A 72,089-nucleotide genomic window follows, 5' to 3' on the forward strand; every position below is an offset into this window, starting at 1 on the left:
TAGGGTTATAATTTGTAATAAACAAAGAAAAAATGGAACAAAAAATGGTGGATTATACTTTTTTAGTTGCATTATTTCCTGAATCGATCTCCTCAACCCTAAAATATGAGTTTATTTTTCTTCTAAGATTGATATTATTTTATAGAGTTTGGTTCATCATCCTTTAATTTAAACTCCATATTCTCTTTTTATTTGTCCTTTGGTAGGACTTGTTTGGAAACATCTTTGACTTTTATAAATACCACATCTCAACTATACACAACCTTCTTAGTTTCTAGGTTCCAAAGCCTATAATCTTGTAAACCATATTTATAGCCAATACAAATACACTTCTCAATTTTTTATCCATCTTAATCCTTTTTTTCCTTTGGAATGTGTACAAAATAATCACAACCAAATACCTTGAGATGTTTTGGTGATGGTTTCTTACCAATCCATACCTCATGTGGAGTCTTCTCATCAAATGCCAATGCGGGGTGGTTGATTTACTAGGTAAACATGAATTATCCACTACCTTTGCCTACGATTCATGTCATAATGTGACACCACTAAGCATGCTTGTTTATTTTCCCATCAGTTTCCTATTCATCCATTATGTGATTTTATTCTATAGAAGTGTGTATGGAGTAGCATTCTACATGGCTATATTGCACTTCTTATAAAATTCCTTGAATTCATTTCCATATAATTCCATGATAAAGGCAAATATCCCTGATGAATTTATATTGAAGTGGTTCATTAAGTCTCTCTTGCCTTATATCTTGAAGGATTTCTATCTCTCAAGTGTTTATACTAAATAAAAATCCATATTTAGGGCTTATCAGTTAGATATGATTTATTCATAATTAGGAGTATTGGACAAATCATTCTTAACATGCCATGATCAAAAATTGATACTTGGGCCACATGCCAACAATGTTTTAGTTTTTTTCCAATTCTACTACTGCAAGTCTAATCACGAGATAGTTGTAGAAAATGCTCTTGAATTAGCCTACCTCTAGTTAGAATCAAACTATGACTAAGCTCCCTATGAAAACTTCTATAGTGAATGCTATTCAATCTTCTAATGCAAAAGAAAATGAACAATCCATTGAAAGGAAGAAGAAAAAAGGTAAGTAAAAGGGAAGAGGGGGAAAGGATAATGTGAACAAGGTTGGTATTGATAGTAGCAGGGGTAGAAAGGACCAGAAGAATAAAGTTAAGTTTTTTGGAAAGCTTTACAATGATGACCACTTAACACATCTATGTACTAGGTGTTAGGCCCCAGATATGCTATAACATTTTCTATCCAAAACTTCTATTTATAAGCCATATTCATACCCTTACAACCTATTATGTAACTATTATATTACCAATTTTCACTAAATGCATTCATTTTAGCTTGTGGTTAATTATGAATGATTTCTTGTATTTTTATTATTAAATGAGTTTTTGATGCCAGCCTAAGCTGACTTTACCCACAGTATGCATATAAAATGCATAATCTATTATGTCCCAGGAATTTTAATTTCCCTGTCTAGTCAAACCTTCACCAATTAAGGCTTTAGGCTTCTTAATTAAACTTCATGTAGAAATGTTTCAATAACTATCCAATAGTCTAAACCTTAATTAACCTTTCTAGTGAAATCTTATTCAACCCTTATAAACTTTGGTTAATTCTATACCCCACACATATTAAGCAAACCCCATACCATGGTCTCTGACTTTGGTTAAACTTCACCTAACCCATAAAACCTTAATCCACTTTATTTCTATTATTCCTCATATAATAGAAATACTCCATAAACCACACGTAAGCCTTACCTTTCTGCCAATCCACAACCTTGGCACATTTACCGATGCTCACCTTATCGCGTTCAACCTCCACTGTTGATTTCACTCCACCAGATCAAAAACTATCGAGGGATCTCCATTCATCCTACGGAATTCAAACAATTTTAACTTGCATTGATAAACACATCAAGTCTGCTCAGAATATTAACTAGTGCGCACTTTTCTACACGATCACCATCTGATTAGTACACCAACGGATGGTCCTGATCACCGGAACACAACGAAGAAATAACCTCGCTGTATAACTCTCATCGGGTCCTATTTCCAAATTAAACCCCATACTTGTTTGCACACAATATGCATCTGATCACCCTTTCAACGGACAACTATGATCTATCCAGACTTCAATTGGATTTAGTCACAGTTCATAACTTTCTCGGGTCTGTTTTTTTATTACCGCTTACGAGTTTGAGCCCGCACGAGAAACCACTTCTTGTCTTTGGAAACTGGACATGTGCTTAATTCAGAACTTAAGAAACTTGTCTTAATCTCCTTCGTTCGTCTTCTTTACTTTATCCTACGTGACTTAATCCTGGCCACCTATCTCCATTAATTCCATTCGTTTATCTGAATTGTTATCACAAAACCAGTACTGAGGGCTGCAACTAAGCATGGTCTCATGTAACTATTTCAACCTATCTTTAGACCAAAGATTAGCCTCTTTGATCAGAGAGGGCTCTCTCAAAACTCTTGATAAAATCCTTCACACACTAGATGGCTAACTCTTTATTTACTTATGAAAACATAACTGGTTGGAAACGCACCAAAAGATATCTCATTGGGCTATGGAGTCTATAATATCAAGTAGACAAGAAAAACACAGTGATCTCATAGAAATCAAGGCTCTTAGCATTACAAGTCAAACATATTCCACCACACATAGCTTGCTGTATACACAGGAAGTCAGAGCATATAATTATGAATTCTGAGTGATTGCATACAACAAAACCATAAAATAACATAAGGTATAACACATCATCACTTCATTTGACCATGACAATCCTTCGAGAATCTTGAGAAGAGAATAACTCTGTTTTACTATTACTGTCAAAAAAGGTCTTACAGTGGCCCAAAACAACACACTTTTTCTATTAAGTATCCAACCCTTTCTACATTCTAACTTTTTCTATTTATATGAATACATTCCTCCCTTTCTAGAGGGAGCTCGAAAACCCTATTAACTACTCCTACATGCTACTAACTAATGCATTAATTACAAACATGCTGGGCTGTAATTACATAAAGCCCTAATCAAACTAAAACACTAATTCTTTTCTCCTCGCAGGCTTGATGCTTTCTTGGATGCTGGACAGCTGTATGATTTCCATTATGGCTAAGATATGTTAAGGGAGCATTCACCGAGCAAGCTGGTCTCGGATGCTAGCTGTAAGACAGCCTATTAATTGATAAAATTAATCATCCTATATCCACGGTCCCCTGTCTTCCATTCCTCTTCATCATTTAAAAACAAGTCTGCTGTTCTTTAATTCTTCCCAAACACCGCATATCACCACACCTTTCAAATGAGCTGGAAACTTTATGAGCTGAAAAGGTGTCTGCAGTTGTTTGTTGGCCCTTAACATAATATGTTTTCCATCGCCCTGAAATATAGGGAGCTGTTCCTGTTTGTCGGCCTTTTGTCTCCCAACATTCTCCTAAAATATAGCAGCCTGCTCCCAAATCCTTTAATGACCCCAAGTATGGAGTAATGCCAGATTTATGATGTGCTGGAGGTGGTCTTTGATAGACAGCTGTTCCTCTTCCTCAACTCCCGCTCACCGTGTTAGACTAGCTGCTCTGCACTTTAAATTATCACCTACAGCAGTTTCGTAGCGCGCTACGAAACTGCTGTAGATAACCTCTATTTGTTCCGTAGCAAATAAATCTTGAGTTGGTAAATGATCTGCTTGAGAATCTGTGTTTTCTCTGGTTACTTTGACTATGATTTGAGTCACTATGAGCTCCTTTATTGTTTTGATGCTGTGGTGCAACTTCAAATCGGATCTCTGCAACCTGAGAAGTTGACTGAACCAATAACACTGTATTAACATTATTGCAACCAGGGGCCATCTTCAAAATGTCAAATACTCCAGCTAATGCTGTTGGAATGATCACAAATAAATTAAGCATTCACAAGAAAATTATGAAGCATTCTGTTCTAAGCTATCAACCCTGGTGATCTTATAAGAACCATCCAATATCTAGTCAAATTATTTTAGCATAAATCTTTGGAGTCCGAGTGCACAAAATGATATTGAATGCTGCTCACAACCGTGCATCAAACATCCAAGTTGCATCTAGTTAGAAACTAGAGTGTTAAAACTGGAAGGGTGGTTCTGAAAAATCTCAGTTTCGTTTCACAGATATGAAACATGTATGAAGTTCAGCTACCCAATTTTACACTTTTTATCTAGCAGACTATCCCCTCTCTGGCTGGCAATTGGGATTCTGTTGAAACTAAAACCCATTGAGCTTCGATCCCTCCTATCCTTCAAAATGTTGTATCGTTCAGCAAATTTTCATCTTCCTCACAAACAATTCTTCTATCTCTGCCATAGTATAACGATACAGAAGACGCTGCTGACCTGGGTTGCATTTCACAAAGTCATTCTTGTATGTTGTAGACAGACAAAAGCACCTGGTGTTAACAGCACACAACCACAGAAAGATGTAAAAATATCAACATATAATACATTCTGGATCCTCCTCAGTACCGCCAACATGTTCAGGATACTTTTAAATTCACATCTTCTGCGCAATTCAATCTACAATTGAAACCCTTGCTGTTGTAATTTGAACTCTGAGATATACTCTGAACCTTCTCCTTCCGGGCACTATTATGCAAATCTGACATTGATGCTCTCTGCGCGCCTCAGGCAACCCAAAAACACAATAACAGAAACCGAAACATGATAATGGAAACAGAAATCTTCATATCCCCCGTTGTTTTCGAATCACGCATAAATACTAGCCCTTGAATGTCTCCTTTCACTCCATCAGCTATTAAAATCTACTTTATAATCTCCCTTTCCAGCTGTCGTTGTGATTCTGGTGATTTTGCTAATGTATATGGCCATCTGAAGCGCCACATCTCAATCCGGGTGTCAATAATAGTGGCGACCTTGTGGCAATCAAACCCTCATAAAAGCCACTTGACATTTGGCGGTTAATCACTACATTTCGATAAAGAAAATTCTAAGACTGAAATTGTCAAACAGTTAATGCGCATTCCCCATGGCAATATAGAGCATCCAACAGCACCTCATGATCAAATGCGCCGCCTTCTAAGAGACCACGAATTCTGTATTTCTGAATATCGACAATAATGCCAAACTGGATTTGATTCGGGCTCCAACTTCAATAACCGTCTTATGGTGCTCTCGACCTCCCTCATTCACCGGTACCATGATATGCTCCATTCCATCACCAGTGAAAAATAATCCACCAGGTCCAATCTGAAGTGCTCGCACTTCATTTCTTGAGAATACTCTACCTCGTTCATGAAACGATGGCAAGTCATAAAGGCGCACACTCTTATCATTGCATGAACAAAGCAAAATAGGTTTGGCTTGTTCATCATTCATCATGCACAGTGCAAGAACACCATGTTCTTCAATACGAGTGTAAATCTCTTCAAGAGCTATAGTTGATGTAGCAGCCCAAACCTTCACTGTGCCATCCAAAGAACACGACAAGAGAAATTGGTCCCAACAAAGAAGAGACATTACAACTGATGTGTGATTTCTCAAGGTTTGGATACATTGAAAAGTTTCCAGGTCCCAAACTTTTATTGTGTGGTCCATAGAGGCAGAGTAAAGTTTGTCTTTCTGTGAGACTAATGAGACAACAGGCAACATATGCCCTGTGAGGGAAGTTGCAGGGTCAAATGTATTGGTTGTAGGATTAAACTTCCATGCTAAAATGGTGCCATCATGTGTTCCAGCCAAAATCATTTGATCAGCGATCGCCAGAGCATGCACTTGTCCATTAGGGCTGTCTAGTAATAGCTCTGTCAAGTTGACGGTATTCAAAGCCTTGACGGCATTACGAAGGCCGACAAAAAGCCACGGACCTTCACTTAGAAGGCATCCAACTCCACTGTCGTCGCCTAAGGGGATATTTGTTCCCTGTCCTGTATTGCAGTCCCAGGCTATAAGCTTATTATGTCGGCCAACAGAATAGAGTTTGGCAGAGCCTAAATGCGAAAGAAAAGCAATTCCTCGAATAGGCTTGTTATCGTGGCCAACCAGCTTAGTCATGAAAGTGACATCGGAACCTCCAATAAAATGGGATTGCAGATATCTGCAGTCGTCTTTTGCATACTTGCAATTGCCTGCAAGCCAATAACGGCATGCTTTATCCTTTTTGTTACAGGTGCACAAAGAAATCAATAGTCCACTTCAAATATCAGTTCGAGCCACATAAAGACAAGACTATCATATAAAGAAAAACAGATTCACATTGCATCCTTGGAGTGTCTGGCATAGCATCAACCTGTGTGTGAATTGTGTCCTCCTCAGCTAACACACTTTAAAAGTTTGAACTAGTGTCATCCAGAAATATGTCTAACCATTCCTTAAATGGCGCACTATCTCCAGTTGTATCAATTAAAATCTTAGATGAAATTTTGATAGTAAATGTAAATTTGCATCAATCCCCTCCACTGGCTTTGACTGATCTTCTGATTGCACTTCAATGTCACCAGAGTAACCAGGGGAGGGATTCTTCTTTGTAGGAGATAAATCACCCATGAGCCAGAATTCAGAGATAACTCCATTAATGTACTTGATGCCAATCCCACAATAGCTGCATCATCATAGGGTGCCTCCTTGGACACACTGTCACTGCTCTCATCAACATTCCTGGAGGGAAACAAAACTCTATACAATAGGCATGCTAGGATTTGGACCTTCACTTAGAACTCGAACCAATTCCCAATTTCGTAGCACGCTACGAAACCACGCAAACAGGCAGCGCTGCGAAACTGCTAAAATAATTCAGGCGCTGCGAAAACACCCAATCTTTAAGCTAATCTAGAAAAATTGTGACAACATCATTTTCAGTGATAACATGAATGATCCAATGACTGTGCTCCACCGCTACGTTCTTTTGACTATATTGTGTAATAGTCCATTTGTTCAGGTTTCTGCCTACGTATGTGATTTTGCCTTCTGGTCTTCAACTATTCTAATCCGATCTTTAGCTTCATTCTTTATTCATTTTCTCTTTTATGCTTCCGTTGTTTTAAATAATACTGAGAGGGGGGTGAATCAATATTATCATATCAATAATTTTATTTTCCAAATAGATTTATATACGCTACTTCAGCTAAGTGAACTAGCGTGTACACACGATTGTACTTAAAGCAACCAACGTATATGTAGAGAACTTTTGATTTAGACAATTTATCATGTATTGAGCTTTAACCAGTATATCAGACATTTATTAGACAGTGCAGTAAAATCAGAATAAAGCATCACACATAAGCAACACACATGAACACCAAGATATAAGGTGGAAACCCAATGTGGGTAAAAACCACCTGCAGTTGTCGTCTTTGTCTTCTTTTAATAATAAGAAAATCTATTTACAATTTTTGTTGGCATTATGATGCATGTGTTGTACTTGATGGCAACCCACTCATAGAAGAATATCTCACCTATGTATAACTGGATGAATCTTCAGAAGAGATGTCAGATGTGACTGATGGAGGACAGCTCAAAGGAATCAGATGATAGTTTCTAAGTGTAACAAGTTAGCTTTGCCATCAAGTACAAAGGGGGAGATTGTTGGCATTATGAGACAAGTGTTGTCCTTGATGGCAAACCACACTGATGACAAATCATAGTGCAGAAGGTCAGCAGCAAGGAATTGATGATCAGTCTACAAGTATGAAGAAAAATATATACACGCTGGTTCACTATATCCCAAGTAGCGTATACAAGCAGTTTCACTATATACCAAGTCGCGTATACGCAGGTTAGCTATATACTAAGTAGCGCGTACCAGCAGGTTGGCTTCAGCAAAAGCGCGTGTATGTGGAAAACTTATCTTTGGTCCACGGCGGTTATTCCTTGGAAGTTGTGCCTATGGTTTTGGACCTTGGTGTCTCGACGGACGTGTTGATCCCTAGTTTTGAAGCTGTTGGTATTGGATTTCTATGGTTTTGGCTCTTGGTATTGAACAAGGCCTAAGGCTATATAAGGAGAAGAAGATCATTAGGCAAATGTATCTGAAATGTCTTGAATATCTGATGAAGTATTAGATCCAGTATGCAGGTTATGGGTTGATGATGCATTGCTTGATCTGAGCTAAGGAGAGATCTCACCGGTTGATGGAGAACAAGATCTAAGGAGAGATCGGGATCAAATGGTTTGAAATGAACTATCTTTATGATGCTTATTCTAGATCTACATACTGACGCATGTATTGTTCTATAAGTGTTATGAGTATGACTGATGTCTGGTACAGCTGCAAGTTATGAGAAATTATTTTTAGATCTGTACGCGGGTTGTCTTTGGCAAAAGCGCGTATACACGCGGGTTTGATTCATCGAAGTAGTGTATACATTGTAAAGCTTGATATTTGAAGTTGCAGATGGGTCTGATGGTTATTACAGAGTTCTGTGTTTGCTCTGTGTTCTGGTGACAGTGTTGTTAACAGGGTTTCAGTGATTCAGAGTTTGATGATTGTTTTGAGCTTCAATAATAGTTATGGGTCCAATATGAAATTGGATGAAAAGTGGCCTTTCAGATTATGTGTTGTGCTTCAGTGTATCCAGTCTGAAAATTGATGAAACGTGGTACCTGGAGGAGAGAAGATTGTAGGCAAGCACCTACGTACTAGTATCTAAGCTAGTACAAAAGCTAAGGGAGATCTTTGGAGCATTGTAGCAGGTAGCAGCCTGCGTACTAGTAAATGGATCGGCTAGTACAAGAGCAAAGGGGGTTGTAGCTCCCGTACTGGTATAAGACTGCACCAGTACAAATATTGTAAAAGGATTTTCTTATTAAGAAGAAGATTGAGATGACTTGCAGTAGGTGGTTTTCACCCACATTGGGTTTCCACCTTATATCTTTGTGTTCATGTGTGTGGCTTTTGTGTGATGATCTGTTCTGTTATACTGCACCTGTTTACTGTTAATATGGTTAATAATGTTCTGATGCATTTACTGAAGATAAGCTAACTGAATCATAAGATTTCTGGATATACGCTAGTTGCTTTAGACACAGAAGCGTGTACACGCGGGTTCACTTAACTGAAGTATCGTATATGTTTTTGAGCATTGAAAAAGTTTTAATGATCTGATAATACTGATTCACCCCCCCCCCCTCTCAGTATTATTTCCAACAATTGGTATCGGAGCAGGTTCTTTGGTAGAAGCTTGATCGCTTGAAGGAGATCCGTGGAACAATGGGAAAGAAGCTTAAGAGGAAAGCTCATAAGAAAAAGAAGACATCTCAGAAGATCTATGACAGTGGGAGAATCGATTGGGGATTAGGTATAAGAAGCTCTTCAGATTCAGAATCAGATTCAGAATCATTATCAGGTATGAATGTGTTATCCTCTGATGTTCCAGCTATATTTCCTTGTGAAAGAGACGGAAGTGATAGTGAAACTACTGAACTTGCTCTTATGGGTGAACAAGAAAGAAATGAGATAGAAGCAGAATTTAGAAGACTAAGAAGCAAAATTAGAACTCAAGAAGATATTCTGAACATAAGGGATAGAACTGCTAAGACTCAACGAGAGTTATTCAAGGAGAAATATCAAAAGTTGCAGGTTGAAGCAACATCTCTAAGAAATGAAGTCAATGACAAGAACACAACCATCAAGAAACTCAAAGATAGATCCAGCTACTATGAAAATCCTGAAGCTACAATCCTCTCACTAAAAGGAGATCTTGAAGAATCAAAGAAGCAGAATACAGATCTACTCCAAACTATTGCAAAACAAGAAAACGAAGTCACCAGCTTAAAATCTCAACTAGAATGTGCCTTCCGAGTTCGTCAAATGCAACAGGATCTGAATGAAGAACAAGAAAAGAAGATTCTCAAACTAAGGCATCAGTTGGAAGAAGGAAGGAAAGATGGAGAAGACATGAAGAAGCAATGTCTAGAAAAGGAGGAACAACTTCAAGTTGAGGTAAATATCTTGAAAGGTAAATTAGAAGAAAAGGATAAACTTTTGAGATTTCAAGATAGTACTAAAGCCTTGGATGATATCCTTAGTAGTCAAAGATCTCCTGCTATCAAGACTGGTCTTGGTTTTCATGAATCTGTTGAAGGTGAATCTAGCTCACAAGCTGAGGCAAGGAACTCTAAAGAGAAATCTAAAATGATCAACAAGGAGATGAAAGGTCAACCCCATCAACAATCAAGGAAAGAGACTCCTCAAAGAAAATCTTTTACTCCTCCTATGAATAATGTTGAATGTTATGTATGTCATAATCTTGGACATGTTGCAACTAGATGTAGAAGAAGAAGGGTTCAAGACCATCATGCAGAAAGATCATCACACTCAAGGTACTTTAATGGATATTGCTTTGCTTGCAATATGTTTGGTCACAAAGCTGCTGATTGCTACAGGAGGAATATGAAACATGTAAGATGTTATGCATGTAACAAGCTTGGACATATAGCAAAGGAATGCAGGAACAAAGGATGGACATCACACCAAAAGGAGAAAACCTCATCACACTTGAAGATATGGAGGAAGAAGGAAGTACATTCAGCACAATGTACTGAGACACAGCACAGCACAGACATATCAGACTCAGGGGGAGCTGAAAGTATAAAACTTCAGTGTTCTGAATCTCATACGCAAGTTCCTTAAAGGGAAGTCGCGTATATACGCTAGTTTGACACTGAAAAGTCGCGTATATGTCAGTCTGAGGAAAAGCAGTGGGGACAGGATCAGAAAAAGGATCTGATATGATTCAGTCTATTATTTGCTCTATTGGTTAATAGCTACAGTCTGCTGAGGATGTGTGGAAATGTTTTGTTACTTGTATGATATCTAGAAGTGTTTTGATCCTAACTTGAGGATGATGATGTTTTGATGCTTACTGCTGATATATGCATGATCAGATCTAACAGATGGCACTGGTTGAGGGGGAGCATATGCCTTTAGTAATTCATTGTTGGCATTATAGTTAATAATCCTTGGTGATGATACTTATATGGCTAAATGATATATCTTGCTATGATGTGGTTGTGAGTTGTCTATGATAAACTCTCATATGATTCTTGAAGTTACATAGAAGATGTTCAAATCAGATTTATGATTGATTCTTTGATGATGCATATATGGTACTTACATGGTAATCTTCATAAGGACAAGGAGAAGTACAAAGCTTGAATACACATCTTCCTCTCTTGATGATGAGTCACTTATATACTGCTGTTGTCATATGCATAAAGATCATACAGTTATGATGCAGGCACTCATGTGGATAAGGATTGTTGCTGATGATGATATCAAGAAGCTTTGTCAAAAGAGTTGAGCTCAAGATACATAGTGTTGATACATGGATGACTCCTCAAAATCACTGTGTTGGAGACATGATGATGAGTTCATATCTATATGATGATAGGTTGATACTTACATATGTTGGTTGATGCAGATGTTCCCAAGTAATGATACTTGGATCATGCAGAGCTTGATGAAATGGCTATGGTGGTTTCACACATGTGAATGACTCTGAATTCTGTTCAAAGGGATGAATTGATGCAGACATACCTTGTTATAGGTTGATGACTTATTCTCTACAGGACATTTACAGGTTGCTGATATGGAAATTGGTATACGCAAGTTGGAAAAGGACTATCCGCGTATATACGCTGATTTATGAAGATACAGTCGCGTATATGATAATTTGAAGGAAATCAGTGGGTCAAACTCAGAATGAGAAGATTCTGATATGGGTCTGACAGAGACCATCTGGCACAGGTTCAGGGGGAGCAGATAATCTTCCAATGATGCATTGTTGGCATTATCTTAGAAGCCTTTGGTTCTAGTTCACAAGTTGTTGTTGATTTCAGGTGAAACAAAGTCAGAGGAAGAACAAAAGGATCTCTTGGGTGCTGATCTGAATGGTGATTGACAAGATACTGGCGATATCAGTTATTTGTGACTTTCATAAGTCTTGGTCTAGATTTATTGTTTCTATGTCATATATCTCTTTTGTGGTATCTCTTTCATGGTGTCAAGGTCATGTAATGGCCTATTTTTGTTTCCCCACTATGCCTGGGATGATTGATGCAATATGATTTGTTGTCATATGTAAACTTTTGATATATCCCCACTTGGTTGGGTGGATGAGTCAATTCTAGTATGTCCCCACATGGTTGGGAAATGGATGTATGTATGAGTCTTTGGTGATAGGAAGGTCTTTTATGATGTATAGAGTCATATTCTTCTTGAAGAACATCTTTTGCAGATCTTGCCTACAGTCAGGAAGAGCATGAACAGCACACTTCAGCAGTATAGAGATTCAGCATGTACTCAGAGGGAGCATGGACAGATTGGTACACCTTGACATATACAAAGGGGGAGATTATTCAGAGATTTCAGCAGGTACTCAGGGGGAGTATGGACAGTGGAATGATTCAGCAAAGGAAGAGAATATCTTGGTCCACCCTTTGTCCTTGATGTCAAAGGGGGAGAGTGATTTGGTGTTGTTGCCATCAAGTCCAAAGGGGCAGATTGTTGGCATTATGATGCATGTGTTGTACTTGATGGCAACCCACTCATAGAAGAATATCTCACCTATGTATAACTGGATGAATCTTCAGAAGAGATGTCAGATGTGACTGATGGAGGACAGCTCAAAGGAATCAGATGATAGTTTCTAAGTGTAACAAGTTAGCTTTGCCATCAAGTCCAAAGGGGGAGATTGTTGGCATTATGAGACAAGTGTTGTCCTTGATGGCAAACCACACTGATGACAAATCATAGTGCAGAAGGTCAGCAGCAAGGAATTGATGATCAGTCTACAAGTATGAAGAAAAATATATACACGCTGGTTCACTATATCCCAAGTAGCGTATACAAGCAGTTTCACTATATACCAAGTCACGTATACGTAGGTTAGCTATATACTAAGTAGCGTGTACCAGCAGGTTGGCTTCAGCAAAAGCGCGTGTATGTGGAAAACTTATCTTTGGTCCACGACGGTTATTCCTTGGAAGTTTTGCCTATGGTTTTGGACCTTGGTGTCTCGACGGACGTGTTGATCCCTAGTTTTGAAGCTGTTGGTATTGGATTTCTATGGTTTTGGCTCCTGGTATTGAACAAGGCCTAAGGCTATATAAGGAGAAGAAGATCATTAGGCAAATGTATCTGAAATGTCTTGAATATCTGATGAAGTATTAGATCCAGTATGCAGGTTATGGGTTGATGATGCATTGCTTGATCTGAGCTAAGGAGAGATCTCACCGTTGATGGAGAACAAGATCTAAGGAGAGATCGGGATCAAATGGTTTGAAATGAACTATCTTTATGATGCTTATTCTAGATCTACATACTGACGCATGTATTGTTCTATAAGTGTTATGAGTATGACTGATGTCTGGTACAGCTGCAAGTTATGAGAAATTATTTTTAGATCTGTACACGGGTTGTCTTTGGCAAAAGCGCGTATACACGCGGGTTTGATTCATCGAAGTAGCGTATACATTGTAAATCTTGATATTTGAAGTTGCAGATGGGTCTGATGGTTATTACAGAGTTCTGTGTCTGCTCTGTGTTCTGGTGACAGTGTTGTTAACAGGGTTTCAGTGATTCAGAGTTTGATGATTGTTTTGAGCTTCAATAATAGTTATGGGTCCAATATGAAATTGGATGAAAAGTGGCCTTTCAGATTATGTGTTGTGCTTCAGTGTATCCAGTCTGAAAATTGATGAAACGTGGTACCTGGAGGAGAGAAGATTGTAGGCAAGCACCTACGTACTAGTATCTAAGCTAGTACAAAAGCTAAGGGAGATCTTTGGAGCATTGTAGCAGGTAGCAGCCTGCGTACTAGTAAATGGATCGGCTAGTACAAGAGCAAAGGGGGTTGTAGCTCCCGTACTGGTATAAGACTGCACCAGTACAAATATTGTAAAAGGATTTTCTTATTAAGAAGAAGATTGAGATGACTTGCAGCAGGTGGTTTTCACCCACATTGGGTTTCCACCTTATATCTTTGTGTTCATGTGTGTGGCTTTTGTGTGATGATCTGTTCTGTTATACTGCACCTGTTTACTGTTAATATGGTTAATAATGTTCTGATGCATTTACTGAAGATAAGCTAACTGAATCATAAGATTTCTGGATATACGCTAGTTGCTTTAGACACAGAAGCGTGTACACGCGGGTTCACTTAACTGAAGTAGCGTATATGTTTTTGAGCATTGAAAAAGTTTTAATGATCTGATAATACTGATTCACCCCCCCCCCTCTCAGTATTATTTCCAACAATTTTGTACTAGTGCAGACTCATACCAGTACGTAGGAACCTACCTACAGAAGGCTACAACCTTCTCTTGTTCTCCAGCTACTACTGGAAGGGAGCTACAACCCCCTCGCTTTTGTACTAGCCAATATGTTTACTAGTATGTAGGTGCCAGCCTACATAAAACTCCACTCTTCTACCAGGGACCACGTTTCATGAATTTTCTGACTGCATACTCCTGGAACATAACACCACAATCTGAAGGCCATGTTTCATCCAATTTTCATACTGGACCCATCAACAACATTGAAACTCAGAAAATCATAACTACAATACAACTATCAAATACATCTACCAATCACTGAAACTCAATCATCACTTTGTGAATCAACCACAACTGAATCAATCAATCATTGACAACCCATCATCATTGAAGAAAATCACAATTAATCAATCTGATCATTCAGAACACTGTTATGAGAATACAGTCATCAGAACAGAACCCAGAACTCTACTATAGCAAACAGAGACTACTGAAACTTTAAACATCATGCCTCATAAGGTATACACTACTTCCATGTGTCGAACCAGCGTGTATACGCACTTTTATTGAAGGGAACCAGCATACAGATCTGCAAATTCCAATTTATGATGTATACACTACTTTGATGTGCTGAACCAGTGCACATATGCTCTTTTACTAAAGCGAACCTGCGTACAGATCTGTAAATGCTCACTTAAAACATCACAACTATTCCAGACTTCAGTCATACTCAGATCATCACATTTACAGAATAAAACATGCGTCATTATTCTGATCTAGACTGTTCAAGATCAAACCACATAATGAGAATACTTTTAAGCCTTTATGATCCCGGTTCATCAACCTTCATCAACCATATAGGTGCCTCCTTAGGTCAGATCAAGTAAACCATCAGAAGTTCATTAACCTACATATATGATCCAACACCTCATAAGATATTCAAAATACTTGCTCACTATGGCCTAATGATCTTCTCCTCCTTATATAGTTTTAGGCCTTTCTCAATACCATGGACCAAAACTACTTAGGACCAATACCTTGGACCAAATACCTTGGACCAATTACCTTGGGTCAAATACCTTGGACCAAAAACTTTGTTTTTCCAAGATATACGCGCTTTTTCCTTTTGTGAAAGTGCGTGTGTACGTATATGCTCCTTTTGTTCAGTAAACCTGCGTGTATACGCAGCTTGGACAAGGTGAACCTGCGTATACCTCTCTTTCTTCATTCTTTGTAGTCTGATATGTAATTCTTTGCTATTGACATGTTGCACTGTGATCTTTCATCTGAGCGAGTTGACGTCAAGGACAACACCTGTATCATAATGCCAACAATCTCCCCCTTTGGACTTGATGGCAACAACAACACCAAGTCAGTCTTCCCCTTTGACGTCAAGGGCAAAGTGTGGACCAAGATATTTTCTACCTTTGACATAAATTATGTTGTTCATGCTCCCCCTGAGTACATGCTAAATTCTCTGATTGAGCTCCCCTTTTGTACATGCTGAGATGCACTGAAACCATCCATGCTCCCCTTGAGCACAAGAAAAGTCTGCAAAAGAAATATTTTCTAAAAGAATAACATGACTCTATAACTCAACTATGTGAGGACGACCTTCCTATCACCAATGGCTCGTACATCCATCCATCTCCCAACCAAGTGGGGATATAAATTACATCATTTGTCTAAGAGGACTCATTCAAATGTATGAGAAGACATATCACACCCTAGACTTTTACATGACTTAAGAAACAAATGGTATAACTATCTGAAGCCATAGCTAGACTCAACAACCATAATGCCAACAATGTTGAATGTACGTGAAGGCTAATGCTCCCGCTAAACCTGTGCTACCTGTGCATTGTTAACAGGTCAATGATCAAGGCATCTTTGTTAGTTAGATAAAAATTAATGAACAAAGCATATCGATAGACATTAATCATCAATATTAGTCAGAGCACCCATATTAGAGTCTGCCACACTGTTTTTCTTGTCTGAAAGACAAATACGCTCCTTGACCCACAGAAACCCACATGTGTACGCGAATATTCTCCATGAAACACATGTATAATAAGCTTTCTATGAAAAAAAGGATTTAACAGCAGGATGATGCAACAACTACTCCTAGCTTTTTTCTGAGATATTCAAATGTCTCTCTAGGTAGTGGTTTAGTGAATATATCAGCAACCTGTTCTTTGGAGGGAACATACTCCAATTTGACCTTTTGTTCAAGCACTTGTTCACGTAGAAAATGGTATTTGATGGGTATGTGCTTGGTCTTGGAGTGCATGACTGGATTCTTTGAAATACTGATGGCACTTGTATTATCACATAGAATGGAGATGGGTGGAGTACATGTGATCTGAATGTCTTGCAAGGTTTGCATCATCCAAAGTAGTTGTGTGTAGCAAGATGCAACAACCACATATTCTGCTTCAGCTGTAGATAATTCAATTGAACTTTGTTTCTTGTTGAACCAAGACATTAACCTGGAACCCATATAGAATGCACCACCACTAGTTATTTTTCTATCATCAACACTTCCTGCCCAATCTGCATCTGTATATGCATGAAGAGTAATATTTGTATCTCTAGGATACCATAAACCAAATTTTTGAGTTCCTTGAAGATATTTGAAAATTATTTTGATTGCCTGAAGGTGTGATTCCTTTGAATTTGCTTGGAATCTTCCAACGATTCCTACTGCATGCATGATGTCAGGTTGGGTACCTGTTAGATAAAGTAGACTGCCAATCATGGATCTGTAAGTTGGTTGATATACTACTGCTGATTTATCATTTGAGCTGAGACTGCATCCTATTACCATTGGGATACATACAGGTTTAGAATCTTCCATGCCGTACCTTTTCAAGATATGTTTCAGATATTTGGTTGGTGAAAGAAAGATACCATCTTTATTTTGTTGAACTTGTAGACCAAGAAAATAGGTAAGTTCACCAAGCAAGGACATTTCAAATTCTTGTTGCATTACTGAAGCAAAATTCTGACTCATGGATTATTCATTGCTACCAAAAATGACATCATCAACATAAAAAAAAATAATTAGCAATTTATCAGTTTCAATCTTTGTATATAGATTTCTATCTGTTGAACCTTTTTTAAAACCTTGTTGGTGTAGATATGTGTAAAGGAAGTAATACCAGGCCCTTGGAGCCTGTTTCAGACCATAAAGGGCCTTTTTGAGTCTGCATACAAGTTTTGCATCATTTTCAAGAATGAATCCTTCTGGTTGTTCAATATAAACTTCTTCTTCTAAATATCCATTAAGGAAATTAGATTTTACATCCATTTGGTATACTTTCAATTTCTGAAATCTAGAAAGAGCAAGAAACATCCTTATTTCTTCAAGTCTAGCAATAGGTGCAAAGTTTCCTCAAAATCTATACCTTTTTGTTGAGCATACCCTTTACAAACAAGTCTGGCCTTGTTTCTAATGACTTCTCCATTTTCATTCAGCTTGTTTTTGAATATCCTTGTAGTTCCTATAATATTTTTATCATGAGATCTAGGAACTAATTCCCAAGTATTATTCTTTTCAATTTTCTCAAGTTCTTCATTCATGGCCTTGACCCAACATTCATCTTTGCATGCTTCATTTACATTTTGAGGTTCGGTGGAGGATAGTAATGCTAGATAGCTTGAGGTTTCTATAATAGTTCTTCTTGTTTGTACACCTGCCTCTTTTTCCCCTAAAATTTGAGTTTCTAGATGATTTTTCTGAACATACCTAGACAGAGTCTTTTCTTCTACTGTTATCTCTTCTTCTGGTGCTTCATTGGTTTCTTCTTCAATATCATTGTGATTTGATGTGGGAAAATAATCCCCATCTTCTTCATTGTTATAATCTTCTGTTTTTATCTGTTTTGGATTTTTGCATGCTTCATCAACTACAACATCAATACTTTCAACAATTTTCCCAAGTCTTTTATTATAACATTTATATCCTTTACTTCGGGAAGAGTAACCAAGAAGAATACCTTCATCTTCTCTGGGCTCAAACTTACCAAGTTTTTCATCATTCCTTTTGATACAACATTTGCTTCCAAACACTTTAAAGTATTTTACAATAGGAGTCTTACCATACCAAAGTTCATGTGGAGTTTGAGTGCTATTTACCCGAACATTTGCTTGGTTGAGAATAGTTACGGCAGCGAATGCAGCTTCACCCCAGAAGGTTGCAGGAGTTCCAGATTCATCTAACATAGCTCGAGCCATTTGTTGAATAGTTCTGTTCATTCTTTCTACCACTCCATTTTGCTGAGGAGTCCTTGCGGTGGAGAATTGCCTTTTTATTCCATGTTGTTCACAAAAGTCAAAGAATTCATCCGAGGTAAATTCTCCTCCTCGATCAGATCTGAGGCATTTGATTTTTAGATCTGATTCATTTTCAACCAAAGATTTGAAGGCTTGGAACTTTTCAAATGCTTCATCTTTATTCTTTAGAAGACCTATCCAACACATTCTGGAAAAATCATTAATGAACAAAATAAAGTATTCTTCTCCACGAGGTAACTTTCTCCTTGATGGTCCACATAAATTAGTATGGACAAGTTCAAGAGGCTTACTAGATGACCCTTCTCTTTCAATGAAGTGAGCTCTGGTTTGCTTACCGATTTGACATGGTTTGCATATTGTATTTTTATGGATGTTGATATCTAGAAGATCATGAACAACCTTGAATCTGCATGCTTTTCTTATTTGAGAAAAGCTTAGATGTTGCAATATTCTATGCCACAACCAGTTTTCATCATTTTGCTTAGATAGAACTGTTGTTGTCCTCCCTTGAGTATGTATAAGTTGTTTGGAATTCTTGTACCTTTGATCACGATCTCTCCTATATCAAGCTCACGAACAACACATCCATTTGATCGAAACACCACTTCATTTACTTGATCACACATTTGACTAACACTCAACATGTTATGCTTTAAACAGTCTACATACATAACATTTCCAGCTTTAACCTTTTCTTTCAAGAAAACAGAGCCTTTACCTTTTATGACAGCAGGAGTGTCATTTCCAAATGAGACATTCTTTTCCTTTTCTAAGGCATTAGATGAATGAAGTTTTTCTTTGTCACCTGTCATGTGTTTTTAGCATCCACTGTCGATGTACCACTAATTTTCTTGTCCTTTTGCATACAAGGCTATACCACATCTTTTTGTTTGAGATTCTTTCCTTGTACATATCTTGGGATTTAATGGAGTTTGCTCCTTTTGAGATGTTTTCCAAAATTTTCTCCTGCATTCAGATTCTTCATGACCAAAGTTGTTACAGATTGAACGTTCTATTTCATTTTCAAGAAGAGAAAAGTTATTATACGAACTTTTCTTGACCCTTGTTATATTCCTTTGGTTTCATGCTTCTCTAGTCATGATGGTTTTGTAAGAAACACATTGAGCAACTTTGTGTCCAAAATTATGACATGAAAAACATTTCCCATTAAAGAAGTTCCTGCGACTATCGAATCTATTGACCTGGTGATTGTAGTTTCTATTGATATTCATCTTTGGAGAAAATTGAGTATGATTTACCTGAGGTTGGTTGTGGCTTCTATTCATCCTTGGAGTAAATTGAGTCTGATTTACCTGGTGATCTGCTTTATGCCTTTGCTGACAATTGTCATATTGTTCACTGGTCTTTGCTGCATCAAGATAGCTTTTAGTGGAGGTTGACAGCTTCTGTGATTGAGATGCTTCTTCAGTATATCCAAGACCTGTCTTTATCAGAGGAGAATGCTGCACTTTGATAATTTCATTTAAAGTTTCTGATCCTTTAGCAAATCTAAGATTGAGAGATTTCGTTTTCTCAAGATCCTTTCTTAGACCCACAATTTCACATTCTAGTTTTTCATTGTGTTTTTGTTTTTCAGCAAGTTGGTATGTCAAGGTATCTATAATCATATTATTTTCTTCTAAACAGATTTTGAGTTTAGATATTTCTTCATGAAGGTCATCCTCTTCTAAAGCATCCCAAAAATTATCATTGTCATAAGCCATTAGAAGTCTATAGTCATTACTATTTTCATCTTCATCACTATTTGATAAACCATCGCTATCTTCATGAGTATAGTAACTCCTTTTATTTAAAAATTGTTTTATTCCATTTTTCATATTCCTCCCTTTTTCATATTTATCTTTATGAGGACATTTGGCAGCATAATGACCAACTCTGCCATAGGCAAAGCATTTGAAGGGTAGCTTACCTCTAAATCTTCCAGAACCCCGTTGAAGCTTCTTGACAAAGTTTACCTCATCTTCTTCTTCTAAAATATGTCCTGATTCATTGTGTTCTTCCTTTCCTTTTGCTGAAGCTTTAAATGCGGCTTCTCTCATATCTGATGGTCCTCCTTTTCTCATCTCAAAAGTAGTTAAGATTCTGTGAAGTTGTGTCATAGTGATAGTCTGCAGATCCTATTTTTCTTCTATGGCAGACACTTTTGATTCAAATTTAGCAAACAAGGATCTCAAAACTTTCTCAACTAAGGTAACTTCCTTTATTTCTTCACCCAGATTCTTCATACAATTAACAACCTCATCTATATGTAAGAAGTAACTAGCTATACTTTCATCATTGTGCATCTTAAGAGTTTCATACTAAATTCTAAGAGTTTGAAGCTTAGCACGTTTTACCTGAGAGTCTCCTTCGTAGCTCAGAATGATTTTGTCCCATATTTCTTTGGTTGATTTGAGTTGCATGACTTTGACAAACTCTGATTGTGATAGACTTCCCAATAAAGTATTGACAGCTCTGGCATTGGTTTCATATTGCTTTTTACCTGTCGTATCTGTAGGAATTGCTGTTGGAAATGTATATCCTCCTTCCAAAATTTCCTAGACATCCATTCCAAGTGATTGTAGATAGGCTGTGGTTCTTATTTTCCAATAAACAAAATTGCTCCCATCAAAGATTGGCGGTCTGATGGATCCCACGCTTTCTTGATTACCCATGATGATGGATCTCCCTTCAAGTGATCAAGCTTTCTCTGAAGGACAAGCTCTGATACCAATTGTTGTAAATAATACTAAGAGGGGGGTGAATCAGTATTATCAGATCAATAATTTTATTTCCCAAATAGATTTGTATACGCTACTAAAGCTAAGTGAACTAGCGTATACACGCGACTGTACTTAAAGCAACCATCATATATGTAGAGAACTTTTGATTTAGACAATTTATCATGTATTGAGATTTAACCAATATATCAAAGATTTATTAGATAGTGCAATAAAAGCAAAATAAAACATCACACATAAGCAACACACCTGAACACCAAGATATAAGGTGGAAACCCAATGTGGGTAAAAACCACCTATTGTTGTTGTCTCTGTCTTCTTTTAGTAATAAGAAAATCTGTTTACAACCTTGTACTGGTGTAGACTCATACCAGTACGTAGGAACCTACCTGTAGAAGGCTACAACCTTCTCTCATTCTCCAGCTACTACTGGAAGGGAGCTACAACCCCCTAGCTTTTGTACTAGCCAATACGTTTACTAGTACGTAGGTGCCAACCTATAGAAAACTCCACTCTTCTACCAGGGACCACGTTTCATGAATTTTCAGACTGGATACTCCTGGAACACAACACCACAATCTGAAGGCCACATTTCATCCAATTTTCATACTGGACCCATCAACAACATTGAAACTCAGAAAATCATAACTATAATACAACCATCAAATACATCTGCATCTACCAATCGTTGAAACTCAATCATCACTTTCTAAATCAACCACAACTGAATCAATCAATCACTGACAACCCATCATCACTGAAGCAAATCACAATTAATCAATTTAATCATTCAGAACATTGTTATGAGAATACAGTCATCAGAATAGAACCCAGAACTCTGCAACAACAAACAGAGACTACTGAAACTTTAAACATCATGCTTCATAAGGTATATGCTACTTCCATGTGTCGAACCAGTGTGTATACACACTTTTACTGAAGGGAACCAACATACAGATATGCAAATTCCAATTTATGATGTATATGCTACTTTGATATGCTAAACCAACGTGCATACGCTCTTTTACCAAAGCGAACTTGCATAGAGATCTGTAAATGCTAACTTAAAACATCACAACTATTCCAGACTTTAGTCATACCCAGATCATCACATTTACAGAATAAAACATGCGTCAGTATTCAGATCTAGACTGTTCAAGATCAAACCACACAATGAGAATACTTTTAAGCCTTTATGATCCCGGTTCATCAACCTTCATTAGCCATATAGGTTCCTCCTTAGGTCAGATCAAGTAAACCATCACAAGTTCATTAACTTGCATATATGATCCAACACCTCATAAGATATTCAAAATACTTGCTCACTTTGGCCTAATGATCTTCTCCTCCTTATATAGTTTTAGGCATTTCTCAATACCATGGACCAAAACTACTTAGGACCAATACCTTAGACCAAATACCTCAGACCAATTACCTTGGGTCAAATACCTTGGACCAAGAAATACCTTGGACCAAAAACTTTTTTTTTCCAAGATATACACACTTTTTCTTCTGTGAAAGTGCGTGTGTACGTATACGCTCCTTTTGTTCAGTAAACCTGCGTGTATACATAGCTTGGACAAGGTGAACCTGTGTATACCTCTCTTTCTTCATTCTTTGTAGTCTGATCTGTAATTCTTTACTGTTGACATGCTGCACTATGATCTTTCATCTGAGTGAGTTGCCATCAAGGAAAACACCTGTATCATAATGCCAACATCCGCTGCGTAACTCCTTAGGCTTAAAGAACCTTACAGTATACCTTTACTGTAATGTTAAAGGTTTCTTCCAACATTGTCTACATGTAAACCCAATACACTCTTCCCTGCACTTGATCTCTGTGTTCTGCACACCTGCAACCTTATGTTATGTAGAATTACTTCTAATTCACACACAACCTATGATTTCATTAGTTATACACATTGCACAACTCAGGAATTGAATTCTCTATGTATATATAAAAAAAATAATTACTTCAAGAGTCTCTGTCTCTCTCTGGCTTGATTTTCTTATTAGTGGCATTTTCCTTTCCTATCTGTCGTAGGCTTACAATCAAACCTATCTAACTCTCAAACTAATTCCTAGTTAGCTAACCCTTAACTAGCTAACTCCTAATTAGCTAACCCTTTTCTATGCATTTTAGGCTTGCATTTATACAAAAATATTCTATAACCAATTCCTGGTTTAGATCCATAACTTTCTCAACAAAATCCTAAAATATCTTCTTTATCTCTAAGGATCCTCTCTAGTTCCTCAAATCATGAAACCAATTCCTAATCTAAGATTTACAACTGATTCCCAAATCTTTCAACTATCCTAAATCTCTCATGTTCTCCAACATTCGAGAACATTTACAAATATGCCTCACAATACTTAATTAATTCCTATTCTCATTAAAATCACTCAAAAGCCTAAATAATTACATTAATTTAACACTTAGGAAACCAACTTCCTTAAAACACAAGACCCCCTATGTCTACTAAAATACAATGATTTTTCTGAGCTGAATGCTCCTGCATCAGACTCCCAAGGTAGAAAACATTCATGATCTCCTGATCATGTGTCTTCATATGTTGATAGGAAACCTCTAGGGTCCCAAAATTTAGTTTGTAGTTGTCTGAAAGCTCTGCACCTTTGCTGTTGTTGTATGTCAGTTGTCTTCTGTTTCATCTTCCTCTCCTTGTCAATCAATTTCAAGTTCTGATTGATCACACTTCCTACTGCTGTCAATCTCCTCATTCTGGACTGCTTCATCATTAATTGCCATAATTCTTCAATCTCTGTCTCCAACATATACTTGGGTTGGTCCATACTCTTCCATTTATTGCTTCCTCTTTCTCTTTGTCTCAGGTTGTTGTTGTTCACTAACTCTTCAAACTGCTATTCATTATCCCCTCTTTGAAGTTGTCGGATTCTTACTCTTACTGCCCTTTTATCCTTATCCTCTTTCATGATTATCTCTTTCTGCATTGAATCCTGACTTTCCAGCATTCTTTCCAGCAATTGAACATCTCTATTCCATGGATTAAATACTTCCACAGAATCCTTTTCTTCCATCATTTTTACTTGGCTTCTCATCTGTGCCAAATTTTCTCCAGCATCTACAACTAAACCTGCACTCACAAAACAATTATTAAAATAAAAATCATAAGGCCTTTGTGCCTCTTCTTCTTTTGGCAACACATCAATATGCTACTTTGATTTCTCCTCCTCTATCAGCACATTAGTATGCTGACTCAAATTCTCTAAAGTACTCTCAAGACTATTAGTTAGTCTCTCCTCCTCACCATCTGCTTCAATGATTTCTTCTTGCTCTTGTCCACTGTAGTGAACTCCTTCCTTTGCAATCACACTGTCATACTCTGAATTTCCTAGAAAATACTCCAGTAATTCAATTTATCTGTTACACTTCATAAGTACCTCATCATTACTTATGATTCCTACATTTATACACAAATTATCAGTTTGAAAATTACAAGGTTCAATAGTCTCAACTGTTGTTTCACATATCAGCTCTTCAAACTGAATTTCATCTCCTTCTTTCACAAGAAATTGTTTCGTTGTTATAATAGCTTAAAACATCAATTCTTTGCTAAATTATTTATATTGCAATAATTCAATGCTTTTCTCATTCAAGAGACATTCTCCATCATTCTTTACTTCAGAGTTTTTATCTTCTGAAATATGTTCTTCCATACTTTTGACAACTTCAAAATATTTCTCATCTTCTACAAAACCTGTAATCACATCAAAATTATTAGATTCAAATATATAAGGTTTCACATCCTCTTGCTGATCTGAATTCAATAGTTAAGAAAATCATCAATAATTTCTTCCTCAGAAAAATAAACTTCTTGATGTCTTGAACTATCACAATAGTTCATGAGATCTTTAATTGATCTCCATTCTTCAGCTTCACCCAAAACTTCACCTTGTTCTGCCTCACAAATAGAAACTTTCATTTCCAACCTAGCTTCTCTGAGTTTTTCCACCAAACACTTCTCTTGCCTCTGTTGTATCCTTCTCCATAACTTAGACCACTTCACTGCCTTTTTCATCAAGTCCCAACCTTGTCTTTGGCTTTCCTCCAATATCATCCTTAATGCATTAAGTTGTTATTTTAACTCCACAATCTCCTTGTCAAGCTCCTCTTCACTCATCCTCTTGCCATTTTCCTTGGCATCCTCTTTCTTCACTTTTCTTTTGTTGTGTTCTTCCTCAGAACCTCTATAATGACTATCAGTAGTCATTTTCTCCTCTATCTTCATGAGCTCCTCACTCACCTACTATGAGCTGCATTAAAGCCTCTGCAACAGCAAGTCCTCCCTGCTACCGCTTACCTCACCAAGATTTCCTATGTACTTGGTATTTTGGCAAGCACTTGGTTCTCTATCTCTGGAACCACTTTTGAGCACTTCTCTATTCTCCTTCTAGGCTTCAACTCATTTACACCTTTTTAAGAACACACCTATCCTCTTTATCCAACCTCTATTAGAATTATTCAAGGTTCTACCACATTCTTCTTTCATTCAGAAACTCTTACCAGCTTCCTTCATCTCATAGAAATTCTGCCCACATCCTCTGTGGAATTGCCTTTATGATCTTCCTGTGAGCTACAACAATACCTCTGCAGTAACAAGTCTCCTTCTTACTACATATGGCTCAGTAAGCTTCTCTCCTCTAAGCTCAGTGTTTTAACATCTCTCTGGTTCTTTCCTCTGGAACCAATTGAGCACTCCTTGTTCTAGGTTGCTGTAATTTTCTCACCTTCTACCTTCAAGACCTCTGCACGATCTTGTTCTACCATTCACCTGCACTTTGAATGGATTGTTCTCTATTTCTTTTGCATCTAAAAATTCTCCCAATATTATGCTACACTTTAAATATATGTGTCTATTGTTTGTCAGATTTAAAATCTGATCTCCTCTTGCCTACTTACATCACCATTCACCTTTATACACACCTTCAAAACATAATTCTTAGAACAAAGTTATCTCAAAGAATTCTTACACACAGAATTTCCTTATTCGGCTCTGATACCAAATGATGTCGGACTTAGCTGACTTCACCTACAGTATGCATATAAAATGCATAATTTATTATGTCCCAAGAATTTTAATTTCCCTGTCCAGTTAAACCTTCACCAATTAAGGCTTTAGGCTTCTTAATTAAACTTCATGCGGAAACATTTCAATAACTATCCAATAGTCTAAACCTTAATTAACCTTTCCAGTGAAATATTATTCAACCCTTATAAAATTTGGTTAATTCTATACCTCGCGCATATTAAACAAACCCCATACCATGGTCTCCAACTTTGGTTAAACTTCACCTAACCCATAAAACCTTAATCTGCTTCATTTATATTATTCCTCGTATAATAGAAATACTCCATAAACCACACATAAGGCTTACCTTTCAACTAATCCACGACCTTGGCACATTTACTGATGCTCACCTTACTGCGTCCAACCTCCACCATTGATTTCACTCCACCAAATCAACATCTATCACACGATCTCCATTCATCCTACAAAACTCAAACAATTTTAACTTGCATTGATAAACACATCGGGTCCACTCAAAATATTAACCTGCGCACACTTTTCCGCGCAATTACTATCCGATCAGTACACCAACGGACGGTCCTGATCACCGGAACTCAACAAAGATTTAACCCTGCTGTATAACTCTCATCAGGGCCGATTTCCAAATTAAACCCCATACTTATGTGCACGTGACATGTGTCCAATCACCCTTCCAACGGATGGCTGTGATCTATCGGGACTTAACTGGATTTAGTCACAACTCATAACTTTCTTGGGTCCATTTTTTTATTACCCTTAGGGCTTTGAGGCCGTGCGAGAAACCACTTCCCATCTTTGGAAACTTCCCACGTGCTTAATTCGGAACTTAAGAAACTCAGCTTAATCTCAGCAGTTCATCTCCTTTACTTTATCCTACATGACTTAATCCCAGCCACCTATTTCCATCACTCTCGTTCATTGATCTGAATGATCCAATGACTGTGCTCCACTACTACATTCTTTTGACTATACTGTGTAATAGTCCATTTGTTCAGGTTTCTGCTTGTGTATGTGATTTTGACTTTCCGGTCTTCAACTATTCTGATCCGATCTTTAGCTTCATTCTTTATTTCTTCGCTCTTTTACGCTTCCGTTGCATAGCTCCTTAGGCTTAAAGAACCTTATAGTATACCTTTACTGTAATGTTAAAGGTTTCTTCCAACATTGTCTACGTGTAAACCCGATACACTCTTCCCTACACTTGATCTCTGCGTTTTGCACACCTGCAACCTTATGTTATGTAGAATTACTTCTAATTCACAAACAACCTATGATTTCATTAATTATGCACATCACACAACTCAAGAATTGAATTCTTTGTGTAGATATAAACAAATATTTACATCAAGAGTCTTTATCTCTCTCTGGCCTGATTTTCTTATCAGTGGCCTTTTCCTTTCCTATCTACCCGTAGGCTTACAACCAAGCCTATCTAACTCTCGAACTAATTCCTAGTTAGCTAACCCTTAACTAGCTAACTCCTAATTAGCTAATGCTTTTCTATGCCTTTTAGGCTTACATTTATACAAAAGGATTCTATAACCAATTCCTGGTTTAGATCCATAACTTTCTCAACAAAATCCTAAAATATCTTCTTTATCTCTAAGGATCCTCTCTAGTTCCTCAAATCATGAAACCAATTCCTAATCTACTGATTCCTAAATCTTTCAATTATCCTAAATCTCTCATGTTCTCCAACATTCAAGAACATTTACAAATATTCCTCACAATACTTAATTATTTCCTATTCTCATTAAAATCACTCAAAAGCCTAAATAATTACATCAATTTAACACTTAGGAAACCAACTTCCTTAAAACACAAGACCCCCTTTGTCTACTAAAATACAATGATTTTTCTGAGCAGAATGCTCCTGCATCAGTTTTTAATATGGTTTTATCAATGAAAGTTTACTACTCTAGTTATGTGGCCAAGAAGCATGTTCCACTATAAAAATTTCTATCTCTGTATCAATTCAATAGTTCGGTACTTAATTCTACACTTGCATGAATGGAGGAAAATAAGTCAAAATTATAAAATATGTTTTTATTTCTCAAAGCATGCTAAATTATGTGCCACATGGGCTTAATATGTTGGTGCAAGTCTTGGAATATACCCATATCACACGTGTGGGATCCTAGCACATTATTTAAGCTAGAGCCAAAAATAGGTAACAATTTTGAAAATACCATGCTTTTCCTTGACTTCCATGCATATGGTGGCGAATCGCAAGAATCTAGAAAATTGGTTTTGAAAAACATATCAATTTACTTATATATTAAACCATCTCCAAAAATTCCATATGGTTTAAACGTTACATCTGGTTCTTCGAAGTAGATTCATAATTTTTTTTGTAAAACCCATATTGGAAAAATTATCTAAACAATCAACTTCATGCACGATTTACAATGCCATGGAATTGAATTAGGAAATTCAAAGAGAGGTTTTTGTTAATAATATGGAAAATTGGGTTCCATCAAAACATTTATCCAAAATACATGATGGTTTGGAAGATACATGAGGATATTTAAGCCCAATTTGTAAAAAATGCACAATTTTATGAGAATTCCAAATCATGCCCAGATTTGGGGAAAATGTAAAATCAACCATCTTAACTATATGGAGAAAGAATATCACTTATTTTAAGAGTCTAAAAATCATCATGTAGTATCTCATATGTATTTTGGGGATCAAAATCACCCAATCTTGTGTTGTAAAATCTCCATTTACTATTTTAAATGTAACTTCTAGTCAAGCAGATCAGAGATTGGGGGATTGGTTTTGATCCACCCAAACCTCTTTTTGTATAAATATTCAAGCTTAGAATAAATATATGAGTTTGAAATTTGTTATTGTAAAATGGCTTGGCATAGATAGCTGGTTAAGAGCTTCATCATGGCAGCAAACTTGAGTGCTGCCCTTATGTAACAATGTTGATTTTTCCTTAATAAAATGTTGTTAATTCTCTAAATTTCATGACTCTTCTTAGTATTTTGACATTTTAGGTTTTGTTAAATTGTAGATGTAGTAGTTTACTGATCTCAATATTCTATTTCCATATTTATTTATAGGTTTTAAGCTCCTTTAAAAAAATTTATGTCTTTATTTCTATTATACTTTGTTTCTTTATTATATAAAGCTACTCTAGTTTGGATCTAATTGGTTTGCATTATTTTGATTTTTTGTTTTTTTGCAGCATATGTGTGGATCCACTATAGGAAAGAATCATTGAAGGTTAAATACACTAATGAGCTACTCTTGTAAATTTGTATGAACACCCTCATGCATGAAAGATTGCAACTTAGAGCCTTTATAACATTAGTTGTTCCACACCCAGTGTTGATTCCCTTAGTGTTAACTTTTAGTCATTTGATTATATTGTCACTACAAGAATTCATTGAAGGACACTGAAACCTTAGCAAGCTCTTCATGATAGATCACATGAACATCCAAGTATGAAAGATTGTGATCCAAAACCCTTATAGCACTAAGTTTTTTTATCTCCCAGTGATAGGCCTTGTGGTGATTTGCCATTTGATTTTATTTATCCCAAAGTATGCTTTGCCAAAATTAGTTGTTATCATATGCTAGAATAGGCTCTAATCCTGCATTTCCTGTGCTTGCATCTCTAAGTCTTATGATCTCGGATTCGATAACTAAATGGTGGAATTAGAATACATATGATTTTACTAACATTTTTGGCATCATCTCTAAAGGGATTAGAACATAATTCTTTCACAAGTTTTCTACATGATTTTAGTTATAGGGATAACTTGGGGGTAATGATCAAATGGTAGGACGAGAGGTATGAACCTACACACCCACTTTGTTGGGTTTTCTCCAAAGCCTTGTTGTTTCATTATTTTTCTTTTCAAGTGTGTTTTCCTTTAGATTGATTCATGAAAATAATAGAAGCCTAAGTTGTGTGAATAGATAACTTGGTGACAACAGGGTCTTAGTAGCATGGTGGCACTTCAGATACATGATTAGTTTGCTTGCATTTGTTTTAAGTGTGTTTCCCTCTTATTTATTTAGGATTTTTAATACGAACTCCATACACTAATCCATGTTTAATACAAGGATTAACAACTAGTAAAGAATTATTCAAGGATGATCAATAGTTTGGATGAAATCTCTTAAATCCTAGTAGCAACTATGATTTATGCTTCTCAGTAAGAACAAATCTTGACAATAGTCAAGAACATATCTGCCTCTCCAGAAGCAATAGAAGGACAACAACTCGTTGAACCACATCCACATGAATATTCTCACCCTTGCAAACTTGTTGAGGAAACCAAAGAATTATGGACCGCTTTCAATGGAAAGCAACCATTAGAACGTGAGATTGAAGAATTTTTTACATGTCTATCCATGGATCGTCTAAGCACTCACTAATATAATCATCTAATGCTAGAAGATTTGCATGGTACAATAAAGGAGAATATGCTAAATGAGCCAAACAAAGAGGTAAAACAAGAGCATTTTAATTTTGTTGAATGTTGGTTTCAAGCAACTGTAAGGCCATACCACTCCTTCATTCTTCCTTAGTTCTTGAAATCATCATTAAACCAATTGGTTCTTCATACTCAGGTATGCATTGAATATTATATCCTAAACTCGAGTATGAATGCATTTTTATACATGTTACGCACATGGTTACGTTGGAAATACTCATATACTTGAGGAGATGTATTTATTTTTCTCAAGTAGAGTAGGATAAGAAATAAATAGATAAATAATGTTTCATACTGTAGTTAGTTTGTTTCTAAAATATAGTGCAACATATTTTTCATTTTTTCGTATAAGTGGGAATGTTAATAGTATAAAAGGCAAGTAGTTGAAAATGAGAGATCTATGTTTCTATAGCAAATTTCTATTGAGGTTACTTTTAGCTGCATATCTTTTTAGCACCTAATCTTATGTCAAACAACAACATGGTCCAACTATTACATTGATTTCCCACTTATTATTTATTTTTAGTTAGATTTGTTTCTAGTTTTTCTTTTCAATAAAGTAAGCTTTGACCATTATGTTTGGAATATTATGTGAAGTTAGAAATGGTTACATTGCAACATCGTCTAGTACTGCATATCGACTATCTGGTACCATATTTCAGCAACCAGTACCCAAAATTTCAGCTTCCAGAATTTCGGAACTCAATTTAGTACCAACACTCAGAATTTCATAATTTTGGTACTTAATTCGGTACCAGTACCCAAAATTTTGGTACCAATTTTCTATTTGCAAGACAAAGTCGGATTCAAGGAACTTATTCATTTGGTATGCTTAAATACTAGAAGAGTATTTTCAAAAGAGAAAAAGACATCTTCATCAATGGAATGGAACACTTAGGGGAGTATTTGATGACATCTTTCTTTTTATCTTAAGTTGTTAAAAATTATGCATTCATGCTTTATCATTACTTATCTGTTTTAGGACCGCTATTTCATGAATTTGATTGAATAAGCAATCATTTTCATAAAAGTTTAATTAAATGATAATTCCAAACTATTCATAGTTGATATACCTTTTTTTCTCTAGAATTTCATTTTTCTTATTCATATAGATTTTTAATTATCAATACAAAACAATTGCTCAAAATATAGTTACCAAAATATATTAAGGGGATTAAAACAAAATTAAAAGGTCCATATAGTGATACCAATGAGAAAAGAAACTTGAATACTATAACCAAAACACCAAAGCATGATATCTGAGACTCTTTATTAAGACTTGTAGAAGAGTTAGAATTTTAGGTGTATTTTGGTTATTCTGTTAGGTCCCTATAATACTAGTGTATTCCCCCATTATTATTGTCATTGTAGCCCTTATTATTATTTTTGTGCCCATGTTGTCCCCATATTGTTATTATTGTGCCCTATAGAAGCTCACTATTGTTATTGTTGTAGCCTTACATTATTATTGTTATGCCGACTCTGATTATATTGTGACTCCTTAGACTCATATATATAGAAAGGAGGTTTTTCATTTGAATCATACAAGAATTTTTCATTTTTATAATGTAAAGGATGTTTCATCCTTGAATAGGCTGATTTTGAAGTCGTTGATCTATCTTTTCTATCTTTTTGTGAGTTGGTTACATAACATTTGGTATCAGAGCTTTGGATTTGAGGGTTTCGCTACTTCAAATAGGTCCTTGTGGCATTTTCACTATAAATGTTTTTCTACAAAGTTTTAGAGGCTGAAACAAAATCCCATTTGAGAAAAAATATTTATGAATGTCGTGTCCTAATTTCAGATCTTGTATCACTATATTGTAGGAGATATGATCCAAGGATGTTAGGGTTTTTGTAGGATCCTGAATTCCATCTCAAACAGGTGACCTTGGGAAAATAGTCATAACTTTCTATCTGAGCATTGGATTCAAATTTTATAAAAAATTGATAGAAATAGGACAGAACCTAGTTTGTTGGTTATCATTTTTAGATCTAAATGTCGAAACAGTAACACATGGAACTTCGTACAATTTCGCTCTACTGAACCAGTCTATAATCCGATCATTGTGGGAGATTTGGCATAACGATTTCCTAGAGAATCCAATCCTAATCAGACTTCTTATGTTGGAAAGAGGACTCACAGAGATACCACTAGACAAAATTTTAGATCTTGGAGACCTGCCATTACAGAGATAGAACAAATTCAATATTGCGATCCTACAAAGAAAAAACAGTGTGTATTTTTTTAAAATTTGCATAAGTTTTGTTTGAAAAAATAATTTGAAGTGATTCAAAGGGCATAGTGAAGCATAATACTCATTAATTGATGCCCTGAAGAAAGAAAATGGAAACACCTAGTAAACAACCCAAAAGTTCTACTATGACGCATGAAGAAGAAGAAGAAATGCAACATGATATATCAAAATTATGAGACCAAGTGCAACAATTTTCGCTCTCACAAAGAGTAACCAAAAATGAAATGGAAGCTAAGATGGATGGTTTGAAGAATAACTTAAAATCAGACATGGAAGGATTGAAGAATGGCATGAAAGCTAATATGGATGACATGAAAGCTAATATGGTTGACATGAAAGATAATATGGAAGATTTTAAGAATGGTTTAAAAGTAGACATGGAAGGTTTCAAGGAAGGTTTGACAAGGTTGCTACAAGAAATGCTTCCTAATGGTGAAAAGGTATTAGATGAAACTCATGATGAGAACAAAAGAAATGTTAATCATGATTTCATAGAATCTAACATTGGATTGAAAACCCACCATGTTCCAAAGATCGATATGAGGAAGTTTGATGGAAAGGATCCCGTAACATGGATACTACAGATGGAGCAATATTTTGACCTCCATAATGTGCAAAACACACAAAAGGTACACATTGAAACTTTATATTTGAAACCCAATCAGTTTGTATGGTATCGATGGCTTTTCTTTAGTAAAAAAAAATTCACTTGGTCACTTTTTATGAAGAAAATGATGATACATTATGAGGATACAAAGAACAACACCTTCTTTAGTCAATTGATAAATCTCAAACAAAAGGGTTCAATGGTGGAGCACATTGAGGACTTCCAAAAATTGAATATAAGGGTCAATGATATTCCAGAGGAGCACAGCATTGATGTGTTCATAGGTACCTTAAAGGATAACATCCAACATGAGGTTCACCTTTGGGAACTTGATTCACTGGAAAAGGCATTCAGGTTGGAATGAAAAATTGAAAGCAAAATTATGGAAACAAGGAAGCCTACCACTCACAACTATAAAGATGGAAGTGTTTCTTCCCCTAGCCTTCCACAACCTACAAGCTTGACACCACATTAATTGGAAGAAAAAAGAGAAAAAGGGCTTTGTTATAGTTGTGATAGAAAATATACTAAAGGTCATTAGTGTGCTAAGAAGAAATTGTTTTGCATGGATTGTGAAGAGGATGAAGAAAAGGAACAAGAAACATCAAAAGAAGAGGATATACATGAGGAACCAACCCTAGAGAAAGAATAAATGAATCCAACTATATCTTGTAATGCATTGGTAGGAATTAACACTCCTCAAACTCTCAAGATAGAAGGACATATCAAGAAGACAAAGATAATAGTGTTGATTGATTTAGGTAGTACACATAATTTTATTCATTGTAAGATAGCCAAGGAATTGAATTGCTTCCTATATCCAGCACCATAGTGTCAAGTGATGGTTGAAAATGGAGGAACCATAAATTACTCTTGAAAGTTCCATAATATCAAGTTATCCATGGAATATGTATTGAATAGTCCAATGCTTTCCATTCCAATGGGTGGTGCTGATGTTGTACTAGGAGCCCAATGGCTACAATCTTTGGGTAAAATAGATTTTAATTTTCAAGAACGTTTCTTGATTTTTTTTGGGGGAAGGAAAGGATGTTTAACTAAGGGGTATTGTAGGGAGACTGAGAAAGATAATCAACTCTAACAACATGAAAAATCTTCTAAAAAAAGAAAAATGGGGCATAATTGCACAATTATGTTCACTAGAGGTTCCCACATCGAAATCATCTATTTCTTCAGATACCCAAAAAGCCTTAGACAATCATTCCAAGGTATCTGAGACTCCCAAAGGTCTCCCACTTATTTGTGATCATGACCATGCTATTCATTTGATTTCAGGAAGTTTTCCTCCAAACATCATGCCTTATAGATATTCCTATGCTTGAAAGAGTGAAATTGAACATATGGCTGCAGAAATGCTAGAGGCTGGTATAATTCATTTTGGTCAAAGTTCTTTGTCTACTCTAGTAGTAATGGTGCACAAGAAGGATGGATCATGGAACATGTGTTAAAATTATAGGGAGCTCAATAAGCTCACTATTAAAGATAAATTTCCCATTCCAATCACCAATGAATTATTGGAGCAATTCACTTCACCAAGTTGGATCTTCGTACACGATATCATTAAATCAGAATGAAGACTGAAGACATTTCGAAAACAACATTTAGAACTCATGAGGGTCATTATGAAATATTGGTCATGCCTTTTGGCCTTCCCAATGCACCTTCTACATTTTAAGGTTTGATGAATTCCATTTTCAAACCCTTCCTTAGAAATTTTCTGTTAGTATTTTTTGATGATATACTAATCTACAACAAGGCTTGGAAGGATCACGTTCAACATGTTGACAGGGTGCTAAAAATATTGGAGGAGAAACAATTATATGAAAAAACCTCCAAATGTTTCTTTGGATTACTAGAGGTGGAATATCTAGGTCATATTGTACCTCATGAAGGTGTTAAGGTAGACCCTAGCAAAATTATAGCCATTAAGGAATGGACAATTCCCACATCCTTAAAGCATCTACGAGGATTTTTCGGGTTGACATGGTATTATCACAAGTTTGTTAAGAATTATGGGAGAATAACAACACCTCTAACAACATTCCTAAATAATAATGCATTTTCTTGGACTCCAGAAGCAATGATGGCCTTTGAACATCTTAAAGAGGTAATGTGCCAAGCACCGGTATTAGCTATGCCAGACTTCACAAAAACCTTTATTGTGGAATGTGATATCTCAAGAAATGGAATTAGTGCTATTTTAATGCAAGAAGGAAGACCCATTGCTATTGAAATTAGTCCAATCAAAGGAAAGTATTTACACATCTATTTATGAGAGGGAAATGTTGGCAATACTACATGCACTTAAGAAATGGCAAGCTTACCTAATGGGAAGACACTTCAAGGTAAAAACAGATCATGATAGTCTTAAATACTTTTTAGAACAAAGATTATCTTCAGAAGAGAAACAAAAATGGGCCACAAAGATGTTGGGTTATGACTTTGAAATCATCTACAAAAAAGGGAAGAAAATTTTTGTTGCAGATGCATTCTCAAGAGAGGATGAGGATGTGGAAGCATTGTTTTGTGCCATTTCTATTATCCAACTAGATTGGATAAACAAAGCAAGGGATGAACGGAATAATGACGAAGAAGTGTGGGAAATCATTTAAAAGTTGAAACAAGATCCCAGTACATCTGATACATTTAGCTGGAGAAATGATTTGTTATGGTTCCCAACTCAAACAAAAGATTCTTCTCAAATTGCACACCTCTCCGTTAGGAGGGCACTTAGGATTTTTAAAAACTTACCATAGGGTTAAGAAGGATTTTTTTTGGGATGGCCTTAAATATGATATTCAAAAGTTTGTGGTGTAATGTTTAGTTTTCAAACAAAATAAATTTGAAACAATTAAAACCCCAGGTTTGTTACAACCTTTATCCATTCCAAGTCAACGTTGGGAGGAGGTTTCAATAGATTTTATCACAGGTCTACCCAAGTCTGAAGGAAAGAGTTCCATCATGGTGGTATTTTATATACTTACCAAGTATGCATACTTTTGTGCATTATCTCATCCATTTAAATCCGATACATTTGCTACTGCATTTATGGAAACGATACAAAAGCTACATGGAAACCCAAAAATTATTGTAAGTGACAGAGATCCCATTTTCACTCGAAATTTTTGGATGGAATTATTTTCTTGTTTGGGTACTCATTTAACTCATAGCTCATCTTATCATCCTCAATTTGATGGGAAAACTAAGATAGTGAACAAATGTTTGGAAGGATATCTTCGTTGTTGTTATCACTGGGCTAGAAAGAATTGGGCTACTTCAACCTTTAACCTAGTGTAACTATTTCAAACCACTTGAATTGAAGTTAGTCCTTCCAATATGAGAGGGTATATCAAATACGATCAAATATTCTTGAAACAATTGAAACACTCAGATGACTAACTCTAAATTCTTTTGGTGTTTTTGTAGGTGAAGAAAAACATGATTATTGCTAGCATTGGGCATGGAGTCAAACTACAGAAATGGAAAACAACAAAGTTTAATGGAAGCTTAGGCATATATAGCATTTAAAATGATACAAATGAACATATACAGTCATATATAGTATATGAAGGAAATTGGAGCAGTTTAATGAGATTTCCAAGTAATCAAGATACTACGTGAAATTGGAAACAACATGATAAAAAAACATAAAATCCATGAAATGAATCTCAGGTACATAAACAGAGTAGCTGCGAATTTTATATTAAAGGATCAAAATATTACAAAAGGTCAGTTCTTCACATTCTTCATCAACCCTTCTCAAAGTCGAAAATCTACTTATTTATAGAGAAAATATATCTTTACATAACTTGCCACCTGGGCCAAATTCGATCCACTATTCTAGAGACCCACTCCTACTTTTCTTCTAACTAACAGAGTCCTCATAGGGATTTTCTATTTTATAATATTTGGAACTCATCTAGGACTCTACTAACTTTAAAACCATAAGAATTTTTTGTTGATGTAGATAACCGAAGTCAATTGTATGCTAGATTTGCTAGAGTGCCATTAAATCTTCAAACTATTGATAAACATCAATTTAATTTCCCTTTATGCTGACTCTCTTGATGGGTTGGCTAATTTGTAGATGTGGCTATTTGCTAACCTGGAAGGCTGAAAAATAGGAGTTTATCATGATGATATGTACAACCTTTATCATCTGAAATCCACCTAGAGCTTGGATGTATGATATCAAAAATATTCAAAAAGGTAGAAAAACATAGTTTTCTTCATGATTTTGTACCAAAACAATGTTTTCAAAAGTTTCGTAGGAAAGTTTGGTAGAAACTTTGAAAAACACTCCTAGGCTACCTTTTTCTTCCATCTCTTGGTTCTGAGGTCTTTGTTGATGTTTATGAGCTAAAGATAAGCCTTCAGAACAAACTTTTCTGAACTCTATACCATCCTTAACCATCATGGTATGCTACAACAATTTTGTAGCAAAAACTCACCTTCACTATGGGCAGTTGTTACGAAAGTTGCAAAATTTTGATTTTTTCAAGTTTCCATGATTTTAATGCCTCCTTATGACTTCTAATATTATGTTAAATATATCATCCACACCTGCAAATGAGAAAGTAAAAAATGGAGTATATACAATGGTGTTTCTTCCAACTAGATCAAGAGATATAATGTTTGATAAACCTGTCATTGACAGGTCCTCGTGCATATAGTTGACCATCCATATATTTCAATATAAATGTATTATTTCCATGATAGGCTGAAATCTTATATGGCCCCTTCTAGAGATTCTCAAACTTGCCATGTTTCCCTTTATCTTCAATCTTAGCCTCCCACTTCAAAACTACATCTTGAGGACTGAAATTTTCTTCTTTGGTCTTTTTGTCAAAAGTCTTTTTAATTCTATTTTGAGATTGTTGATAATTGCTGTAAACTTCTTCTCTTTTTTCCTATAGATAAATTAGTTGGTTGATCCTCCTTTGGATAGAATTTGGTTCTTCTTCTAGTCCCTGCAATAGTTTGATGACTGGAACTCCAAGAGGACTAGGAAAAAAGCTTCAGTTCCATAATCTCACTTATAAGGAGAAACTCCTATAGATATTTAAGTACAAATTCTGTCAGCCCGTAGAGCAAACTTAAGCTTTAAATTCCATGACCTTTTATTTTCCTGCAAAATCTTTTTGATAATTCTAACTAGGCTTTTGTTTGATGATTTAGCTAAGCCATTACCTTGGGGATAATAAGTTGTAGAATGGCCAAGAGTGATATTATACTGGTTACAAAAACTTACTAGCCTTTTTGATTTGAAAGCCTGGGCATTGTGAGTGATGATCTTCATGGGTCAGCCAAATCTTAACATGGTGTTATTTTCTAGAAATTGAATAATTACTGGATCTGTAGCTTGCCTTGCGGGAATAGATTCAATCCACTTTGTGAATTAACCAATGGCAGTTAGGATCCATTGATGTTGGCTTGAAGATGTAGGATGTATTTCGCCAATAAAATTTAACCCCCACTGCTGGAAAGGGGCTTCTACAAAAATGGGCTTCAAAGTCAATGAGAGTAACTTCTTTTTTCTCTCAAATATTTAACATTCATGACAAGCAACAACCTTTTTGTATACATCTCTGAACATTGAAGGCCAATAAAACCCTACTCTAAGAATTGTGTTCACTATTTCTCTCCAGTAATGATGTCCTCCATAATCTCCTTTATGAAACTCTTCGATCACCTTTTCAACTTCATCTTCCAATAGAAAATTAAGAAGTATTCCACCTGAATCTTTCCAATACAAACAATTATTCAAGATACAATATCTTACTGACTTCAACTTAACAAATTTGGATTTTGACTTTGTTAGTTCAGGAGGAGCTCTATGATTTTGTATTAAAAAAATAACATATTTATACCAATCATACATTGTAAACATTTCTTCAACATGGACCAGCTCTTCATCTTCAATTGCATCTGAATTTTCTGCTACAAATTTGATATCTAGAAAGTCAAAATTGATTGAGTCATCAAATTTTCGAATACCAATTTTGTAGGCCTGATTTCCAAATAATACTCCAACAAAGTAGCAATTTATTTACTCATTTTACCATTTGGATCAGCTTGAGTTAATATGTCTTTTACTACAGCATTAGGTACATAAGCAACAATGTGCGAATGAATGACATATACCCTGAAATATTTAAGGGCTTTCACCAAAGCATAAGCTTGCTTCTCCATGATGTTATATTTAAATTTAGAGTTTCCAAGTGTTCAACTAAAAAATGAAGTAGGTTGCTCATTACCTTGTTGTCCTTTTTGCAACAATACTCTAGAAATTGTGTGTTTTGAAGCAAAAGTAAAAACCAGAAAATGCTTTGAAAAATCAGGATTTATGAGGATTGGAGCCTAAGTAAGAGCCCTTTTGATTAATTCAAATGAATATTTATCCTCTATTTTCCATTTAATATCACAGTCTTTCCTAAAAAATTTTGTGATGTGTTTCACAATTTCTGCAAAGTTAGGAACAAATCTTCTCACAAAATTTACTTTGCCTAAAAAGATTGGATTTCTTTCCTATTTCTGGGCATACCAATTTTCTGGATAGCAGAAACCCTACTTGGATCAATTTTAATTCCCTCCTTTGATATAATATGACCCCACAACTTTACCTTTGTCAAAGCAAAAATACTTTTAGTAGGATTTAAAGAAATACCGAATTTTCTGCATTATTGAAAGATTCTCCCCAAGTGCTTGAGATGTTCTTATTCCTTTTTAGAAAACAAATTAATATCATCCAAATATACTAGTATAGACCTGTTTATCTCATCTGCAAATGCAATGTCCATACCTCTCTGAAAATTTTCCCCTGCATTCATAAGTCCAAAAGGAATTTTTGCATGCATAAAGGTTCCCCAGGGTGTGGTAAAATCTGTCTTCTCTTGGTCATCATGATGTACCAATATTTGATTATATCCTGAGAAACCATCTAGCATTGACATTGTTTGTGATCCTACAATGTTATGAAATACATGATCCATTTTGGGAAGTGGATAATTGTCTTTTAAGGAGGCCTTATTCAAGTTCCTGAAATCAATGCATATTCTAATTTCCCCATTCTTCTTTCTCATAGGCACTAGGTTAGCCAGCCACTTGGAAAACCTTAATGGCACTATGATCTTTTCTTCAAACAAATTTTTGATCTCCTTTTCAATCAATGACAAAAGCAATGCATTTATCCTTCTCATTTTTTGCTTGAAAGGTTTTTCATTTGCTTTTATTGGCATGGTATGTTGAATAACGTTTGGATCATAATTTTTTAAACCAACATAACTCCATGTAAAAATATCTATGTATTTCTTCATCAAATCTAGATATTTTTGTTTTTCCTTAAGTGAAAGAAATTTGGATAACTTGACATTCTTTGGATTTTATACAGTACCAAGATTATAAGTCTCAACCTCCTCATCATCATATTTCATCTTAGGGTTTTTGGCCACATCATTATGGTCAAATAGCTTCTCAAGAGGAATCAGTCCCTTTGGAATACAATCGTTTTTGAGATGGACAACCTCATTATTGGCTTTTGTTTTAGAAAAAAAATTTTTGCTGGTGAACTTGAATAGATTCAAATTCTTCTTTCAATTCCAAAAAAATTATGATTTGTTGATCATTATCAAACACTTGCCAATTTATTATGTTATCAGGTATAGCAGGTCTATGCCTAATTTCAACTTCATATTTATTGCTGGAATGAATTGGAATTGTAAATAAACTTGCTGAAATGGCCAAAGAATCTGCAACACTGTTCTGTTCTCTAGGCTTGATGGTGAAATTATACTCTTCAAAATTTTCCAGTAATTCAAGAATCATATTTCTGTATGCTCTCATTCTAACATCCTTGGTTTGATAGGTGTTGTTAACTTGTTTGATGACCAATTCAGAATCACCAAAATTAGAGATTTTCTTAGCACATAAATTCTTCAAGACTTCTAAACCCAAAACCAATGGTTCATACTCTACCATATTATTTTTTCAATCGAAATTGAGTTTATAAGAGCAAAATTTACTTTCATCTCCTGGGATAATTATCCATATGCTTGCACCAACTCCATCTCTTCCTGCGACACCATCAAAGTTCATGTGTCACCAACCTTTCCTATCAATTTCTTCCACTTGCTGCCCCTTTTCTGCATGCTGATTTTCTGTGTTGTTGGTGATTTCATTGAAGAGTATAGATCAGACCAATTCAGTCTCCACTGCATATAAAGGGAAGTTTTGAGGTTTTTCTTTGCTGAACCTTTGAAGCATCTTTCTTAGTCTGATTTTTATTTGCAACTATAGGAACATTTATGTTTCTTAGATTATACTATTTTTGCATCTCTAGAATAGCATGATGATAACCTTCTAGGTATTTTGATTGTGGTTCAGTTTCATCACCACCCAGGTCATTATAAGACTCATCATGTTCTTCTTTTGTTAAAAACATTCCTTTTTCATCTTCATCCAAACAATGAATGGTATCTTCTCGGACTTCTAGTTGCATTTCCTCTTCATCTACTAGGTTTTGATGTTAAGGAGGTCTAACTTGTTGGTCAGGCTGATTTCTCTATTCTCTTTGCCTCTGTTGGATTCAAACCCTTCTCAGGTTTGGATTTATAACTTGTGTTTTGGGTTGTGCATCAAGAGGATTATTTCCAAGGGCTAGTATATCCATGAACATTTCCATTGTTTTCATTGTGGTATCAAATTTAACATCATAATATGTAGCAATTTCCCAAAACCTATCTTTAACTTCTTTAGGAACCTCAAAAGTAGAATCTAACCCTATTTTTGGTAAATCATTCTCTGATTTTGATATGAGAAATATAGGCTTATACTCCTCATAAAATTTAATACCTTCACTATATTTAATATCTCCAGAGGGAAATGATATAGATCTTAAGAGAAATGAAGTACCTGATTTTGATGAGCTAACATCTTTTTTTGAGAATTTTTTCTAGATCCTCAACTATTTTTGGTGGATTAGGGTTTGGATTTCTCCTCATATAAATATTCTGGGAAGCCACCTTTAAGTTGATCATATCAATGGATTCACCAAGGTAGAAATACAACCTCGAATAATCTGATCTCCTGCTACCTTCAAGAACTCATCTTTTGAAATGAAAACATCTAGGATGATATAACTTTTGAACTCTCAGCAGACACACCAAAATGTTATCATTGGGCTAGAAAGAATTGGGATGCTTCAACCCTTCACCTAGTGTAACTATTTCAAACCACTTGAATTTGAAGTTAGTCCTTCCAATATGAGAGGGCTCTCTCAAATATTATCAAATCTTCTTGAAACAATTGAAACAGTGAGATGACTAACTTTGATTTCTTTTTGTGTTTTTGTAGGTGAAGAAAAACATGATTACTGCTAGCATTGGGCATGGAGTCAAACTACAGAAATGGAAAACAACAAAGTTTAATGGAAGCTAAGGCATCTATAGCTTTTAAACAGATAAAAATGAACATCTACAATCATACATAGTATATGAAGTAAATTGGAGTAGTTTAATGAGATTTCCAAGTAATCAAGATACTATGTGAAACATGATAAAAAAAACATAAAAGCCATGAAATGAATCTCAGGTACATAAACAAAGTAGCTGCAATTTTTATGTTAAAGGATCAAAATATTACAAAAGGTTAGTTTTTCACATTCTTCATCAACCCTTCTCAAAGTAAAAAATCTACTTATTTATAGAGAAAATATCTCTTCACATATCTTGCCACCTAGGACAAATTCGATCCACTATTCTAGAGACCTACTCCTACTTTTCTTCTAACTAATAGAGTCCTCATAGGGATTTTCTATTTTACAATAGTTGGAACTCAACTAGGACTCTACTAGCTTTAAAACCATAAACACTTTTTGTTGATGTAGATAATCGAAGCCAAGTGCATGCTAGATTTGCTAGAGTGCCATTAAATCTTCAAACTATTGATAAGCATCAATTTAATTTCCCTTTATGTTGACTATCTTGATGAGATCACTAATTTGTAGATGTGGCTCTTTGTTGACCTGGTAGGCTAAAAAATAGGATTTTATCATGATGACATGAACACCCTTTATCATCTGAAATCCACCTAGAGCTTGGATGCTGATATAAAAAATCTCCAAAAAAGCAGAAAAATAGAATTTTTTCATGATTTTGTAGCAAAACAACATTTTCAGAAGTTTCGTAGCAAAGTTTGGTAACAACTTTGAAAAACACTCATAGGCTAGCATTGTCCTCCATCTGCTGGTTTTGAGGTCTTTGTTGATGTTTATGAGCTAAACATAAGCCTTTAGAATGACCTTTGCTAAACTCTAGACATCCTTAACCCCGATGGTATGCTACAATAGTTTCATAGTAAAAACTCGGCTTCACTATGGGCAGTTGCTACAAAAGTTGCAAAAATTTGATTTTTTCAAGTTTCCATGATTTTAATGCCTCCTTATGACTTCTAATATTATGTTGACTATACATATGGTTGAGTTAACTGAAATAGGTATAGAAAAAAGAAAAATTGAAGAGTTTTCCATACCATGGAGTAGCACTTACTTCAACAACAATCTTGAGGTTTCTCTTCTTGAGTTCAGCTTGGATCATTTCAATCTGACCTTCTAGTGCTGTAACTTGTTCTTGTAGGCTTTTCCTATCTGCCTGCAACCAACTATTTCTCCTATACATGTGTTCCATCATTTTGTGTAAAGGCAGAGTCCTTTTTATCATCTTCTTAGACTTGTCTGCAATTTCATCATAAAAATCTATTTTCTTTAACACTTCATTTTGGTATTCATCAAAATGTAGCTTGGTCTTGATTACTTCTTGTTTTGTCTCCCTTAACTATTCTTGTAGGACTTTTATTTCACTCTTTTCTTGAACAATCTCCTTGCCCTTCTTTTGCTTTGATGGTTTCTTCGATAAATCTGTTTTTCTCAATGGTGCTTCAAGTATCTTCTCAACTTGCTGCCTTGATCTTGTGACAAGTTTCCTTGGCCTAAAAATGAAACCTTGCTCTTCTTGAGTAAAATATAATTTATTTTCTCTCTTTCTTTTCTTCTTTGTTTCAGTTGGGGTCACTTCTACAGGCTGCTCAACTGGCCTTTCTTCAATGTCTATAGCTTCTACAATGTCAATCAAATTTCCCTTCTTTGCACTTTGTTCCTATTCTTTCTTTTGTCTTCTGGTCATTCTCCTCTTAGCACTTGTATAAGCTTCAATAATAGGTTGTTGCTCTGTCATTAACTGTTGTTCTACTCTAGGCTTCTACTTTGTTCTAGGTGTTGCAGATTTTGATTTTTTATTTTTTCTAGAGGGGGTAGCAGCATCTAGTTCATATCCACTTAAGAATAAAAAGGTAATCCAGTCCCTATTTAATTTATTGAGATCTTTAACTACTAGCAATTTTATAAGACCATGATGAAAAACAAAGGTACTACTTGCCTCTGGTTTAGCTTGCACCTTGTCAGCCATCTTTCCTAAACTTCTGAAGAGATAAAAAGGAATATCTAAGGATTATTTACCTGTGAAGTGAATCAACAACCTGAAGTGGTATTGGTAGACCATATGGAACCTTCCCTCACATGTAAAATACTTCTTAATAACGATCATCAACTTGGAATAATGTTCTTCGAGACAGGTTGTGGGGATGCTCACTGTCATATCAATCCCTTGATGTTCTTCCTTCAAGAATTCATCACAATTCTGCAACTGGAACTTCTGAACCTTAAACCATGTTTCCCCTAACCTTGGGATTTCAATAACATGAGAAACAGTGTTTGGAGATACATTCAAGCTCAAGATGCCCACCTTCATGCCAACCCTTATGAAATTGAGAGTGAAGTCCTTTATGTTTTGTGCATGAAAAACATACAATTTTTAACAAAATTCAAGACACCCCACGCTGGCAAATGACTGTATAAAAGAGGGGTCTTCTTCAAGCAGTTTCATGTGTGTGGGCTCACAAATTACCACAACCCCTACTTTGTAGTATTTTATGGTGGCAAACCAAGTAGTGTTTTCACCTGCAAACCAGGTTTAGAACACCTAGTCCTCACCTAGACCACGACTAAACCTATTTTGACAGTGCAAATCCTAATCTATGACAACACTTGTGCACTTTTTGATAAGAGAATATGGTATAAAGGGAAAGGGAGAGGATAAAGTGATTTAAAAAAGAGTGGAGGACACAGGGATTAAGAGGCATAACAACTCAATACATTCGGCATCACTAACAATTATTTTCAACAAAACCGTTATACAACAACAAACTCTCATAGTGAGAACAGTGTCAGAGAGGATTGTTTCTCTATGAAAGTGTGAAGGACTTTCGTAGCAAATTCTGGGTTTGTGTAACTGTGTTTGCTGCGAAAGTTTGTAAAAGTGTCAGACCTCAAAAATATGAAATGATGACCTCAAAAATGGATGGAGTGGTGACCCATTTTGTTTTTATGACCCTATTAAACATTGAATGGACCCTATAATAGGTGTCACATGAACCTAAACAATAAAACCCTATCTATAATGAACAAATCAAACTAAAAAAATTATTTAGGGTTATCATAGATAACAATTGATTTGTAATTGAAAAAAAAACGTAATGGGTCAGGTGGTTGCCTCTAGATGAATGGTGGTATAACAATTCCTTCTATACTGCAGCAAAAATGACCCCAATTATGGCATTTTATGGATATCTTCCACCGTCCATCACATCATCTTTAAGAGAAAATTGTAAGGTTCAAGCATTGGAAGATCACATCGAGCATCAACAACAAGTTATTCAACTCTTAAAGGATAACCTCACTTTGGCATAGAATAGAATGAAACAATAGGCAGATCAACATCACAACAAAATAAGGTTTGATGTAGGTAACTTGGTATTTCTACAACTACAACCGTTCAAACAAATGTCCCTCAAGAAAGCTAAGTAGGATAATAAATTATCAACAAAGTATTATGGTTCGTACAAGGTGTTGCAAAATATTGGTATTATGGCATACAAATTGGAGCTTCCTACATCTTCTTGAGTGCACCCAATTTTCCATGTTTCATGATTAAAGAAGGTTATAGGTGAAAAGATCCTAGTTCAATTAATATTACCAGAACTTGTCGAGGAAGGAAAAATCATATTGGAACCTGAAGCTAGCTAGGAAATCGATCAATTTCAGAGTATCTCATCAAGTGGAAGAACTTAGCTGCTAAAGATTCCACATGGGAGTATGAGAATCTTATGTAGAAGCATCCAAAACTGCTCAAGAGTTGAGGAAAACACTTTTTTGAAGGAGAGGGGAATGTTAGATCCCTATAATACTAGTGTATTCCCCCATTATTATTGTCATTGTAGCCCTTATTGTTATTGTTGTGCCCATGTTGTCCCCATATTGTTATTATTGTGCCCTATAGAATCCCACTATTGTTATTGTTGTGCCCTTACATTATTATTGTTATGTCAGCTCTGATTATATTGTGACCCTTAGACTTATATATATGGAAAGGAGGTTTTGTCATTCGAATCATCTAAGAATTGTTCATTTGTGTAATGTAATGGAGGTTTCCCCCTCGAAGAGGCTGATTTTGAAGTCGTTGATCTATCTTTTCTATCTTTTTGTGAGCTATTTGCATACCATATTCTTTGGTTAGCCTCATCGATCACACATTAAAATGGTGCATTCATGCTATGTCCTTTGAGTACCTATAAGTATCTTATGCGTCTAAGACATTATGCAGGTAATCAAAGTCACTCTGAAAGGTATCATCCCATGCCTTTAAGGGGCTTTCTGAAGCCTTTCCCCCATATACCAATTGCAAAAGAAATGTCCATAATCTAAACCTAAAATGGTAGGAAACATGGGACTAGAGCCTTAGTGGTAAAATAGGTTTAAGAGGTTAACCCATCAAGGCTATGGATGCCTACTAGAAGTGAGTATTGGCCTGTGATATCATTAGGAAAACCCATCGGGGCTATGGACGCTCACGAGCAATGGGGCATTCTGCCTAAAGAAGTGTAAACCAAACTAAGGCTTTTGTCTACATGTATGATGGTTACTTTATATTGTTATAATCAAAAGGAAGCACGTGTGGATGAAGTCAAGGGTAAAAACAAACTCCATAAAATTGTTGCTAAAGAATGGCTTTAAGGTAATCTTGAGCCCTCTATCATTGGTTTTTCATGCTATATCTAAGATATAATTATCTTAGAAGTGGGACCTATGATCATAGAGAATTTAAAAGCTCAATTGTAAAGCTTATTTGTAATACTTAGATAACTATAAGACTCTGGGATTTGGTTAGTAATAACTAATTTTTCATTGGTTAATTTTTTGTTGTGATCATAATAAGCCTCCTAATTTTTTTTGTCTACAAAGAAGGAAAGCCCCTTAAATTGATAAAAGGTTTCTTTTCTTGAGCATAAAATTGTCAAGGATTGATGAAAACATATTTAATGAGTGATTTGGATTTTCTTTTTAGTGTTAGTTTTTTATCACTTTAATAAATCAAGGATGACTTATTTTTGTTCATTGTTTTGTTTTCAGAGTCATCTCAGAAATCTTTCCTCACTTCTTCAATACTGACCTTGTTTGCATGAGGACATGCAAAACCTCAAGCATGGGGGAGTGGTTGTTGGGACCTTTTCAACATCTTCAGTTCATTCTCTTTAGCTTCCTTCAGCAAATCAGATTGACACTCATATACTCAAACTCTTCTAGATCATTCCAGACTCTCATCCTTACTCTGCCTCATCTTCAACTCCATACAACTTCCATTGCAGCCTACATTACATATCAAAATTCAAAAGGTATACTTGAGGTAAAACATGTTTAAAGGCTCTTTAACTCATTAAAATTTAAGGAATCTTGATGATTAACCACTTCCTATTGCATAAATATTCACATTTCTTAAACTACCATTAAACCCCCATTTCCAAATCCATTAATGCATATTCTAGTAAGACCATAAGAATGATTATGGTACATGAATATCTATAGTGTCTTCTCCTTGTACATCATAAATCATTCACAAAATCATCATCTGAATGCTCTCAATAAGAGGATGAAGTCATTGTTTCTTATCTGAGAAAATAACCACAAAATAAGTAATGGTCTTACAAGTTTCCAAGTCCATATTTATTTAGCCATTATCTTCATTGTCACCTTATATCATCCACCATCCCTTCCTAGTCCATATTTTGTTTGCATGAGGGCATGAAAAATCTTAGGCATGGGGGAATGTTGGACCCCATATATGTTATAGCATTTTCTATCCAAACCTTCCATTTACAAGCCATATTCATACCCTTACAACATATTCTGTAACTATTATATTACCAATTTTCACTAAATGCATTCATTTTACCTTGTGGTTAATTATTAATGATTTATTGTATTTGAATGATTAAATGAGTTTTTAATATGGTTTTATAAATGATGGTTTACTAATGTGGTTATGTGTCCAAGGAGCATGTTACACTATGAAAATTTCTATCTCTGTATCAGTTCAATAGTTCAGTACATTTTGCACTTGCATGAATGGAGGAAAATAAGTCAAAATTATAAAATATGTTTTTCTCTCTCAAAGCATGTTAAATTAGGTGCCATATGGGTTTAATATGTTGGTATAAACCTTGGAATATACACATTTTACACATGTAGGATCCTAGCACATGATTTAAGCTAGAGCCAAAAAATAAGTAACAAATTTGAAACTGCCATGTTCTGCATCGATTTCTGTGCATATGGCGGTGAATATCACTAATTTAGAAAATCCGTTTTTTCAAAACATAGAAATTAATTATATATTAAACCGTTTCCAAAAATTCCATGCAATTTAAAAGTTATAGTTGGTTTTTCGAAGTAGATTTGTAATTTTTTTTTTTTTTGTAAAAGCCAGATTGGCAAAAGTATTTAAACAGTAGCCTTCATGCACAATTTCTGAGGCTATGGAATTGAATCAAGAAATTCCAAGAGAGGTTTTTTATTTTACAAAATGGAAAATTAGGCTCCATTGAAACATCCCTCCAAAATACATGATGGTTTGGAAGATACATGAGGATCTTTGAGCCCAATTTGTAAAAAATGCACAATTTTCTGAGATTTCCAAATCATGCCCAGATTTGGGGAAAATGTAAAATCAATCATCTTAACTGTATGGAGAATGAATATCACTTATTTTAAGAGTCTAAAAATCATCATGTAATATCTCATATGTATTTTTGGGATCAAAATCACCTAATATTGTGTTGTAAAATCTCCATTTACTATTTTAAATGTAACTTCTAGTCAAGTAGATCAGAGATTGGGGGATTGGTTTTGATCCACCTATTTTTGTATAAATATTCAAGTTGAGAAAAAAGGTTGGAGTTGTAAATTTTTTCTTGTAAAATGGCTTCGCATAGATAGTTGGTTAAGAGCTTCATCATGGCAACAAACTTGAGTGTTGCCTCTATGTAACAATGTTGATTTTTCCTTAATAAAATGTTGTTAATTCTCTAACTCTCATGCCTCTTCTTAGTATTTTGACATTTTAGGTTTGGTTAAATTGTAGATGTAGTAGTTTACTAAGCTCAATATTCTATTTCCATATTTCTTTATAGGTTTTAAGCTCCTTTGAAATGTTTTATGTCTTTATTTCTATTATGCTTTGTTTCTTTATTATATAAAGCTAGTCTAGTTTGGATCTAATTGGTTTGCATTATTTTGATTTGTTTTCTTGCAGCATATGTGTGGATCCACTACAGGGAAGAATCATTGAAGGTTAAATACACTAATGAGATACTCTTGTAAAGTTGCATGAACACCCTCATGCATGAAAGATTGCAACTTAGAGCCTTTATAGGATTAGTTGTTCCACACCCAGTGTTGATTCCCTTAGTGTTAACATTTAGTCATTTGATTATATTGTCGCTACAAGAATTCATTGAAGGACATTGAAACCTTAGAAATCTCTTCATGATAGATCACATGAATTTCCAAGTATGAAAGATTATGATCCAGAACCCTTATAGAACAAAGTTGTTTTATCTCCTAGTGATAGGCCCAGTGGTGATTTTCCATTTGATTTTATTTATCCCAAAATATGCTTCACTGAAATTAGATCTTAGCATAGGTTAGAATAGGCTAATATCCTACATTTCCTATGCTTTCATCTTTGTCTTACGATATTGGATTCGATAACTAAATGGTGGAATTAGAATACATATAATTTTACCAACACCAGGATACACGATGCTTAGTGTTTGTTGGCATAGAAATATCTTTGAGTTAGGATATCATGTTTAGTAAATATTTTCTGCAAGGGAAACATTTAGTCACCAATTTTACCAGTAACCTTTGAACTTAGCAGGGGGGGAATCATGGTGGTCATAACATAAGGGATATTCTTGTGAACATTTATATGTCCAATTTTGAGGTGGATATCTCTAATTAGGATTATAATTATGATACCCTTGGGTTTTTGAAGGGTAGGGAATTTCTTGAACCAAAAAATATTCTACATATCTAGAGACCTATGGTTGAGTTAGCACCATGTATGCCAAAAGGCTTGTTAAAAAGATCGACACATAATCCAAATTTGAAAGATGCACAAAATTATTGCATTGTGGAAGATTTGACTTAGGCACCTTGTGTTATGTACACCTTCGAAGTGCTCCGAATGTTTTCAACATAGAGGATCACACTACTTATTGCTATCATGGTTATTGATCCCAATAACTCTCAAATTATAATGTTTGACACATCTAATTTCAAGCTACATTTTCCCCACGATGTATACTTTGAAATTTAGATTACTTATAGGGGGAATTCCATCTTTACAATGATCATGGATGAGGGCCCTTCAACAAGAGTCATGTTATTGTCATGTTGGAAAGCTATAGACTTTCCCAAATTAGTTCCATCTCTGATGCTACTGACAATTTTTAATGGTCAATCTTATTAGCCTCATTGGATTATCTCCTACTTTGCTATCTGATTGGGTGGAAAGACTATTTCCTTTGAAGTACGGTTTTTTGCTCCTTGTTCTGGGGTTCCTTATCTAATGTTCTCTCTATACTCTTTGATGCATATCATGCATATTGGTTATTTTTTGTAGTTATACCCTTCAAATCATATTCCTAAATATGGATCCGTGTTAAGATTTGAAACATTGATAGTCAACAATAAAAACCATGGAAAATTTGAAGTACTTGACTAAATCTGATTATAGAACTATCAAAACTAGAAGTGGAAGAATTCGACAAAAAATTGACTACAATATTCTATTGGGACATAATTAGGTCTATGCATTTTAAGCGATGGTTTCCACACTATTTCAATTCTTGTGCTTCATGAAGGTAAGATCATTATGATTAATCAATTAACTTATTATCAATCTAACCCAATTACTTCAGAATTTGCAGTCCCTCTAATAGATTAGTGTCAGTACACCACCAATAATTTGTGGGTTGTAATGTATTATTCCTTGATGGGAACAATCAATTTCTCATCCCCTATCACATATATCAACACCGTCTCTACTAGATCCAACCTACTGAGCACTTCATTTCAAGTCACTTGAGTATATTATTTTCAAAATTCTTATTTAAGGATCCTTGGGTATTACCCTCTTATTCTTCCATAATTGAATATGGTGATCATGTGGTAATGTTGTTATATTTTCTTATATTAGAGGTTTCTTATCAAGCCATTGTTAACGTAGTTGCAAGCCCCAATCCAACTCCTATCCTGATGGAAGATTTAGATCATTTGACGATAAAAATTTGGGATGCCAATCTAGATTAGATAATTATATCATTTTTCATCTATTTTGATGCTCTTAGAGTAGAAAAACTGGAGGAATAAACTCACAGGACCATTTTTACTAATGGATCCCAATATGGAAAATTGGGGTATAAAACAATCCATAAGTATATTTAGGTATTAAAAGATGTTATTTGGGAGTAAAATTTTTCCTCTCAAGTGATGATGCCCCTAATGCTATTATAAGCATAAATATATTCCCAATTGTGCAATAATTTCCTTAATTAGAATACATATGAAAAATTTATTCCACCCAAACATTTACCTCCCTATTTTGATCACCATGATTCGAGAGGATGCTACATCGGCCTCCATTATTCATGGAAAATTATTTAGCCATTTGATCATGATGAACAACACTCTAGAAAATTTGATATTGTAACTCTAGTTAAGAGTTGAAGGATTCTAACATAAACACTAGTAGGTTATTGGGTTGTGTTATAACTAGACCACTAGGAGGAAAAGGGTTTCCATTCTATTGGAGTTCATTTTGGTGCATATATGAGAATAATAGTTGAGGGTGGATAGAGAGAAAAAAAAAGAGGGTTTGTGCATTATAGTAGCCCATGGGCCACAAGTATTACTCCTTTGTACTTGCATCCATTTCCATTTAGAGAAAGAGAGAAAAGTGCCTCACCTTCCAACTAGGTTTTTTCTTGTAGTGGTTTCCCAAATCATATCTTATGTTATTATTGTTTCCTGTGCTTATATTTTATCTACATTCTACTTTCTGCATTTTACATATTGCATGCATGTAAATAGTAACTTAATAAATCTAGAAGTCAATGGAAAGATAAGCCTCATAGTATAGATTTTATATTATTAAGTATAATTTTATCAGATCTATTGTAATGAACTTTGTAGTTGATTATCCATGGAAATTTACATATAATATTAGTATCAAAGCATGTTTCTTTGGGTATATTGTGGAGAGTTGTAGGGGATCTAGATTTTTTAAGACGAAGACCATACAACTCTAGACATAACCGACAAATACGTTAATAAGTAAATGTAGGCATTCATAGTTGTTCATATTATAGAAGATTTTCGAAAGAAAACTATGTAAACAAGTTCAGCTTGTCCAACATTTTAGGTGGACACTCCACCCATCATCAGGGACTTGAAAGCTTTGATGATGACCAAACAAGTTCCTTTAAAGATATCTCAGCACTTGTTCAACCATCATCAAATATTTTGAGTCCTTGATGATGGGTGGAGTGTCCACCTGAAATGTTGGACAATCTAAACTTGTTTACACAATTTTATTTCAAAAATATTCTATAAATATGTTAATAACCCTCAAGATCCCAAATAGGAGATATTTGCATAAAAAGTTGTAGATATAAACCAAATGTGAATCTCCTCATGGAATAATTAACTAATAAGCTTAGGCTATTCAAATAAGATGGTGGTTCTAACATGGAGGTCAGATCAAGGGAGTGAGGATCAAGAAGAACCAAAGAGGGAGTTTAAGAAAGAACCTAAGCAATAATAACCCAGTTGGAATGTCATGAACCATTCATAATCCCCATTCAACATGGAAGCAAAGGTCAACATTAAGCCATATCAAGGTGATATATTCACTCTTTGAATTTAAATCAATCATTGCAATAGTTAGAGGTTTATATTAGTGTTCACCATATAGAGGAAGAACATAAAAGTCATTTGTTTGATTGAAATTAGAGGGCCATGCCATAACGTGGTGGGAAATCCACGTAGAAACCCTAAGACTAGAGGGAAATCCTCTAATAACCAAGTGGGAGGATTTAAAAACTCTCATAAAGTCTCATTTTTACCCTCTTGGGTATGTAGAGGGCTGGTGTATTTGGTAACATTACTTCAGGAAAAGATAGGGTTAAATGTACATGAGTACATGAAAGAATTTAAGAATATGGCCATAATTTTGGTTATCTACACAATGATCCTAGACATATTCCTCAAGTATCTCAAGGGTCTACACAACTATTTATAGAACTAAGTGATGTTTTTCAAACCCTATACAATGGACGAGGCTCATCTACAAGCATAGTAACTAGAGAAAATATGTCGAAAGAAAGGGTAATCATGTGGGTGAAAGTAGATGGACCAGTCAAGAAGACTCTAAGGAGGGGAAGAAGAAGTGGAAAGGGGGAAGACAAAAATACAACAACCACAAAACACCAATGAAAATATCCTAGTAACCACTGCAATCATTGTAATATTGATGCTAATTTAAAGTAGAAGTTTGGAAGTTACATCCAGGGATCAACTCAAAGAAAAAAAATAATTCTAAGAAGAAAAATCTCATGGCCACAAATTTGAGTAATCAAGTGGAAAGTAGCTCAGACATGGATAAGAATATATTCTATTCGTCAATGTAGAAGGGGGTGAATTTGTGTATCCTATAACAATAAGAAGAGAACAAAATGACCATACTCCATATAAAATTACAGATTAAGAAGATGAAAATCAATGCTCAATTCAACTGAGGATCATAGGTGAATCCCATAGCAACAAATATAGTCAAGAAACTAGGACTAGATATTCATAACCATGTTAGCTCATATCCATTGGGATGGGTCAATAAGGAGGCAAAGATAAAGTTCAAAAAGTAGTGTAGAATCAAATTTGCTATTAGAACCAATTTTATTGATTAAGTAGAGGTGGATGTAATTACTATTGATGTATGTGATTTGCATTTGGTATTCCCTATATGTACATGTAGTATGTGATCTTCATTTATAGAGGCAACCAATATTTCCTCATCAAGGAAAGAAAATCCTTCATCAGTAATACAAACAAGGGAAAGTTAGATATCTCACTGATAAGTTCCAACCAAGGAAAAAGGTTGTTCAATTCTGGCAAGAAGTACATTTTGTTATTGCTAATAGAATATTAGTCTATACAATATTCCATGAGAGTTAAGTCATCCCTATATGGGTGAAATAAGGAATAGAAACATCAACTCGAAGAGTTATTGTAGGAATAAAAGGGTGTGTTCTAGGAGCCTAAAGGGATACGTCAAGAGGGAGGTGGAGCACAATATATAGCTTTGGCTAGAATATCCATTTCCAAACATTGGGTTTCATAGTTAGTCAATTATAGAGGTAAACAAGGTGAAGAAGTAGCTGCAAAAACTATTGGAACATGGTGTTATTTGACTAGATACGACACTATGTGGGCCACCCATTATAATTGTTCCTAAGAAGGACAAGACTTGGTGGATATGCATCTATTACAAGGTATTAAACAAAATTATGCTCAAGAATAGGTAGTCCCTACCTAGGATAAATTATTTTTTTATCAGTTGTAGCAAGCCAAAAACTTCACCAAGATGGACTTAAAGTTAGGATGTCGCCTACTTTAGGTTGGAGAAGAAAATACCTAGAAAATTTCCTTCAAAACTAGGCAAGGTTTGTATGAGTGGTTGGTCATGCCATTTGGCCTATGCAATGCATCAAGTATGTCCATGAGGTTAACGAATGATATATTGTGCCCTATATGTGTGTGTGTGTTTGTTTATAATATACTAGTATCTATAGCTACCTAGGAGCAACAAACCTCATATTTAGTGCAAATGCTAGAGACATTAAAGAAGCACTAATTGCTAGAAAATCCTAAGAAGTGTGAGTTTGCACAATAGTACTTGGTGTATTTAGGATATGTCATAGCTGGAGGAGAGATGAAGATAAATCTTTCTAACATGAAGGTAAACATGAAGTGGTTGATGCCTAATAATATTTTTGAGGTTAGGATTTTTGTTGGGACAACATAGTACCTAAGGAAATTCATAGTCTCATTTCCAACAATAACAATTCTACTTTATTCCATAACAATGAGTGGTAAGAGTTTCAAGTGGCGAAAGGGTCAGCAAATGGAATTTGAGGATTTAAAGAAGAATATGAGTCAAGAACCAATTCTAACATGACCTAACTTTCATCAATAATTAAAAGAGATAAAAGGTGAGTGCATATGATATGAGAGAAGTATTAAAGCATGGAGGAAGGCTTGTATGGTACCATTCTAAAATATTTCATGGGGTATTTCTTAACTACCCTACCCATGACAAGGATATCTATACCCTAGTACACATTGTTAAGAAGTGGAAACACTACTTGAATCTTACTAACAAGTCTAGTAACTGGAAATAGGGCATATATCATCCCTTTCATGTACCAACTTGTTCTTGGGAAATAATTTACATGGAATTTGTGGGAGTTTTCCCAGTAATGAGGAAGAGACATGACTACCTACTTGTGGTTATTAGTATTAGCAAGATATGTGTTCTAATTCCTTGTAAAAGTGACCATTAACATGAAAGATGCATCGATCTTATTCTTTGAATAGGTCTAGGTGCACTTTGGGATACCATGGAGCATCATTTTAGATAGGGACACAAGATTTATTAATGCATTTTGGACTACTTTGTGGAATAAAATGGACATGAAGTTGAATAGATATACACCATTCCATCCACAAACAAATGGGAAAATAAAAGTAGTCAACAAAATTTGGTGTAGCTTTTGACGGGATACAATCAAAAGCATTTGAAGACTTGGGATGAAAACCTAGTATATACACAACATTCTTATAACAAATCATTCCACACTTCTACTGTTAATTCTCCATTTGAAGCTTGTTTATATATGATGTTAAAAAATTCTAGAGTAGTGTGTGATCTTGTTGAGGTTTCCAATGTTTTAGGTCAACGCTTCACCCATACGTAAGGATAATAAACTAAAATGATGAATCGAAGAGTGTCAAACTAGGTAAAAAAGGAGGAAAGAAATTAGATAACGAATATGACTATTAAAGGGCCAAAGGGAAATATAACTGTTGGATATTTCATACAAGTAGTAAGGAGGAGTGAGGTGGGATCTTACATGGGATGCCTTAAGGTAATAATTTTTTTTTGAGAATATTAGGAAGATCCATGTCTAGATACAAGAAATGTCAAAAAATTTACAAGAAAAATACAAAGTCAGGCATGATCAATATAATATAGAGAAATCATTCAAGGTGGGAGACATAGTATAAGTATAGTTGAACAAGGAGAAGCTACAGGGTCTTGTTCAGAAAATAAAGGTCCTATTATATCCCTTTGAGATACCAGAAAAGGTGGGATATAATGCCTATAGACTATTTATACCCTCGTACATGTGCATTTACTCAATGGTGAATGCAAAAAATATGAAACTCTATGAGCTTTTGACGCTAGATTAGGAAGAACAACAAGTATTACCTTATGAAAATATTTGGCAATATATGCTCATGTAGAGTTGATAGAGGATACAATTTCACAGAAGTAGTCTAGGATTACAAGACAAAGGAAACATTACCTTTTGACATATTGGGTTGAAAGGATAGCTTTCAGGCAAGGCTAAATGGTACCTGTGGGAGAAGGTAGATGAAAAATTTCCTCACCTCATTCAAGAGAAGATTTTTGGGACCAAGAAAAGGGGGCTTATGATCTATATTGGATCCTTATTTTATTTTTCATCCATATTTATTCTTCTAGAATTAAAAAAGTGGAGGAATAAGCTCACATGACCATTTTTATCGGTAGGCCCCAGTTTGGTAAATTAGGGTCTGAAACCTTTCAAAAGAAATTTCAGGCATTAAACGAAATTTTTTGGGGGATTTATTTATTTTTATTAACTACAACACCCCCTAGTGCTATTATATACATAGATACTTTTCCAACAGTGTAAGGATGGCCTTAAATGAATTCTATATGCAAAAAATTATGTCACCCGAAAGTTGACCTTCCTATTTGGCCACCATGATTTGAGTGGATAACAAGAGATAAAGTAAAGAGGGTTTGTGCATTGTAGTAGTGAACAAAACATAGGTATCACTCTATTTCACTAGCATTCATTTCCATTTAGAGAAATAGAGAGCAGAGCATCTTCACTTTCCAGTTGAGTTTTCTCTCGTAAGGGTTTCCTAGATCATGTCTTGTGTTATTACGGTTTTATGTGATTGTATTTTTTTTCTTTCTTTATTTTCCACAATTTACATATTGCATGCATCAAAAAAATAACTTAACAAATCTATAAGTCTAAAGGAAAACAACCCTCATGGTATATATTCTAGGTTTTTAAGTATAATTTTATCAAATATGTTGTGGAACATTCTCCAGTGGAATATCTAGTGTAGTTTATGGATCAATGCCAATTCTACCATATTGATGGATTTATTAGACACAATTCTCCCATATTATGAAGAAATCCTTGAGTTTATGATTGGTCACATTAGATCTTCGGAAGAAATACACCATCAATCATATTTTCTCCTAGAGCTTAATAAATTAGGGGAATTTTTAGGTAAAAAATGGGCCTAAAAAATTGTATGAAAAAAATAACTTTAAAAGAACCAATATGATTCAAGATGATAATGTCAGCCCCAAGGGAGAATATTTTGGAAGGAAAGCAAGATAACTACTTTTTTTAATTGCAGTTTTGGCTTATCTCCTTATAGGTTTACTCAAATGTCAAGTGTAGACACATGTTTCATGCGGAATTAAATTCCACATCCAAAAAGTACCCACTTTTCATACTTATGACTAGACCCACATTGAAAAAAATATATAATACATGAAGAAAGCATGTGAACACACTTTTTTCATGTATTCTCAATTTTTTGCAATGTGGGTCTACTCAGAAGTATGAAGAGTGGGTACTCGTTAGATGTGGAATTCAATTCCGCATTCAATGGGTGTCTACACTTGACATTTGAGTAAATATATAAGGAGATAACCAAAATATACAATAAAAGAGCAATTTCCTTTCTTTTTCTTTAAAAATTCATAACTCTTATTTTATTATTTCAACTATTATTTTATTGTTTTCCTTAGGAGGCCCATTAGTAGACCTCAAAATTCCCCTAATGAGGTGATGACCCTCAATATTGCAGCAATAATACTACAACTCCCAAGTATCTTGACTTAGATGTCAACCTGGGTTTGTACAAACTTAAGAGGTGTCAAAACTGTGTGTGCAACATGTACTTATCTTTTTCGTTTGCTGAATTTCATGAAAACACTAAGAGGATATCTAGTTAGTGACATACCACACTAACTGTCCTGTGCTATAGGGAAATTTCAAAATTGTAGGAAATAAAAGGAAATAATAAAATCTATGTTATCTACATGAAAGGAAAACAAACCATACAAACTATTAAATAAGATCATATCTATTATATTGTGCAAAAGAAAGCAAACCCACAATTGAAATAAAGCATGGAAACAACAAACCCTAATATTGTAGGAAAAAGACAATTTCTAAAACAAGGTAGGTCAAAGAATCTACTTGGTCTCTTGGCTTCTAAATTCCATTTTTATGGTTCCAGGGACATTATAACACATTAAATAATATTAACCATGAGTTGGATGCAAGTTTGGATGAGTTTTGGATACAAAATTCAAATTGCTACAAGATTCATTCTTTTGATATGGGAGAGAGTCAAGTGAGCAGGAAAATGTGTCAAGGATGTGCTTTGAAGGGAAAATGATGGAAGGGAAGGCCAATAAACGATCAAGTATCTATGATTGAAGGGTTTATTCAACAAATGGTGACTATAAAGTATCCTATAGCTTTGAAAATCAAGGCATTGTACAGTTACAACAACAGTAATGATAAAAAACAAGTAAATACCACAAACCAAAGTGAACTTAATTCATGAAAATATATTCTAAATAAGAAATATAACTACTACTAAATCTATCATATAATGCTCAACTATTATGCATAAAGAAACTATTCAAAAACAAACTAATTAAACCTACATAAAAACAATACTCATAAATAAAATTTGTAGAAATGAAGAAGTGCATGAAAGATAATAATAAAAAAGGGGCCTTGAGCACCTGGGATGGACCCTAACCCAATAAAGCTTAGATCCATGAAGGAGAATAATATAAGAGCAAAAGATGTATTTCAATAATCAAAAAATTTCTTGCACATAAATAAGTTGAAAAACTCCTAAAGTGTTTAAGTTCTTACTGCTTCCTCTAAATTGACTACTGCTAGCTTCTGACTACTCCCTAATGGGATACTCAAGCCCTCTATTTATACAAAATATGTGGGGGAAAGTCTCCTTGAAATGAGGACTTATTTCCCTCCAAAACTCCTAAAATGTAGGATCATGCTCCCTGAGTGACCTCACAACTATAGGAAGGAGTAATTAGTGCTTCAAGATAGTTGAGTTTTATCTTCCTATAGTAGGATACATGCTCCATAAATCTCTTGAATCTTACTCTTAATTTTGATGTTCCTGAATTCCTAGCAACAAAGGAAGATTGAATCTGAGTCCAATCCATTGGGTCTCAAGTTTATGAATATCCTTTTGTGTAAGTGGGTTTTTGCTAGTGCATATTACAACTAGTAAGGGGAATGGTATTACTTGATCTTCATGCTATAAGGTAGTGTATTCCATATCCTTTAGATATTCTATGAACTTTCTTCTCTGAATAATCTAAAGGTATCCTCAAAGAGGAGGATGGCCTATACCTGTATTTGTTTTTAAACCTTCATTGCCTTGTTTTTAAAGAGAGGGTCAATGGATTAGGATGCTTTGGCATGATCTAGAGTTTTTCCTTCAGCTCTATGTCCAAGGATCCTTTTACTTCTTCTTCCTTAACCTATTCATTCCTTAGCCAAGATGTTATGTCCATCAACTATGTATCCCCCAAATATGTATTTGGTTCCCATATAGCCATATTAAGAAGCATAGGGTTGTGAATATAAAATTGAACAACCTTGGCCTTATCTTTTGCATTGCATTGAATGAAAAAGTCAATGAATTATTTAACATCCTGTAGAGAGAGAGATCCTCTTTGTGTAAGAATGCTTATCTAAAATTGGCATCACTGCTCCTTTAGGAAAAAAGGAGTAGGTATTTAAGGTTTCTTGCAACTTATTGCTTCCAAAGAAAGGTGTGTCATGGTGCCCAAGTTTAAAACTAGGGTGGCAACTTGAATTTCTTTTTCCTATTGAAATCTTTCTGTTTGTTGAAATTAGTCCTTTAGATTATTGTTTTCCCTTTCCAAGTAATCCCTTTTGTTGGCTTCAAAAAATATGAGGAGTGTCATATCTTCTCTCAACTTTTTAATTTCATCCTCCATCTTTCCAACATTAGAAACTCCCTTTAGTTGTGTAATTTGCCTCCATATGTGAGTTTTAGCCTTCTCTTTTTTAACCTAAAAGAATAATTGTGGCGCTAAGTGTATATGGAGCATCTTTCCTGCCTCAATTCAAGAGTTAAAGGAAGTGGATCCTCTTGAAGCTGGCTGATTTGTTTTTCTACCAATTTCTTGTAGCTTTGTTGTGTGTTCTTGTAGCCCTATAGGCTACTCCGATAGGTTTGTTGTTTTTTCTTCTAACCTTATAGGTTGAGCACTTGATCCCTCTGGTTGTAATTACATCTTCTTTTCCTCAGGATGTGTGTATGTTACTACTATTTGTGCCACTGTTTTTATTGGTTTCTTTCCTTCTATCTTCGAAGGCTCTTCTTTCTTAAGGATATGGGTTTCTTCTATGGTTATAGGAGTGAGAGATGGAGGCCTAGGCTTGCTAGTAAACCATTCTCTAGTACCTTTTCTTCTTCTAAAATAAATAGGAGGTTCAATAAGTTTAGTTTCCTTGGATTTTGTTGGAGTGCTTAGGGATACTAGTGTAGTAATAATATATTTTTCTTCATTCTCCAAAAGTTATTCCCTCCCTTCTTGTGCTACAAGGGATTTATGACGCCTCTTTATTCCTTTTAATAGTTGGCCTCCTTTATGGTTTCTCAATTTATTTCTGAGGTTTTTTCAATCCTTCTTGAGGCTCTGTTATTTCTTCCCGGGATTCTATTTATTTGACTGCTAATTTGACTTGGTCTTCTTTTTACTTTGTTTCTACAAATTTTAATTCATCCAACTCTAACTATGGCTTTCATAATTCTATCTTACCCAATTTTCCCTCTAATTCTGTTAATTCAACTTGGGCCTCTAAGAAGGCTTGTCTATCCATGCCAACAAAATCTATCCAAGGGATAGGGTTTTGAAAGTGTTCTAGGGCATCCATGACTATTATTTTCATTACACCATGATGAGACAAGTAATTTTGTTTCCCCTCATTTAATTTTGTGCTCATCTCTTTCATGGATTAGAGGAGAAAATTTGGAATGCTAAGTCTTGCTTCAAGAGGCTCCTTTGCTTGGAATTTTAGTTGATACAAGAGCCTAAATAGATAAACACAGACAATGCTTCATATACCTTCATAAGAAATATATTTAAGGATATGATATGCAACTTAATCTCATGGGTGTGGTAGGCTTTCCCTCATGACCCCATTCTTATCTTCTTCTAGGTGCTCATGAGGGAGGAAAAATCCTCATTTGCATTAATTACTTCATGTCTCTCCTTCTTACTTCATTTAGTCCCCTTGGTAAGGGTAGAAAATTTGTTGATTAGGTATTCATCAAGGTATATTATCAAAACCTTAACTGCAATGACTATTTCATGGTCTTCAGAATGTTGCAGGTTTAGAGAAAATTCTAGAGCAATCTCATCACTATACCCTATAAACTTTTAAAAAAATATTAGCCAATGAAATTTTTCTAAGATATCCTAACTTTAGGATTCTGATATATTTGAGTTTCCTCTATGGGTTCTCTTCTATTGAATACCCCTCCCATTGTATGAAATAATTCTTCACAAATTTAGATAGGAAATGTTTGCAAGGGAGTACTAGTTTTCTGCTGCTATAGGAATTAGGGTTTTGTTTTGTGGCAACAAGGGATCCTGTAGCTTAGAAAAATGTACAATATTCAAATAGAAAGAGAACAACTTATCAACCTATCACTCCATGAAATTCATCATTTTATGGTATAAATCATTTTCATTTGAACTCTTGAAGACAACAAATTATATGGTTGCTTCTCTATTTAAGTTAAACTGTTAACACAATAAGCTCTACTAATGGATCAATTGAGGAAATTTAGAATTGAACCTTATGCAAAATGTGAGTAAGGGAATTGGACTTATGTTGTATTGGAGGAGACCTGTGTCTCTTAACCTATCTCACACTTTTGTGGGTATTTTTTATTATCCTATAGCAGTATTCTTGTATCCTATAGCAATGCCTAAAATATCCTGTAGAAGTTCCTATAGTAGACATTTTATAAGCCCAATAGTTTTGTCTTACTCCTATAGTGGTGGCATCATGCAAAACATGAAGTGGCAAGTCTTGGAGTACTCCCAAGTTAAGTTGAGTTGTTGTCGAAGGTTGATGAGAAAAGGCTCAATGTGAAATGGTTCAGTTGAACCCCACCCACTTCTTGTCATCCTTCGTACTCCACATATTTTTCCATTTGTAAGTGATGATGGATTACTTTTAAAATGACCCTTATTTTTTGTCTTATTCTCTTTCACATATGTGGGTGACTTGGAGAAAAAGTGAAGTTTCCTATCATATTTGGCCAAGACCCATGCTAGAATAATTTGGCTATAAATTCCTCTATTTTTTTCACTTTGAACATTTTCTAATTCTTGGGATAAGTTCAAAGGGTGGTATTAGAAGATTCATACCCGGTGCCTTTCCTTTTGGTGTGTCTAGAGGTGGTTTTGATGCTTATTTAGGTGATATGATGTTGTTGTTGTTGAACATGTGATCTTGTAGCAGTATACAAGAGATATTGTAGTACTCAAGGTGTTTTTTTGAGATGATAACTACTCTAGAGATGTAAAAATTTGTGGCATGCAATGATCTCTTTCAAGAGTAATGGAAACTTGGGCTTGTAGGGTTTTTGAAGGCTACTACAAGACTATCATTAGTCTCTTGTAGTAGTCACATAAACTCTTCATTCTCATCATTTTATTCTTTTGACGCATCAAGGAGCTTTGATAATTTAAAGAGGAGCCAGTGATGGTGATGGAACATTTTTTATGGTGTCGGTGATGGAAAGACAAGGAATTTTGAGTTGTTATTTAAATAAAATGATGAAAAATGGAGGAAAAAATCAGTGGTGAGGCATGTTGATGAAATAGTTGTTTCACGATGCCTTTGATGCTCTTCCTCATCCTATATACATTCTGTGACTTTTTAGAAAATTTGGGATATCTTGTAGCATTGCAAGAGTTTGCTATAGAAGCTCAAGGAAGTGGAAATAAATGCATTAAAAGGACTTGGAAATTCTGAGATGAAGTTGTGGATGATGGGTAATGAAGGAAAATAGTGTAGGGTTGCTTTCTAAGCCCTATGAGAGCACATGGCATAATATTTTGGGCTATATGTGCAGGATGGCTTCTTTAATCTACCTTGTTGATTTTCCTTTGTGATACTTGCACACAAATCAAGGTAAGATAAAACATTTTTTATCATTTTTGTTTTAGGCTTACTAGTTGCCTCGTGGATGTTTTCAGCTAGTATGTCTACCATAGGTTCCTTAGAGGAGGTTTTCACTTGGGGATCTTCATTGTCATTTTTTTTATTTTTCTCAGACTGATAGGCTACTTCATAGAGGTTTTCAGCTAATGAGCTTGCCTGATGTGCCTCAAAGGAGGTTTTCAATTGAGTGTTTTTTATCTTTTTTTTATTTTATTCTTTTTTATCTTTTTTCTTTTCTTGCTAGTGAGAGGTTGAATAGATTGGGATCTTTGAGGCTCTCAATAAATTTCATCTCCTTATTGAATTAGTAAGTTCATCCCTGGAGAGGGGATTCTTGTATGATTTCAATTGATAACCATTTACCAAAAGTGAAATCTACTCTTAATATGTTGTTCTAATTTGGGCTGAACCATTATCATAGCAATTTTCAACCAAATAAGATCCTAGTCATCTAGGAATGAGCTTCCCTTTAATATCCTTAAACATAGAGTCATACAAGAGGGCCTAATCAACCTTTGGAAGGATCTAGTCTTGATATGCTTGTCATACCAAATTTTTCTTTGCAGTTGTTCCAATTCAATATGAAATTGGGTCTACAACTTGTATTCATCAAGTGCATTTAATTGCTACAACCTTTCTTCCAATTCTTTGGTGAGATCCAAGTCAAGCTAGGATGCCATCCTTAGTGCATTGTACTTCAACTCAATATATAACAAGGCTTTCTTAACATATGCTAACTTGTAGGGGGTGAACCTAGCAGTGGTCTTGTAGGCCTAGGTGGCCTCAAAATGTCTCTCTTCCTAATCCTTTTTTTCTGCTATTGATCACCTTGGTCAAAGTTATCTCCAATTCTTTGTTAGTCACCTCTAATTTTCCATTTCCTTGAGGGTGATATGTATTAGATTTCCAATGTTAGATGTGATGTTGCTTCATGATTCCCTCAATAATATTAGAGGTGAATTAGGAGCCTTGTTCATCACTAATTATATTAGGAAACCAAACTTATAGAAGACGTTTTCCCTTAAGAAAGCATCCACATTTTGCTCTATTTTTTCTTTCACCTCAGCCCACTTGGTTAGGTAGTCAGTTCACACAATAATGTACCTCTTTTGTCTAGATGGAGGATCAATATGACCAATGAAGTCCATGCCCCACTTCTCAAATGGATTAAAAGTAACTTGAGTTTGTAAAAGCAATTCATCCCTCTGATTAGGTTTCCCCATCCTCTGGCATTCATTACACTATGTTGTGTATCTCTAGGAATGTTTGTGGAGGGTTAGCCAATAGTATCCTGCTGGCAAGATCTTGTAGTATATCCTCTTGGTATAAAAATCCCCCCCATAGGTTCCATCATGGTAGGCTAAGAGGATTTCAGAAACTTCATCCCCCTCACACATGTTCTTAGGATATTATCAAGCCCCAACTTGAAGAAGTGACCCTTAATCCAAGTGTAAGAGGCACTATTTCTAACAATATTTATTTTCTCCTTTGAAGATAAGTTAGGAGGGAAATGGCATACAACTATGAAGTTGGCTATCCAACAAATGATGGAGATAAGAGTGAGATGGAAAAACTATGGTCATCAAGTTGCTGGTCATCCACCATTTCTTCATCATCTACACACAAGCTTGGTCTTGAAAGAAGTCTGCAACAACATTATTTTTTCTAGTTTTGGCAACAATAGTCAAATCAAATTGTTGTAGCATGATCAATACGTACAAAGATATAATAACTAATAACGTAATGCCTAATCTTTTTCAAATAATGTACAACAACTAAGAGTTTTTTCTCATTATCTCTATAGTTAAGTTTAACTTTGGAAATATTCTTGCTTATAATTAAATGGCATAGTTAATTTTACCTTTGAGATATCCCAATGTTGCCCCAACTACTTTTTCTGATGCGTCTATATACATGTGGAAGGGAAAAATCCAATTTGGACCTCTAAGGACAGATGCAATCATTAGTTTTTCCTTGATTTCCTCAAATTCCTTTTGACATAAATATGTCCAACATAACTATGCATCTTTTGTTAGTAATGAAAACAAAGGAGAAGCAATTGCGCTAAAATATTTGATGAATCTTTGATAATAGCCATCAAGGCCTAGAAATCGTCTAACATCTTTCTATTTTTGAGGAACAAGAACCTTTTTGATGATGCATATTTTGTAGGATCTACTTGGATTCCTTTTTCAGAGAGAAAGTTCCTTAAAACAATTTCCTCATTCATCATAAATAGGTATTTCGTATGGCTTAGGGAGAGATTCATCTCTTTGTACCTCTGTAAAACTTTGCATTGGTTGGATAGAGAATCATGGAAATCATCCCCATAGGGTGTAAAATCATCCATGTAGATTTCTACTAAATAATCTACAAGGTCGAAGAAAATACTCAACGCGGCCCTCTCTAAGGTGGCAGGGGAATTGCACAAGAAAAATGGAAGAACTCCCTAAGAAATGAATCCCGTGGGAATGTGAAAGTGGTTTTATCCTAATATTTAGGGCTGATTTGAACTTTATTACACCCATTGAAGCGATCAAAAAATGAGAAGAACTTTTTCCTTGCAAGGATATCCAAAACTTATTCCATAAAGGGGAAGATAAAATGGTCATTTTTGGTGGCTTTGTTGAGTTCTATGTTTTCAACAAATATTCTCCATTTTCAATTATTTTTAGGGACATTAACTAGGGGAGATACCCACTCATTATCAATCATTGGATAGATGAATCTTATGTCCACCAATTTATGCAATTCGTCCTTAACAGTGTCTTTTAATGTAGGGTTCATTCACCTTTGTTACTAGTGAACATGTTTATGACCTTCCTTAATGTATATACGATGAATTCATATAGAAGGATGGAATCCTTTTATTTATTTATAGTCCCATGCAAATGCATCAACATGCTGGTTCAAAACAGTGAGCGAGTTGTCCTCTTGTTCAACTAAAAGAAAGGGGTTGATTTTCAATGTTTTGGAAGGGTTGATTTCTATGGTTTTCACATTATTTTGTTTAGAACTAGTAGTTATCAGATCTTCCCATGAACTGCCTTGAGAATAGATAGGTTTTCCTATAGATTCATATTTCAAGCCATTAACAATCATGGCAATAGGGTACTTATTTTGTAGAAAATTTTCAAGTTGATTACCTTGATCCATTTGTGTGTAGCCAATGGTGGTTTCAAATGTACATATAGGTAAAGGTCTTATTCTTCTTCTTATGCTTATAGGTGAAGGTTTTATTATTCTTCTTATTCTTCTACAAAACTAAGAAAATCATGCTCAATGAGTGGTTGAGAAGGTGGACATGATGAGAAGCTGTTTTTTAGATTTCCCATTAGTGATAGTCATATTTCCATCGCTACAGTTGAAGTAGGGATCAATAGTGGACAACAAAGGTCTTCCTAAGATAATAGGGTATCCATTAAATTTGGTCTTGAGCTAAAGGATAGGAAATCTATAGGATACTCCCAAGAATAATTGGAGATAATAACATCTTTAATAACACCTTTATGTGCAACTATGCATCTATCAACAAGTTGTAGCACTATCATGTTCTTCCTAAGGGATTCTTTGAGATCGAGTTTAAGCATAGTATCCCTATTCATGAAATTTATTGTAGAGCCCAAGTCAATTAGAGTGTTAGAAACTAAAATACCATTGATTTGGACATCTACTACCAAGATCTCAGGATAAAACTACTTTAGGGTGATGACCTTCCCAAGCATAACATGAGCTAATTGTCCCATGACATTCATTGATCTAGGGGATTAGTAAAGTGATAAAAGTTAAAAGTGCTCAAAAGTGATACAAAACTATACCAGAGAGCATATATCGATGACTTGAATCCAACACAACTTTAATCGCTCAAAACTGATATCGTATGCTCCTAATATCACGTTCTGATCATTTTCCCAAACAAGCAAAATATTTGCAGGTTGGATGTAGGACTATTGAATGGGTAGTTCGTACACTGACTAGGAAGGTTGATCGAACATGTTGACTGGGTTTCTCAAGCCAATGGCAGGCTGCCGCTTGGCCTCACTGCATTGGTTAAATATGTTGTGATTTGATTGGTTTAATGTGTATTTACATGGTCTAGTGAATGGAGGCCACATGGACCAATGGAGGGCTGCCACATGGCCTCCCAACGGTGCATTAAAATTTGTTATTGGCCAAATTTCCTCTATAATTTTTGAACACATGACCTCCAGTTTACACGCACAACTCCTTACCACTAGGGCCCAGGTGGGACTTAAGCATATTAGTCCCCAATTTCTATTTAAAGTTTATTCAAATTGCATTTGGGGGATGGGCTGGGGCTAAGCCCTGGCTCTCGGCCACCCCATGTCCATGAAACCATAGGTGGAGGACTACAGGCTTGGCCTTAGCCCCGACATCAAGTCATGAAACAAGCATATAACAAGATGCAACGTTGGGTCAAGCCCTTTGCGGAAGGCGCTAAGGGTTAGCTCGGCCCTAGGTCTCGTGCACACCACATACGACCGGCGCAAAGAGCTGACAGGTGGGCACAGAGTTTGGGACCAATGTATGGTCGCGATACCCACATGGAACCACAATGAGAGCTCAGAGGTGTTAACAGCTCAAGCACAGAGTTTGGGGACCAGCCTCAGTCACATGCCGTCATAAAACCACATGCCACCATCACAGAGTGCTTAGCGCGAATTTTGCAATGGGCACGTAAATTTTGGGATAAGCCCCAGTTTCATGGGCATGATAAATCATAAGACCAACCACCAAGGATCCAAGGGCTATGCTGATGGGCGCAAGCAGTTAGCCACAATTCCTAGGCGCATGGCCCCATGTGGACTTGATTTTCTGCCCAAGACCTTACTGGAAAATTTAACTAAGTGATATTTTGCACCAATTTTGGCACAAATCATCCAGCGCTGGGTGAATTTTTTGCTCAGCGCACCTGGTAAAGGCAGATTCATAGGATGAATAACAACCCAGTCTAGTTTGTAGAGCAGTTAGGAGAAGAAACTTTGGGAGAGCATAACTTCTCCAGTTTTTGGCCAAATTGAGCCCAACAAGAGCCCAACTAGGGGTTTTTGACTGTTATGAAGCCATTGGAGACATAATATTTACATTCTAAGCACTTTAAATCTAAATTTGAGCACTTAATGAAAGAGGCCCATCATTGGAAGCTGGACCAGGAGATGTAGCCTAGGAGAGGGGTGAACTCCTTTATCATTTTTGTTGTTATGTGTTTCTGATATGGTATTTTATCTTTGTTTATGTTGTCAAATAAGTTTTAAATTCCATTATTTTATGTGTTTTGCAAAGTGATCCATTGCCTACAACAAATAAGTATTTTACTTGCAAATTTTTACATCACCTTCAAGTTTACAATTATAGATCAGTTTGGTATCAGAGCCTAAGGTTATTGTGAAGGTTTGATTTTGTTTGCAAGTGTTTTCTAATGCTTACAAGGTTGAAGCTTAAAAGAGGAGAAGGAGAAATTGTGGAGCCAAGATCTCAAATTGTTTCAAGGAGAACACTCACACCTCAAGCTTCACTAGTCATGGCACATGAAGAAGGTCTTGAAGGGATGTCTGATGATGAAATAACTTTCAGAAAAGATTTCTTTGAAATGCCTGAAATGGTAAAGGTTCTTTATGAAGAGAGGAATTCAAGGTTGCAAGGAGAAAGCTCAAAACCTCCAAAGGGAGATGGAGGAAAAGGAGGCAAACCTCCAAAATGGAATGGAGGGAATAGTGACAAGCCACCACCTTCACCTCCATCCTCATCCTCATATTCATCCTCATATTCTTCCACTTCTTCTACCCTTTCACAAACACCTCCAAATTCTCCAAAGGGACATGGTAAAACTCCTTTGTTAAAGCTTCACATTAAGTTTGAATTGCCTATGTATTATGGAGAGGTAGATGTTGAGAAATTAAATAATTGGATTCCTCAAATTGAAGTGTATTGCAGGATACAAAGAATCAAGGATGATGAGACCAAAATTCAGCTTACTTATCTTAGGTTGGAAAGTGCAACACTTATTTGGTGGGAGGCAAAAAATCAAGAGAAATTGAAGAAACATGGTAAGGTTTTATCCTCTTGGAATGATTTTGTTGTTGCAATAAGAAGACAATTTTATCCATTAACATACATGCAAAAAGATATAATGGATTGGAAAAACTTTAGGCAAGCTAAGGGTCAAAATGTGCAAAGCTATACTCAAGAATTTAGGAAAAGAGCTTTAATTTTGGGTATAGATTTGTCCTCCCAAGATACTCTACTGAAATACACTACAGGATTGCATAATTACTTGAGACACACAATTCTCATGTTTAACCCTACAAAACTAGATGAAGTTTGTGTACAGGCAACTCATTTAGAGGCAAGAGGGAAGAATGTTTATGAAGAAACTAGTCAGAAGTCATTTAATTCTGGAGACAAAGGAAAAGGGAAGTTCAAAGGTAAGGATTATAAGAATGCTTCAGTCAAGAAAGAGGGAGGAAAACTCACATGTAAGCATTTTTCTAAAGAAGGCCATGATGAAGACCACTGTTGGAAACTTCATCTTGAGATGAGACCCAAAAATTTTAACAAGGAGAAAGAAAATATTGGTGCAACTACACAACAAGATCTAGGATATGATTCTGGAGATGAAAAAAAAGTCATAGCCATGGGATTGAAAGGTAAGGATTCTATTGCAAGTACTAACTCTTCTAGAAAACCCATTGAAACTCAAAATGAAAGAGAAAGAATAGAGATTTTCCATATTAAAGTCATCACAAAACATAAAAAAGTAGATACTTTGTTCAATAGTGGTTCACAAGCAAACCTCATTTCAGAAGATGTTGCCAGTAAACTAAATTTGGAAACTATTCCTCATCCTAAACCTTATCCTTTAGGTTGGGTATGTGAAAATCCCAAATTGCAAGTGACAAGAAAATGCATACTTAGATTTTCCATCTCTGCAAATTTTATTGATGAGGTAGAACTTGATGTCGTACCACTTGACATTAATGGGATTGTTTAGGGAAGCCCATACTTATATGACATGAAAACCATATTTCATCTCCATGAGAAAAAGTATCATTTGTTTAAAGATGGGATTGAGTATATTGTTAGATAAGATAGCAAGAAGTTAAATTTATCTCTTGTGAATGTTGGATAAATGAAGAGGTTTGTTAATGCTAGTTAGAATTTTACATT

At 35.3% G+C, this 72,089-nt stretch overlaps 1 protein-coding gene across 1 annotated transcript; it reads right to left on the reverse strand.

Annotated features, from left to right (window-relative positions):
* Positions 1-5,117: 5,117 nt before the first annotated feature.
* LOC149140612 (zinc finger CCCH domain-containing protein 17-like) lies at positions 5,118-39,965 on the reverse strand. Its single transcript, XM_089451020.1, has 4 exons — positions 39,836-39,965; positions 39,653-39,728; positions 7,376-7,397; positions 5,118-6,194 (listed from the first exon to the last, which is right to left on the reverse strand). Exons 1-4 carry the CDS (start codon positions 39,963-39,965, stop codon positions 5,118-5,120), a joined length of 1,305 nt encoding a protein of 434 aa, XP_089307146.1.
* Between the last annotated feature and the right edge of the window lie 32,124 nt (positions 39,966-72,089).

Source organism: Pinus tabuliformis, chromosome X (genome assembly GCF_031772625.1).
Source record: "Pinus tabuliformis cultivar Carrire ecotype Pingquan chromosome X, CPIR1, whole genome shotgun sequence".
NCBI lineage: Eukaryota > Viridiplantae > Streptophyta > Pinopsida > Pinales > Pinaceae > Pinus > Pinus tabuliformis.

Excerpts from the sequence above, each read along its gene's own strand:
- LOC149140612 (XM_089451020.1), bottom strand. The coding sequence starts at position 39,965 with ATGGAGAAGCAAGCTTATGCTTTGGTGAAAGCCCTTAAATATTTCAGG. Across the intron at positions 39,729-39,835 it reads AACTCAAGCTGATCCAAATG|ATATCAAATTTGTAGCAGAA; the intron begins GTAAAATGAGTA and ends TTGACTTTCTAG. Across the intron at positions 6,195-7,375 it reads GACAAAGACGACAACTGCAG|GATAAAGCATGCCGTTATTG; the intron begins GTGGTTTTTACC and ends TGTAACAAAAAG.